This window comes from Sciurus vulgaris (assembly GCF_902686455.1).
Source record: "Sciurus vulgaris genome assembly, chromosome: 17".
Taxonomy (NCBI): Eukaryota; Metazoa; Chordata; class Mammalia; order Rodentia; family Sciuridae; genus Sciurus; species Sciurus vulgaris.
Window position 1 is genome coordinate 45,460,441 of NC_136478.1, and position 61,902 is coordinate 45,522,342.

At 44.7% G+C, this 61,902-nt stretch overlaps 2 protein-coding genes, 1 long non-coding RNA gene and 1 pseudogene across 20 annotated transcripts; 3 read left to right on the forward strand and 1 right to left on the reverse strand.

Annotated features, from left to right (window-relative positions):
* The first annotated feature begins 8,844 nt into the window (after positions 1-8,844).
* Positions 8,845-38,405, forward strand: LOC306648064. 13 transcript variants are annotated; one of them, XR_013760260.1, is made up of 6 exons: positions 8,845-9,001; positions 18,451-18,516; positions 20,475-20,570; positions 24,550-24,842; positions 30,727-30,914; positions 38,073-38,405. It is a non-coding gene; the product is annotated as an uncharacterized lncRNA (long non-coding RNA). The 13 variants fall into 13 exon arrangements; XR_013760261.1 differs by having other exon boundaries at positions 24,653-24,842; XR_013760262.1 differs by having other exon boundaries at positions 8,846-9,001; positions 20,475-20,574; positions 24,653-24,842.
* Positions 11,706-16,599, forward strand: LOC306647578 (cullin-4A-like). 5 transcript variants are annotated; one of them, XM_079117061.1, is made up of 3 exons: positions 11,706-11,871; positions 12,000-12,115; positions 16,294-16,599. In XM_079117061.1, exons 1-3 carry the CDS (start codon positions 11,724-11,726, stop codon positions 16,342-16,344), a joined length of 315 nt encoding a protein of 104 aa, XP_078973187.1. In that variant the 5' UTR covers positions 11,706-11,723; the 3' UTR covers positions 16,345-16,599. The 5 variants fall into 5 exon arrangements, with proteins under 5 accessions (XP_078973187.1, XP_078973190.1, XP_078973186.1 ...); XM_079117064.1 differs by having other exon boundaries at positions 12,004-12,115; positions 16,294-16,313; XM_079117060.1 differs by lacking the exon at positions 16,294-16,599 and adding an exon at positions 15,391-15,750.
* On the reverse strand, positions 23,092-24,157 carry LOC306648063 (EP300-interacting inhibitor of differentiation 1-like). Its single transcript, XM_079117763.1, has one exon. It carries the CDS (start codon positions 24,111-24,113, stop codon positions 23,538-23,540), a length of 576 nt encoding a protein of 191 aa, XP_078973889.1. The 5' UTR covers positions 24,114-24,157; the 3' UTR covers positions 23,092-23,537.
* Positions 38,406-53,931: 15,526 nt separating the features above from the next.
* On the forward strand, positions 53,932-55,066 carry LOC306647650 (pyruvate dehydrogenase (acetyl-transferring) kinase isozyme 1, mitochondrial-like; annotated as a pseudogene). Its single transcript has one exon. The product of its transcript is annotated as a pyruvate dehydrogenase (acetyl-transferring) kinase isozyme 1, mitochondrial-like (transcript).
* The last annotated feature ends 6,836 nt before the right edge of the window (positions 55,067-61,902 follow it).

Genomic DNA, 61,902 nt, shown 5'->3' on the forward strand with positions numbered 1-61,902 from the left:
CTAAGAGGGGATATATATAGAAATCTTCAGGGTCATTGTAAATCAACAGAGGAAATCTGCAATATCTCAGCGGTCCACTGATATCTGAACAACATGAGAAAACAAGGAAAGAAAATGCTGCAAACAAATCTAGATGTTACATCAATAAAACCCAATGACAGCATGGCAGAAGAAATGACAGAAAAGGAGTTCAGAATGTACATAATTAAAATGATCAGAGAAGCAAACGAGGAGATGAAAGAGCAAATGCAAGCATTGAATGATGAGATGAAAGAGCAAATGCAAGCATTGATTGATCGCACCAATCGACAGTTAAAAGAGCAAATACAGGAAGCAAAAGATCATTTCAATAAAGAGTTAGAGATATTGAAAAAAAACCAAACAGAAATCCTTGACATGAAGGAAACAATAAACCAAATTAAGAACTCCATAGAAAGCATATCCAATAGGATAGAACACCTGGAAGACAGAACCTCAGACATTGAAGACAAAATATTTAACCTTGAAAACAAAGCTGAACAAACAGAGAAGATGGTAAGAAATCATGAACAGAATCTACAAGAACTATGGGATATCATGAAAAGGCCAAATTTAAGAATTATTGGGATTGAGGAAGGCCTAGAGAAACAAGCCAAAGGAATGAACAACCTATTCAATGAAATAATATCAGAAAATTTCCCAAATCTGAAGAATGAAATGGAAAATCAAGTTCAAGAGGCTTACAGGACTCCAAATACACAAAATTACAACAGACCCACACCAAGGCACATTATAATGAAAATACCTAACATACAAAATAAAGACAGAATTTTAAAGGCTGTGAGAGAAAAGAACCAAATTACATTCAGGGGGAAACCAATACGCATATCAGCAGATTTTTCAATCCAGACCCTAAAAGCTAGAAGGTCCTGGAACAACATTTTTCAAGCCCTGAAAGAAAATGGATGCCAACCAAGAATCTTATACCCAGCAAAACTTACCTTCAAATTTGACGATGAAATAAAATCCTTCCATGATAAACAAAAGCTAAAAGAATTTACAAAAAGAAAGCCAGCATTACAGAACATTCTCAACAAAATATTCCATGAGGAAGAGATGAAAAACAAAGAAGCAAATCAGCAAAGGGAGGAATTATCCTAAAGGAATTGTCAAATAAAGGAGGAAACAAGTTGTGTCAAACAAATAAATAAACAAAATTTTAAAAATGAACCAAATGACCGGGAAACCAAATCATTTCTCTATAATAACCCTGAACGTTAATGGCCTGAATTCATCAATCAAAAGACATAGACTGGCAGACTGGATTAAAAAGAAAGATCCAACAATATGTTGCCTGCAAGAGACTCACCTCATAGAAAAAGATACCCATAGATTAAAGGTGAAAGGATGGGGAAAAACATACCATGCACATGGACTCAGCAAAAAAGCTGGAGTATCCATCCTCATTTCCGATAATGTGGACTTCAAGCCAAAGTTAGTCAGAAGGGATAAAGAAGGTTATTTCATACTGCTTAAGGGAAGCATAAATCAGCAAGATATAACAATCATAAACATCTATGCCCCAAACAGTGGCTCATCTATGTATGTCAAACAAATCCTTCTCAATTTCAGAAACCAAATAGACCACAACACAATAATACTAGGTGATTTTAACACGCCGCTCTCACCACTGGACAGATCTTCCAGACAAAAATTGAGCAAAGAAACCATAGATCTCAACAACACAATCAATAATTTAGACTTAACGGACATTTATAGAATATTCCATCCAACCAAGAGTGAATACACTTTCTTCTCAGCAGCACATGGATCCTTCTCTAAAATAGACCATATATTATGCCACAAAGCTAATGTTAGCAAATACAAGAAGATAGAGACACTAGCATGTATTCTATCAGATCATAATGGATTGAAGTTAGAAATAAATGAAAGAGTAAAACACAGAAACTATTCCAACATCTGGAGGTTAAACAATATGCTATTATATGATGAATGGATAACAGAAGATATTAAGAAGGAAATTAAAAAATTCTTAGAGGTAAATGAGAACAAAGAAACATCATATCAAAACCTCTGGGACACTATGAAAGCAGTACTTAGAGGGAAATTTATTTCATGGAGCGCATTTAATAAAAGAAGTAAAACTCAACAAATAAACAACCTAACACTACAGCTCAAAGCCTTAGAAAAAGAAGAACAGAACAGCACCAAAAGTAGTAGAAGACAGGAAATTGTTAAACTCAGAGCTGAAATCAATGAAATTGAAACAAAAGAAACAATACAAAAAATTGACAAAATAAATAGTTGGTTCTTCGATAAAATAAACAAAATTGATAAACCTTTAGCCACACTAACAAAGAGAAGATGAGAGAAAACCCAAATCACTAAAATTCGGAATGAACAAGGAAATATCACAACAGACAGGATGGAAATACAAAACATAATTAGAAGCTATTTTGAAAATCTATACTCCAACAAAATAGAAAATTTCGAAGACATCAACAGGTTTCTAGAGACATATGAATTGCCTAAACTGAATGAGGAGGACATAAACAATTTAAATAGACCAATTTCAAGTACTGAAATAGAAGAAGTCATCAAAAGCCTACCAACAAAGAAAAGTCCGGGACCAGATGGGTTCTCAGCCAAGTTCTACAAAACCTTTAAGGAAGAGCTCATTCCAATACTTCTCAAAGTATTCCATAAAATAGAAGAGGAGGGAACCCTCCCAAACTCATTCTATGAAGCCAATATCACACTGATACCTAAACCAGACAGAGACTCATCAAGGAAAGAAAATTTCAGACCAATATCCTTAATGAACATCGACGCAAAAATTCTCAACAAAATTTTAGCAAATCGCATACAAAAACATATTAAAAAGATAGTGCACCATGATCAAGTGGGTTTCATCCCAGGGATGCAAGGTTGGTTCAACATCAGGAAATCAATAAACGTAATTCACCATATTAATAGACTTAAAGTCAAGAATCACATGATTATTTCAATAGACGCAGAAAAAGCATTTGATAAAATTCAGCACCCCTTCATGCTCAAAACACTAGAACAAATAGGGATAGTGGGAACATTCCTTAATATTGTAAAGGCCATTTATGCTAAGCCCATGGCTAATATCATTCTAAATGGTGAAAAGCTGAAAGCATTCCCCCTAAAAACTGGAACAAGGCAGGGATGCCCTCTTTCACCACTTCTATTCAACATCGTTCTTGAGACTCTGGCCAGAGCAATTAGACAAACCAAAGAAATTAAAGGGATACGAATTGGAAAAGAAGAACTCAAACTATCCCTGTTCGCTGATGACATGATTATATATTTAGAGGAACCTGGAAATTCCACCAGAAAACTCTTAGAACTCATAAGTGATTTCAGTAAAGTAGCAGGTTACAAGATCAATGCCCATAAATCCAACGCATTTTTATACATAAATGATGAATCTTCAGAAAGAGAAATTAGGAAAACTACCCCATTCACAATAGCCTCGAAAAAAATAAAATACTTGGGAATCAATCTCACAAAAGAGGTGAAAGACCTCTACAATGAGAACTATACAACACTAAAGAAAGAAATTAAAGAACACCTTAGAAGATGGAAAGATCTTCCATGTTCTTGGATAGGAAGAATTAATATTGTCAAAATGGCCATACTACCTAAAGTGCTATACAAATTCAATGCAATTCCAATTAAAATCCCAATGACGTACCTTACAGAAATAGAGCAGGCAATTATGAAATTCATCTGGAAGAATAAGAAACCCAGAATAGCTAAAGCAATCCTTAGCAGGAAGAGTGAAACAGGGGGTATTGCAATACCAGATCTTCAACTCTACTACAAAGCAATAGTAACAAAAACGGCATGGTATTGGTACCAAAATAGAAAGGTAGATTAATGGTACAGAATAGAGGACACGGACACAAACCCAAATAAATACAATTTTCTCATACTAGACAAAGGGGCCAAAAATATGCAATGGAGAAAAGATAGCCTCTTCAACAAATGGTGCTGGGAGAATTGGAAATCCATATGCACCAGAATGAAACTAAACCCATATCTCTCACCATGCACGAAACTAAACTCAAAATGGATTAAGGACCTCGGAATCAGACCAGAGACCCTGCAGATTATAGAAGAAAAAGTAGGTCCAAATCTTCATCTTGTTGGTCTAGGACCAGACTTCCTTAACAGGACTCCCATAGCACAAGAAATAAAAGCTAGAATCAACCACTGGGATAGATTCAAACTAAAAAGCTTTCTCTCAGCAAAGGAAACTATCAGCAATGCGAAGAAAGAGCCTACAGAGTGGGAGAATATCTTTGCCAATCATACTTCAGATAGAGCACTAATCTCCAGAATCTATAAAGAACTCAAAAAACTCTACTCCAAGAATTCAAACAGTCCAGTCAACAAATGGGCTAAGGAAATGAATAGACACTTCACAGAAGAAGATCTACAAGCAATCAACAAACATATGGAAAAATGTTCAACATCTCTAGTAATAAGAGAAATGCAAATCAAAACCACCCTAAGGTTCCATCTCACCCCAATTAGAATGGCGATTATCAAGAATACGAGCAACAACAGGTGTTGGCGAGGATGTGGGGAGAAAGGTACACTCATACACTGCTGGTGGGGCTGCAAATTAGTGCAGCCGCTATGGAAAGCAGTGTGGAGATTCCTTAGAAAACTTGGAATGGAACCACCATTTGACCCAGCTATCCCACTCCTTGGCCTATACCCAAAGGAATTAAAATCTGCATACTACAGAAATACAGCCACATCAATGTTCATAGCTGCTCAATTCACAATAGCCAGACTGTGGAACCAACCTAGATGCCCTTCAATTGATGAGTGGATAAAGAAACTGTGGTATATATATACTATGGAATATTACTCAGCCATAAAGAATGATAAAATTATGACATTTGCAGGCAAATGGATGAAATTGGAGAATATCATGCTAAGTGAGATAAGCCAATCTCAAAAAGCCAAAGGACGAATGATATCGCTAATAAGTGGAGGTTGACACATAATGGGGGGGAGGGAAGGGTTAGAGTTAGGGTTAGGGAGGGGGGCAAGTATAGAGGAAGGAACTACTGTATAGAGGGTAAAGAGGGGTGGGAGGGGTGGGGGGAAGGGAAAAAAATAACAGAATGAATCAAACAACATTGCTCTATGTAAATTTATGATTACACAAATGGTATGCCTTTACGCCATGTACAAACAGAGAAACAACATGTATCCCATTTGTTTACAATAAAAAAAAAAGAAAGGAAAAAAAAAATAAATAAATACATCATTACATTATGTGCATCATCTTCTCCTTGATTTATTTTTGTTCAAGATCATGGTTTTAAGACCTTCCTCTATTAATGTAGATGTCATTTGTTGTAGCAAATTGTTCCAGCATGTAAGAAATTTTATTCACCCTTAATGAGAGAATTTTCCTTAATGATAGGCATTTCTGGCTTCAAGAAATCACACTGCAGCCAGTCTGAGTGGAGCAGACATGTAATCCTAGTGGCTCGGGAGGGCTGAGGCAGGAGGATTCTGAGTTCAAAGCCATCCTCAGCAAAAGTGAGGGGCTAAGCAACTCAGTGAGACCCCGTGTCTCAGTAAAATTCAAAGTAGGGCTGGGAATGTGTCTCAGTGGTGGAGTGCCCCTGAGTTCAATCCCTGGTCCCAACTTCCCACCCCCTCAAAAAACTCATACTGCAAAGAACATCTGGTTCTATTTCTAGCCATATACATATAGAAATATATTATATACATAGATTAATCACCTTTTTAGTGCATCATGAATAAAATAAACATACAGCTACTAATCCACAAATATTTAGGGGAAACTATAATATGAAAGACAGTTTAGAACCTATAAAGATATGGATATAAGGTAAGGAACAGACATTAAGAACCAAAACAAAACACTCAACAGTAGCACAGACCTAAGTATTATGTCAAGGAAGCAACAGGTATTATAAAAACTCTTTTGGAAATGAACAATAAGATACCTCTTTAAGAAAATATTTTTGGAGGCACAGGGTCCTGCTGTTGTCTAGGCTGGTCTTGAATTCTTGGGCTCAAGCATCCTCCTACCTCAGCCTCCTCCATAGCTGGGACTATAGGGCATGCTGCTATCTGGCTGACTTTAAAAGTTAAGGCCTGGCTTGGTGTGCGTGCCTGCATTATGAGCTACCTGGGAGACTCGGGCAGCGGATCACGAGTTAGAGAACAACCCAGGCAATTTAGCAAGACCCTATCTGGGGGAAAAAAGGCATATATAAAAAACAATGGAAAGAAGTGATAAAAGATGAGGAAACTAGCAGATAAAATGAGGAATGTTAACATCCAGCTGAAGAGTTCCAGAAAAAAAAAAAAAAAGTGAGAAAAGTGAATGGGAGAAAATTCAGTGGACAAATATGAGATTTCAAGAGAAATACAATTCATGATTCTTCAAAATAAAGAGATCCACTGAGTACCCTGTACAAAAGTGATTAAAAAGACTCACACCAATACACACCTCTGTCACATTTAATGAACAGGTATGAAGAGATGATCCTATATGCTTCCATGGAGAAAGAAAAGAAAATATTAAACCGTCATGGAATTTTAAGAAAACAAGGCAAGCTTGAAGACAATAACATAGAATTCTCTTAAAATTCTAATGGAACACTATTTAAACTAAAATTCTAAATCTAGAATTTTAGTCACCCAAAAGAGTTAGAATAAAGACATTTTTACAATTGTAAATGTCCCTAAATTTTACCTCAAATTAACCTATCTATTGCATTTGTTTTTTGTGATGTTAGGAGTTCAACCAGGGCCTGATGCATGCTAGGCAGGTGCTCTATCACTGGGTCACTTTTCCACTACCTAAAACCTATCATAAGGTGATAGAGGAGGATTCACCGCCCATCCCGCCCACCCCAAAAAAATCAGGGACTAAACAAAGGGGAAAAAGCTACAGGAAACCAATGACCCAAGAAAAGGAAGAGCTGAAGGAAATTCTCAAAATGATCAGGTGCTGGTTATGTATTTATCATCTTTCAATCCCTCTAGAACTTACTTTATGCTGGAATTCTGTAATGCTAAGACTCAGAGTCTACAAACATCATTTCTCAGGCTCTTATTTACTGATAACCTTAACATACTCATTCATTAACTCCATAGTGGAGAGGTCTCATAGAGGCCTTATTTTAACTAAGAAAAATTAACATCACTAGTAATGGAACACGTTGATATGTATCTCCTGAGAGGCTAAAGAACATCATTTATGTGATATTTCTCCCAAAATGTATGAGCCCAAGTTGAAGAACATTGTACAAAAAGAATGTACTTTGAACATGCCAGAATTATGAACAGGTGAAGCCTGCAGTGGTGGCTCAGGCCTGTAATCCCTGCTACTTGGGCGGCTGAGGCAGGAGGATGGCAAGTTCAGGCAGGCCTCAGCAACTTGGCCAGACCCTAAGCAACTTAATGAGACTCTGTATCAAAATAAAAACTAAAAAGGACTGGAGATGTAGCTCAGTGGTACAGAAAACAAATAATAAGGTGGTAGATTTAAACCTACATCATTTAGTAATTTAGCAAATATACAGAGAAGAGTATGTGCCTGTACTTGAATTTTTTAAAAATCGTGGATGGACACAATAGCTTTATTTTATTTTATGTGGTGCGAAGGATCAAACCCAGCGCCTCATGCACACTAGGTGAGCACACTACCACTGAGCCACAACCCTAGCCCTACTTGGACAAAAGCAGCATCTCATGACAATAACTTATTCTGAAATGTTATTTCTTGCTTTAAAAGGCATGTTCCTTTTGCATTCTAATCCACAAATACACCTATTTTAACATAAAACTCAGTTTATGATGTTTATCAGATGACTTTTTTTTTTTTTTTTTTTCCTGGTGGTGGTGTTGGAGGATAAACCCACAGGTGATCTACCACGGAGCTACATCTCTTTCCCTGTTTTAAGATTTGCTTTCAGAATAGGTCTGTGCAAAATTGCCCAGCCAAGCCTTGAGTTTGGAATCCTCCAGCCTGAAACGCCCGAGTAAGTAGGCTGAGAGACACGCACTACAGCGCCCGCCTTAATTCATAATAAATATACGTATTTTAATATAAAATTAGTTACCTTGTCTCTCTCCTCCCCGGTCAACCTTCAAATAAAATTGATGCTTTAGAAAGGTGCCCTTTTATTATCAATTTACAAATGCCTGACATGAGGTTTGAAGATTTGAAAAGATGCAATCCCAATGCCCACATTCACACCCAGTCACAAATGGGATCAACAACTCACTTTCTTTGGACTCTCCTCAACCCTGCCTGGGGGTTCGCTTGTGCACACAAGCACCCCAAAATCTGGGCTCTTTCCCATCGCTTGCTTCGTAGGTCGATCAGGGCTTCACTCTCACCCTCTGCGCTGTGCGAAGCGAGGTCTGGGCTTGGACCTCATCCCTTCTGCAGTGTGAGGGCGAGCCAGCAACTCCAGAAGTGTCTGACAACCACTATTTTTGGGGTGTGTGTGGTGGTGGGGGATGAACCCCGGCCTTGTGCATGCTCGGCAAACACTCTACTACTCAACTATATCCCCAGCCCGCCAGACGTCTCTTGGGCGCAGTCAGTGACTACATGGGCCAAGCCCGGGCTCCAAGCGCAGAGGGATCATTCCCTTGGCGCTGGCTGTGTCTTCGGCCTGGGACTACATTTCCCATAGGTCCTGAGTTTCGAAGCTACTTGCTCCGCGAACCGGTGTTACGTCGTCCTACGGTCCGACTGTGGTCGTCCTATGGCAACGCAGCTGCCTGGAATGAGTAGCACCCTAGCGCCGGGCGCGCTCCACCTCTGATCCGCTTGTCGCCGGGCTCTGTGGAGAGCAAGCCCCGCTTTCGTCCTGAGAGGACTAGGAGGGCCTGCGGTAGGGCTCTGGACTACATTTCCCTGAGACCCCGAAGGTCGACCCCACGTGCTGCGGGATTTCAGGTTCCTCTTTATGGTTTGGCGGGACAGTTGGCTTAACTGTCAGCTGCTGAAAGGCTTTTGGAATCCAGTGAACTTGGCCAGTTTGTACCCGATCGGAAGTAGGGAGAGCCTAGAGTGAGGAGTGTGGCTCCGGTCCTTTTGTGTTTGGAGCGAGCTGAAGAGAAGGAGAGGCAGAGATTATGATGGTTACTGTGTGTCTTCGTGGTGCGTGATTGTGACCTTGTGTGGTGATGACTCTGGGTTCCCAGAATGGATGTGTGACAGTGACTTCCTGACCGAGCAACACTGCGCATGAGAATGTGCAGAACCGGTGACTGTGGTTGGGACTGTGTAACTTTGTGTATGTTTCAACCCCGTATGTGCAGAAGTTGAAGGTCTGAGACCGGTGTGGGGCGCCTATGGCTTTACTGTTGCGGCTGCGACTTGTGTGACCCCTTGGGATGTTTGTGTGAGAGAGAAACAGAGACGCCCTCAGTGGGATCCAAGTGGGTTGGAGTCACTAGGGTGAGTCAAGTAGATGCTGTCCATTAACGAGTTGGTTACCGGTCGTGCTTGTATAAGGCATATAATCAGGGTCGTCTGTATTGAGGAACTGGAAGGAAGTGGAGAACTAGTCCTGGGGACTAAGCCCTTCTTTTCGGTAAGAGAAAGTTACATCTATGTTAAAAATGAGGCTGGGGCTGTAGCTCAGGGGCAGAGCGCTTGCCTCACATATGTGAGGCACTAAGTTCAACCCTTAGCACCTCATAAAAATAAATAAAATAAAGGCATGTTATCCATCTACAACTACAAAAATTTTTTAAAAAATGGATGAGGGAACAAAAATTGTAATAATTCACTACAACAAACTTAAGTATTAATTGTCTATCATGAATTAAAAATATTTAAAATGCAAGATTGAGACTTCAGGCATAGGAGGCAGGAAGAAATTAAAATCTATGTGAATGCCCAAAGTACCTTTTTATTTATTTATTTTTTGTGGTGTTGGGGATTGAACCAAGGACCGTGTGCATGAAAGCAAACACTCTACCAACCGAGCTGTCCCTAGTCCCAGAGTACTTTTGAAAATAGGGGTGTTTTCTGTTCAGTGTTAAGTTGCAGACGTGGTATAGCTGACTGTTGATTACTCTCCTAAACCTTGACTAGAATTATACTAATAAAAAATTGAAGGAAATAGTCTTCAGTAAATACAGAAAAATAAAATTACAGCCCTGTGGTAACTTGGTCTTACTGCTTTTCCAGACTCTTGATGTGTATTTAAAAAAAAATTTTTTTTCTTTTTGTATTTAGTTGTCTAAGGACCTTTATTGTATTTATTGGTACATGGTGCCGAGAATTGAACCCAGTGCCTCACACATACTAGGTAAGTGCTCTACCACTGAGCCACAACCCCAGCCCCTATCTGTATTTTTTTGTATAACATATTTGAGACCATATCGTGTTGGATGTTCTTTACTTACCTACTTTTTTTCCCATATCATTAGCTATTGTTTGCCATTGGATTTTTGAATACTTAGAATTCCAAGCTGGAATAGTTTATAATCTACCTGTGGTTTGACAGAGTATGTTGAATATTGCCTAAGCAGTTCTGGTATTTGCTGTCCACCTGCTATGACTGATCACCTTATCTTTCCTCTCCCCGTGACTGTGTATAGTTTATTTTCTTGTACGCTGGATTTTACATCAATGAACTACACTAAATTTCTTTGAAGAGCAAGCGGGGAAGCTCCAGAGAATGGGGAGAAAGGTGATGTGCTTGTGCCCAGTGAGTAAGGGGGAACTTGGAAGCGGGAAGACTTGCGTGTGAAAGTTCAGCTACTCCACGTCCAGGCCTCAGTCATCTCATGTGATTGTTCTAATAGCCTCCTTACTCATCCCCCTTGTTCCTATGTTGCACAACTAAAGTTCCCTAGGGGTTCAGGGTGTAGCTCAGTGGTAGAACACTTACCTGGCATGTGTGAAGCTCTGGGTTCTGTCCCCAGCACTGCAGGGGCCAGAGGGGAAGAAGTTTCTTCTTAACACAGCAGCCATCCTGATCCTTCCAAAATATGTCAGTTTATGCCACTCCTTAACTTAAAACTTTCCGTGGCTTCCCTGCTCCTCCAGAATAAAAACCAGTCTCGGCCCCTGCGCCCAGACGCCGCGCACGTTGGTTCCGGAGGGGCGGCGCGGGGCAGACCCGCGCGGCGCCTGGGACTCGAGCGCCTGGCCTGCGGGGCGTGGTAGGCCGCACGCAGCTGCCGTTGGCTCCGCCCGACTCCGCGACCGCGGAGAGCTAGCGCGCGCCCGAGCCCTTAGGACTGCGAGCCAGGAGGGAAGGCAGGCCGCTAGGAACGTGTGCCCGCGTTCCCGGCTCACGGGGAGGTCCCAGTCCGCATGGGAGCCCTCGGCCTGGGGTGTCCCCGCGCGTTCCGCGAGACGATGTGGGAAGTCCCCAGCCCATTTGGGAACACGCTCCCCGCGGGCCCGGCCCTCGGGACACAGGCTGTCCCCGCGCGCCCGGCCCTCGGTGTGGCGGCGTGCGCGCGCCCGAGCCCTCAATGGGGAGGTCCGCGCGCCCGAGCAGGGGCGGGCGCGGTGGCGGTTGGGCCCGGGCGGCGCGGGCGCAGGTGGCGGGGGCCGCGGCGCACGCGTCGGGCGCGCAAGGCCGGGGCGCACGGACTGAGCGCCGGGGCGGAGGAGGAGCCGGCGCGCACGGGGCGGGGCGGCGTCCGGCCCAGCCATGGCGGACGAGGGCCCGCGGAAGGGCAGCGTCTCGGCGCTCGTGTCCCGCACCAACGGCCTCACCGAGCCGGCGGCGCTGGCCAGCAGCCCCGCCAAGCCGGGGGGCGCGGGCGGCTCCAGGAAGCTGGTCATCAAGAACTTCCGAGGTGGGTGCGCGGCGGGCGAGGGCGGCGGGGCGCGCGGCCTCGCCTCGGCCTCCTGGGCGCCCGGCCGGCCCGGCCGGCCCGGCCCCGCGGCCCCCGGCCCGCCGCCCGCTGACCCGCCTCTTCCACAGACAGGCCGCGGCTGCCGGACAACTACACCCAGGACACGTGGCGGAAGCTGCACGAGGCGGTCAGGGCCATCCAGGGCAGCACGTCCATCAGGTACAACCTGGAGGAGCTGTACCAGGTGAGCGCCGCGGGCCGCCCACGCCGGCGGTGGGGCAGGGCGTCCGGCCGGCCGGCCGCGCTCGCAGCCGCAGGTGTCTTGGCCGCGCGGGGACCCGTACCGCGCCTTCCGGCCGCCGGCTGGAGGCTCGCGTTGCCTGCGGCGGCCGGCGCTGCGCCGCGCGGGTTGGCGGCTGCCCGGGCGCCTTCCGAGCCGCTCCCTGGCGTTTTGCGCTGATTCTTGGAAGTAAGGTTTGCAGACTGGTTTTGTTACTTTTAAAGTAGTGGTGTTCCATTTCTAAGTGGGAAAAAAATGAGCAGAAGCACATGTTGCCGCTTGGATACTCCACTCGCACGTTTTTCTGACGTCATGACTAAATCAGGGTCAGGTAACCCGATGTTTACTTTTTACGTGACAGTAGATCATGCAGTTATTTCTGTGAAAGGCTTGAGTTTAACATTTTTGTCTGAGCTACAAGTGAGGGCGTTATAAAAATTGTGGAAAGTACAAAAAAGAACATTTTAATCACCTGTCCCACCACAAAAAGAAAAGTATAGGTTGAGCATTCCTAATTCAAAAATCTGAAGTTTTCCAAAATCCAAGTTGTTTTGAGTAGCAGCATGCTGCCAGCAATGGAAAATGCCACACCTGCCCTCACGTTGACAGGCTGCAGTTAATACAAGGTCCAGCTGAGCAGGGTGGCACCAATCTGTGGCAATCCTAGCAGCTTGGGAGGCTGAGGCAGGAGGATCACAAGTTGGAGGCCAGCCTGGAGCACTTAGCTCGACTGGTAGCAACTTAGCAACTCGTGGTCTTCACTGATTGGCTTTCTCTCCCTGTGTGTGGCCAACATGGAAGACTATGTCTCTAATAAACCTGCTTTTCAGGTGGCTGTGCAATTCTCTCCCCAGCAGCCTGTGGAGTTCCAGGTGCACACCTGTCTGTCTTTGATCTTAGCTTTTCTCGGAGGTGCAGTAGCCTTTCACTGTGCTTCTGATTTGCATTTCCCTACTGATGCTAAACTTCTTTGTGTGTGTGTGTGTGTGTGTGTGTGGTGTTTTTGTTTTTTTGTTGTTGGGTTTTTTGTTTTGTTTTGTTTTTTGCCATTCCACGCATCATCTTGATAAAGTGTCCCTTTAGATCTCTTGGTCATGTTTTGCTGGGTTGTTTCTTTGTTATTGCAAGTGTGGGTTCAGCATTCTCAGAATACAAGTTCCACAGCAGCCTTGCACAAGCTTCCTCCCAGCCTGAGGCTTGCCCACAATCCCCTTAGCTTATCCCCTAAAAGAGCAGTGGTTGTCGCATTTGAAGTCCATCATGCCAGCTTGTTCTCGTCTGGGTTGGGCTCTTAGATCCAAGGATACTCTGCCCTACTCTAAGACCATAGAGATTTCTCTTGTGGACACTTCAGTGTTTGGGTTGATGTTTGGGCTCACGGTCTGTGTTGCATGAATTTTTGTGTGTATTGTGAGGCTAAAGCCAAATGTGGCATGTTCTGCAGGTGTCTGCTCTTGACTGGCGCTGCCTGTAGAAAGCTTGTCCTTGTCCCCTGAGTTGCCTTTGGTGCCTTGTCAGAGGCCTTTGTCTGTCAGGGAGTGGGCATGAAGACTGGGCAAGATGCAACTGGCTGTTGTGGGTCTTTGCATTTTGTGAATTTTAGTTATATATTTTCAGCTTTTCACCAAAAAGTTTGCTAAGATTTTGATTGAGGTAACATGTAATCTATAGATCAGTGTGGCATCTTAAGAGAATTGGCATCTTAACTGTCAATCATAGGGATAGCATTTTGTGTATTCATAAGGTGTTTTTTCATTTCTCTCAGAAGTTCCTAGATTCAGTGCAGGACTTTCGTCTTTTGTGAAATTTGTCCCTAATCATCTCACATTTTTGATGGTGTTACAAATAGCATTCTTAATGTTGGCTTCTGATTCTCTGTGATATAGAAATACCTTTGGGTCTTGCTGCTTTGCTGGCCTTGTATACTTCTGCTGGACTTTCTGTACCTTTGTTGTGTGCACATACTTGTGTGGCCTGTGAGCCAGTTTTGCATTCTTTTCTCTTCTGTGTCCCTGTTGTCTCCTCCCCTTGCCTCACTGCCCTGGTGGAACCTGCAGAGGCGGGCGAGTGGCATGGGAGGGGCAGCCTCCTGGTCTTGCTCTTGGTCTGGGGAACTTGCCCCTGGTGCCTGTAAGGGCCATGCTCCCAGATGACGGGGTTCCTTCTCTTCCTAGTTTCCTGAAAGTTTTTCCCACATCTGTTGAGGGATGGTAGAATTTCTGTTTCTTAATTTACTAATTACGTTAGTTAACTTTTTCCAAATATACAGCCATTCTTGTCTAATTGGGTTGCACGCTTAGTCTTGATGTGTTGTCTTTTTTTTACATGATGTAAGGTTCACTTTGCTAGCTTCTTGTTAATGTTTGTGTCTCTATTCACAGGGATACTGTGTGTTATTTTCTTGTTGTATCTTTGTCTGGTTTTGGTGTCAGAGTAATGCTGGCCTCAGCTGTTAAATGTTCTCTCCCCTCTGCCTTCTGGGCATTTGTGCAGAATGCTCGTCTCTTCCCCAGGCCCTGGAGCGGACCCCCTGGTGGAGGTGTCTTGACTTTTGATATAGTCGGTGCCTGAGTCCACCTGGCTGTTCCTGTTGCCCCTTTCTTCAGGGCCCTGGTCTTCCACAGCATCTCCTTTGCTGATACCCCACATTTCCTCTCTGCATTCAGTGTGCACCTTTCTGTATCTGCTATATCTCTGCTCGACCTGGGACATGTGGGGCTTAGTTGTGGTGGCCATTTCACTGTCCCTGCCTGCCTGCCCTGTCTTCCAGTCAATTCTGAGCTGGGTTGACTGACTGGTGTTTCCCCCACCAAGTGTTTTCTTTTCCTCCTTTCACATCTGGTCATTTTCAATTGGATGGCAGACATGAATTCTAACTGGTGTGCTGGATATTTTTATATTCCTATAAATATTCTTGACCTTTGTTCTGGACACAGTTAAATTATTTTGGAAGCTGGTCTTTCTGAGTCTGGCTTCCAGGATTTGTGTGGCTTGGCCAGAGCAGTGTTGTATTGGGGCCGATTCTCCACCCCTGCGGCCAGGCCTTCTCAATACCCTGCCGTGGCTTATCATCCGGCTGGTGGGAAGCCGCTTTCCCAGGGCTGCTGCCTGCATCTTCTGGACAGTTTTCCCTGGGCTGGGTAGTTTGCTCACCACAAGGCCAGACCCTGACCAGTACTCAGGGCCCCTGGAGATCTCCTTGCTCATCTCCAGGTCTCTGATCACACCTCTCCCCTCAGGGCCCTCATCTCGTGGGCTCACTGGGGCCTACCACGGCCTTGGAACTCCTGAGCAGGAAGCAGAGCAGTGGGAGCCATCCACCTCTCAGGTCCTGTGTTCTGTGGCCCAGAGTCCAGTGCTTTGTGTTCTCTTCCTTTTATTCCAGCAGAAGTGCTGATCCAGTCACATGCTTCTGGCCAAGTGACTGCTTTCACTCATTGCATCTTAGCCAAAAGCAAGAATCCCACCAAGTATCTAAGCACACATAGGCTTTGGTTTAATAAAATACCACATCTTCCAGCTGGGGCCGCTACTTCTGTCCAGGGCTGGTCATGTGGTCTGGGTTGCCCTGGTGTTTTTTCCTCACACCATGGAAGTCCTTTGTGTAACATCTCATAAAACAGTCACTACAGAGAGCGTCATGAGTAGCACCTCCAGGTGTCCTGGGTGTTGGTCTTGAAGCCTGAGGGCTGGGAATGCGTACCCCAAAACATCATCACCAGACGCCCTCCCATTGCAGCGTGTCCACAGTGCACCAGGCTCACACGGGGACTTGTGGCCACTGCTGGCGGTCGTCTCCTCTGCAGAAGAGCGCTGCCTCTGGTGCTCTGAAACCAGCTCCCAACTCTGGCTTAGGTGGCATAGTCTCTGCCTTGCCAGGAAGTCTTGTGTGTAAATTCCAATTCTCACCAGTTTGAAAGGTTTTGGTTTTGTGCATTGCTGGGTCCCCCTGCAGAGGTTTCTCAACTGCCCGAGCCCAGCAGAGACACAAGCCTGCAGCTGAGGCCCTGTCTCTGTGGCTGCACCCTGCTGCTGTTTCTGTCTGGTGGAGGAAGGACAGGAGACGGTCTCACATCACCTGTCCGTGTCCTTGGCCTGCGAGATCCTTTGGAGGCCTGGATCTTTTCCCTTTGCTTCTGAAGACCCTGCTGAAGAAGGCGCGCGGGATACTGCAGACTGTGCTCCCAACCTGAGGGAGGTCAGCCAAGGGCCGGTTCCGACTGGACACGAGCCTTCAGGACAGCTCTCAGTGAAGCACTGCAAAGACTGGCATGAAAAGGCCCAGAGCATGGTGGACAGATGGACACATTACCCGATGGGCCCATCTAGACAAACACGTTAATAAAGAGCACGTCCAATTTTAGGTTAAAACAAAGGAGAATGGACCATCTCCAATACCTCAGACCTAGCGGAAGGATGTCATAACCAGCCGGTCTGCGCTCAGGCTCCTCCCCTGCTGGAAGCTTGTGGAGACCCTGGAGTCGAGTCCACCTTCACTCTGGCGAGTTCACCGACTCCTCCAGGGACAGCCGTTCCCTGGGGTGTGAGCAGTGTGCCCACGCCTGCTACAGCAGCGGGTCCACCAGAAGCCGGCTGTGGTGGAGGGTGTGACATGGGTCTGTGTGTCATTGTGCCTTCATCCGTGGAGACTTCCAGCTGTAGTAGCGTCCCCCTGCTCTGCCCTCAGCTGCCCTCATGGTGTCCACACGAAAGCCCTGTGTCCTCCAGAACTGGCATGCCCAGGGGTGGATGCTGTGGAGCCCCCTGCCCTGCAGCTCACTGCTCCCACTCTGACTGAGTGCCAGTCCAGGGAGGCACTTCGTTTCTGTGGCAGTGGACACGGGGGGTGTCTAGGCAGCAGGAGGGCAGCATGTGGTGCCACAGTCTGCTTGTCATAGCTGGTGCTCAGGAGATGCTGTGGGGAAGAGGGATTTTCCTGCTGGACAGGAGAGCCACTGCATGCAACCTTCACATTGAGTCCTGCTTCTGGGTTGGTCCTTCAAGATGCCAGCAGCCACAGCACACCAGCCCAAAGCACCCACCAGAGCAGGTGCCGCCTACGTCACGAGAAGACCTTTGGAAGTCACAGTCTGAGAAAATCAGAAATCTCCGGCCGAGGGCAGACTCCTGCGCTGTGCTATACAGGGGTGCAGTGCAGGAGTCTTCCAGGATCTCTGCCAGCCAGGGTGATGAGCAGGGAGAGACAGGCCAGCTGTACAGGATGACTGGGTCATGACTCAGCACCCCAGCAAACCTCTGCTCCCTCGGGGTCTGGCTGCGCCTTGAGAGGTCCCCAGATTCTCAGTGGTAAAGTCAGAGTAAGTCCCAGCGTGCCTCGTGTGGGTAGTGTGTGTCGAGTTGGTTTTAAGATCTGGTGGTGACATCATGTCCCAGTGGGGACAGGTGTCAGGAACCTGGGCTCCAGCTCAGGAGTCGGGCACCCAGAAGTCAGTCCTGTCCAGTAGCTTTTTGTGAAGGACACGCTACGCAGCCTGTCTGGGTCCTCGTGTGTTAGGTGGTTGCAGTTTGCGGTGGCTATGTTTGTGGGAACCCCTGGTGACTGGCACTGGAGCAGAGCTTGCCAGCAGCCATGGGTTCTCAGGAAGAAGGTGATGGGAGACCTTGGCTTGAGTCACAGACATGGTGCGAAAAGGGCAGACTGAGGATGGGGAAGGGCATCAAGCAGCAAGAGTCGCGATGGATGGGAATCCTTATGTCTACCCTAAGACAGACCATAGGGAAAACAAAACGTATGGACTTTTTATTCTTTGATGGTAAATCTGCTTAAAAGAACAGATTCTGATGTTTAATTGTCACCCTGTGGTGGTTCTTATCTTACATGGTGGTGATCGCTGACTTAATGTGATTAGTACTGTGTCCCGCAGTACTAGTGTTAGGTGTTGCAATTAGCACTTAGCGCTGCTACTGTATTTTTATGACCCTTTAACCTACCTTTTTTCCCAGGAGAATATTATATTTGAGTTAGATTATTTTTCTGTTATATCTCAGTTCTTTATATCCTGTCTTTTTAAATGATTCAAAACTAGTTGGTAAAAAAAAAAAAAAAAAAAAAAAAAAACTAGTTGGTAAAAGAAAAATAATAAAATAAACACATTTCTCTTGAAAAAAAAAAAAAAAAAAAAAAAGAAAAAAACAAAACAAAAAAAAAACCAGTCCGTACAGTGGTCTGAGTCTCTGTTACCACTCTGCTCTAATCTAGCATTTTTTCTTAATTCTGCCTCTCTCTGTATTTGAGATTGCTGGTTCCCCTGCATGGAATTTTCTCACTTCCCCCACAGTTGCTTTTTGTGGATGCTGTACTTTTCCAAGAGAGGAATCCAGGGAAACACAACTGAGGTTCTGAGGTATGTGTTCAAAGTCAACTCCAGGTGAATTGATATATCTTCCTTGAAATATAGTTTTTTCCCTTATTTGTATGAACGTTTGTTTTCTTTATATAGAAACTTTCTCGCTCAACTTGCCCATGAACCCATCTCAGATCTTCTCATTCTGTTAGGATTGTGCCCAGCAGCACAGTCTTGTCCCTTACTGTCCCACTCTTTGAAAGCGTGTTGGTGGGTGCAGTGCTTTATAATGGAGCCTGAATGCATTCCCTCCAGGGAAATGGTTCAGACTCCCAGATTAGACTTGGGGTTTAAGTAGGAATGATTGTTGAGTGGGGTAAGCAGTCCCCACAAACATGTTCATTTTTCTTAATTTTTGATTTCCCTTTTTAAGAAAGCATTTTATAATATAAAAGAATAATAGAACATTTATGTATGTAATACTGGAATAGTAAGTACTGTAGAAGTCCCTTTTGTGCCCTGCCATCCCCCTCAAAGAATAACATCCAAAGAAAGTGGTTTTTTTTTAACATTTAAAAACTTTTTTGATGGACAGCATGCCTTTATTTTATTTATTTTTATGTGGTGCTAAGGATTGAACCCAGTGCCTCACACACGCTGGGCAAGTGCTGTGCCACTGAGCTACTGCCCCAGTCCCAAAGAAAGTTTTATATTCATCATTCTGTTGCTCTTAGAGTTATTTTATGACATAGCTTTAAGAGGATATTATTAGGTTTCTGTATTTGTAACTTTTAAACAGGATTAGCATATATGCATTTTTGAACACTGTAGACTCTTAAAGTTGTAAAGGAACTCAGATTTTGTTCAATCTAAGTATCTAAGATAATGGAATGGTTATGTCTTGTATTCCTAAGATGAAATACATAATGAGTTTTCAAAAGGTTATTCAGTAACTTGCTTTGTAAAGAAAAATGCCTATGATTTCATCTAATAATGAAGGTCCTTAGTATTTAGTATATATTTTAATTATGCCAAACTCCTTTTATGTGCAATAGAAGTTTTGTTTTAATTTTTGTAGATTATGTCTTCCTTTAATAGGAAAGAAGGGAAGAAAACAGCACATAAATATTAAAAGTTCATGACAAATCATAATTTGTACGTTGGATGTGTCCACTGTAAAATTTTTTTCAGCTTTGCTGTATGTTTGAAATTTTCTATAATAAAAATGGAAAGTCATGGATGAATGTTTAACAGAAAAACAAAGTAATTTGCCACACTAGAACTTGCTGTGTGTTTTTCTATGCTAGAAAAAAATTTATTTATAAAAAATAAATGTTTTAATCGTTCCTAACCCTAGCCATGGGATAGGAGAGTGTCCCATTGTATAAATGAGGGTTGTCTTCAGCCTCTGGATTATTCATGAGCATGGAGTTTCTTTGTTCTAGTCATGCTCATTTCACTCTGGTCTACTTCTGTTTCCACTCTGCTCTTGCCCATTTGACCAATATGTCTTCTCCATCCCTCAGCGTCCTTCTCCATCCCTCAGCGTCCTTCTCCATCTCCTTCATATTAAAATCGTTTGTTTGGATCTCAGCAGTATCACATGGGTTTGTCATTTCAGGAATTGGTAATGTTCAGGGACCTGGCTGTGGACTTCTCTCAGGAAAAGTAGGAGTGCTTGGCCCCTGTTCAGAGGGATTTATGTAGAGATTTGATGATAGACAACTACAGCAACCCAGTCTTACTCACTAAGGATATCGATTCCCAAATGACTTATGAATTTTGGGTGTGTCTTTCAATTGTCTGGGTGGGTGCCTACCTTCGTAGGGAATCGTTTTGTGCTTTGTAGACAAGGAAACAGGCAGGCTGCCCATTGTGGTCCCTTTATCTTCTCCATACTTTAGACCTTCATACCCCCTTGTCTTTCCTGTAGTTGCCTGTTTCCTTGAGGACTAAGGACTAGGTTTGATTCAGAAACAGCTGGAGTATATCTTTTTTTTTTTTTTTCTTGTAAACAGGACTCTCTACTCCCAAGCCTGATGTGATTTCCCTGTTGGAGCAAGGGAAAGATCCATGGATGGTTTCGAGGGACGTTATGGAAGGATGGTGCCCAGGTATGTAAGAAGTTTGAACAGGTGGGCAGGCAGTGCTTTTAACAATCAGCTGGTCAGGGAGGCAGAACCTCAGTGGTGTCTACTGAGGCATCTTCCTCAGAAGCCCAGTCAAGGGTGTGGGGAAGCATGCTGTTCATTTGTTATATTTTGTACCTTTTATATGTATGTGTAAGTATGTATATATGTCTAGATATATGCACACAAAAATACTCTTGTTTGAAATATTTTGTAATAAAAACTACCCAGCTTATGTGAGGCAACCCCCAGTACCATAAAAATAAAAAAAGCCAAAACAACTTCAGACTATTAATGAAACTAATATAGAAATATGTTGGTCAAACTGAGTAGTTGCAATGAAGCCTGCATGGTTTACAAACCTAAAATATTTTCTATTTTCTATCTGGCCCTTTAAGAAAAATTTGCCAGGCTGGGCATGTAGCTTGTCTAGCATATATGAGGTCCTGGGTTTGATTCCTAGCACCAAAAAAAAAAAAAAAAAGGAATGTTTTTGCCAATACCTATTTATTAACAGAAGAAATGTTGAAAATGATTAGATTCAGGATATTTTTAAAATGTTGAACCAATAGGATCAATGGCAGTTGGATATGTGAGCCTCCAGTAGGATGGAGAGGGTAGAGCCCTCTCCATCATTAGCACATAGTTTATAAAGCTGTAAGATTGATGAGTAATTAGGTAAATAAGTGAAATACTGAGAGGAGAAGAGGCCCAAGGACTGTGTTCTGAGGTATACTTCCAGTTAGATGTACGTTGGATTGACCAATGATGATGTTTGCCCAAGAGTGGAGTTTTTTTTTTTTTTTTAGTTTTGTATATTTTATTAATCCAAGATTGGTAGAAACAACTGTTAGAATTCCACTCAGCCTAAGAATTAGTGCCTTACAGAATTCTTTTTTTTTTTTTATTTTTTTATTTTATTGTAAACAAATGGGATACATGTTGCCTCTCTGTTTGTACATGGTGCAAAGGCATACCATTTGTGTAATCATAAATCCACATACAGTAATGTTGTTTGATTCATTCTGTTATTTTTTTCCCCTTCCCCCCACCCCTCCCACCCCTCTTTACCCTCTATACAGTACTTTCTTCCTCCATACTTGCCCCCCTCCCTAACCCTAACCCTAACACTAACCCTTCCCTCCCCCCCATTATGTGTCATCCTCCACTTATTAGCGATATCATTCGTCCCTTGTCTTTTTGAGATTAGCTTATCTCACTTAGCATGATATTCTCCAATTTCATCCATTTGCCTGCAAATGCCATAATTTTGTCATTCTTTATGGCTGAGTAATATTCCATTGTGTATATATACCACAGTTTCTTTATCCAGTCGTCAATTGAAGGGCATCTAGGTTGGTTCCATAGTCTGGCTGTTGTGAATTGAGCAGCTATGAACATTGATGTGGCTGTATCTCTGTAGTATGCTGATTTTAGATCCTTTGGGTATAGGCCAAGGAGTGGGATAGCTGGGTCAAATGGAGGGTCCATTCCAAGTTTTCTAAGGAATCTCCACACTGCTTTCCAGAGTGGCTGCACTAATTTGCAGCCCCACCAGCAATGTATGAGTGTACCTTTCTCCCCACATCCTCGCCAACACCTGTTGCTTGTATTTTTGATAATCGCCATTCTAATTGGGGTGAGATGGAATCTTAGGGTGGTTTTGATTTGCATTTAAGAGTGGAGTTTCTTGGACACAAGACTTTTCAGCGCTAAAACCAGAATAGTCTCAGGCAAACCAAAGTACTTGGTCACCCCAGATGGTATCTTTTCTTTTTTTGATACTGGGGATTGAATCCAAGGATACTTAACCCCTGAGCCACATGCCCAGTCCCATTTTAAATTTTTTTTTTTTTAAGCCAAACAAAATACACAGAACAAGAAATTTTATTATCTCCAATGCTGGTGCATAAGGAACAACAAGTTTAATTAGAGGAGGAGACAGAGGGAAACATCAGATACTGAGGTGAATTTCTGGGCAGGTTTAAAACCTTCAAAGGTTGACTGCATAATTATACATATAGTCTTTTTAAAGATAGAGGGCTTTCTTTTCACTTGACAATTTTCATCAACAGTTACAATATGAAGTTCAACAGTTGTTACAATATGAAGTTCAACAGTCTTTCACCTGTCAAGTTAAATGAAAAACAGCAAAGCAAAACTTCCCTAGTATATAAGGGTATTAGAAATAAATTGTCTTTTTTGTACTTTCATATACATTTTAATGTCTAAATTTGAAACTTTGTAAAAAGACATTAACTTTTGATTTTAAAAGTCATGACAATGGATTTTCCTGAATTATTGATCATAGCTTTATAAATGATCAGAATACATGTGCAAAATTTTTGATGCTCTTGGAAACATTTTAAGATATAGCACATGTGATACATATAATTCACTAATCCTTTTGTAAATGAATACTCAATTCATCTCACACTGCAAATTTAGCCTTTGATAACCATGACTTGGCTAGATCATGAAGTAGAATTTTGAGTTTCTCAACAGGTTTTCAGTCCAAATAACTCAAGATATCTTATGTATGTTTTTTTTTTTTTCCTCCTATAATTCCTATCAGTGGGCTTTTGTATCAGCAGTTTGTCTTGGTCATGATTTACTCTTGTAAAACCATCTTTACAGCCTAACAGAAAGATATCTTCCCCAATGGAAGGAAAATAATCTTGATCAATAACAAAGTCAGAGCCATAGGTATTTCAGGACTTTCTTGGGAAACACATTTTCAACAATCTTAAGACCGCCTTTTCTTTCATGATTCTTTTCCTTTTCACAGCTGTGCAATCACTGTCCTACTGTCCTTTATTCTGAAAAACAAAAACAACTCTTTTTTTCAAAGATCAAGTTTTTCATTGGCACAGATCTATTTGAAATGAACCCAAAGAACAGCGGAAAGTTGGGTCTTTCCTCAAGTAGTTTCCCCCTCTTATCAGCATTTAACTACTCTCTATCAATAATCTCATCACAGCCGAGTTCTTCGGTCAGATGATTGACCACCATAAGTGAAAAAAGCTCTTCGATAAAAGCTAACTGATCAAACGGGGTCTTCTCATAATGCATCTGAAACCCGCCATCCAGGGCTGCTTCTCTTGCTCGGGATGTTCTCAGAAACATCTTGTTGGCTTCTTCAAGGGCGGCGGACACTCTGCAGCCCTCCCCGCTCAGCTGCTCCTCTTCGGGATAGTCGTAGTCGTCCTCCCAGTCATCAAATTCCTCGCCCTCGTCCTCGCTCTTGAAGTCTGGGCCCGCGATCTGGCCCGGCTGATCCCCAGGGTTAGGCTGGATAGCCAGGCCGCGTTTCCACTTTGGCACCGCCATTGGCTGGGCCTCCTCCGCCTCCATTGGGCCTTCCTCCTCGAGCTGTGGCGGGGCCCCATTGCGGGAGGGGCTCAAGGATGGCTCCCGGTTCCCGCTGCCTACCTCCATCTGCGGAAGGTCACCGTGGCCAGGCATCACATCCATCCGTAGGTCATTGCTCTCTTCATATAGCTCGGATAGCTCTGCCATTTCCGACATTGTTGAAACTGCTCAGTCCTGCAAAGGGCTTTCAGCAAATTAGAAGATGCCATTTTAAATTTTGAGATAGGGTTTCACTAAGTTGCTTAGGTCCATGCTTAGGCTGGCTTTGAACTTGCAATCCTCCTGCCTTGACCTCCTGAGTCCCTGGGCTTATAGGTGTGTGCCACCTTGCCCAGCCCCAGATAGTATTTAAAAGGCAACTGAGAAGGGCTGGTGAGTAAGGCTGGCAAGTCAACTATCACATGCTGCTAGCAGAATGATAACTGGCCACTAGATTTAACAAAAGAGGGTTTGGGCCATGTTAGGATGAGTGATTTTTTTCAGTGGAGTTATGGTCAGAAGCCCGAGTGAAATGACTTTTAAGGAAAGTGGAAGAGAGTCTGAGAAATTTTACTTTTTTGGAATCTTCCTGCTCTCTCACCAAACAAAGCAGACAAACCAAATAGGAGAGCAACTAAGAGGACAAAATATAAATCCACAGAGAACGTCTATATCAAAACTAAGTGACAAATTATCCCTCTATGTCCTGTAAGAAGAATAATTGGAAATAAACTGACAGCCCAAGACCCTTTTGGTGTCTGGAACTTTGTGATGAAGTGGAAGCAAAGCAAGAGAGTATGTAACAGCTCTGAGAAGAAGATCAGAAACTTACTCCTGGAGAATTCAACAGTCCATTCTGAGAGCAGCAACTGCAACTAGAGGGATTTTGCATCTTTTTATAGGCAGGTGAGGACAGGGTAAATGCCACCTTCTAAAAGTATCTTAGCAGTCTGGGCTCCATAAGCTCTTTTTTTGACTGGGGGAAGGGCAGTGCTAGGGATTGAACACTGGGTGCTGTACTAGTGCACTACATTCCCAGCCCACCAAAGCCTTTTTTAAAATTTAAGCTAAGTTCCCATGGGGCACAGTGGTACATGCCTGAAATCCCAGAGGCATGGGAGGCTGAGACAGGAGGACCTCAAGTTCCAGACCAGCTTCAGCAATTTAGTAAGACCCTAAGCAACTTAGTGAGACTGCCTCAAAATAAAAAAAATAAAAGAAGGACTGAGGATGTAGTTCAGTGGCCAAGTCCCCCTGGGTTCAATCCCCAGTACCAAAAAAATAAAAAAAAAATTTTTTTAAGGTCTCAAGGCTGGCCTTGAACTTGTGATCCTTCTGCTTCAGCCTCCCAAGTCGCTGTGGTTATATGGATGTGCCACTGTGCTTGACTTGAGCCCCATAAACCCTTGAAATTAAACTATAGTTGCCTTTCAGAACACCTACCAAGAGAATACACTTCTGGGAGTAGAATCCAGATTGAACAGGACAGGAATAAGGGCAAAAAGAAGAAGAACTAGATAAAAGTTCAGGAGGGGAAGTAGAAGAATCGCCACTCTTTAGGATATGTTAGAGACTATACTTAGGTTTACTTCATAGAAAATCACAGAGAGGGAGCTCTAATGCCATGAAGCTACAGAAGCTATCCTGGCCTAACCCATCCTTCTAAAAGTAGCACAATGCTCCATTTCAATAGCAATTGAGTAAGAGAATTAAGATAGATTACAAACTGGGGGTCTGGTGATGCATGCCTGTAATCCCAGTGGCTCACGAGACTGAGGGAAGAGGATCGCAAGTTCAAAGCCAGCCTCAGCAATTTAGCAAGGCCCTAAGCAACTTAGTGAGCCCTTATCTGAAAATTAAAAAAGGGTTAGAGATATAGCTCAGTAGTAAAGCACCTCTGTGTTTAATCCCTAGTATCCCTCCCCCCACACCATTTTTTAAAAATGAATTACAAAAATGTATTTAGTTACCATATGATCCAGCATTATCATTTCTGGATGTATATCTTAAAGAATTGGAAAACTGTGTCTCAAAGAAATATTCATATATCTACATTCATAGAATTATTCATAGTAACTAAAAGGTGGAAGCAACCCAAATATTTAGCAATGGATGAACAGATAAACAAAATGTTGTAGATACATATAATAAAATATTAGCCTTAAAAAAGAATAAAATTCTAATTCATGCTACAACAGGGATGAAGCTTAAGGATACAATGTTGAACAAAGGAAGACAGTCTCAAAAGACAAATATGGTATGATCTCACTTATGTGAGCGTTATCTAGAGTAGTTACACTCACAGAAACTGCAGACAGAATGATACCAGAGGCTGGGTGGAGGTGGAAATGGAAAGTTGTTCAAAGAATACAGAGTTTCAGTTTTGCCAAATGAAAGAGTTCTGGAAATTGCACAACGTGAACGTACTTAACACCTTTGCATCATACTTCTAAAAAACGATTTAAGACGGTAAATTTTGTGACATTTGAAAAAAGAAAAAAGAAAACTGGAGCAGAAAAAGCCATTAATGCAAATGAAGACAGGAAAGTGGACCTCAATCCAAACATATCAATAATTACAATAAATTCAAATGGTGTAAACATACCAAATCAAAGATTTTGTGAAGGGATAAATATATAAGATCAAATTATATGCTGTCTATAAGAAACCTCAAATATTGGTCGATTAAAAGTACAAGAATAGAAAGAGGTATAGCATGCAGACACTATAAAAAAGATAGGCAAAGTTGTTATATTAACATCAAACAGATTTCAAAGAAAGAAAGATGATCACCATGATAAGGTAGGACATTCCACAGGCTGAAGAGTCAGTTCATTGAAAAGACATGGCATTCCTAAACCTTTATGTACCTAATAACAGCTTCAAGCCCAGGAAACAAAAGTGAGAGAAAGGAAAGGAGAAACAGATAAACCCACAGTGTTAACTGAAGACTTCAAATGCTTTTCTCAGTAATCAATAAAACTAGTGGATGAAAAAATCAGCAAGTAAATGGAAGAACTGAGCAACACCATCATGTGACTGAATGTAATTGACATTTATAGTACAATTTGACCAACAATATTAGAGTCCTAATTCTTCTCAAATGTATATTGAATGTTCTTCAAAGTATCATGGAGCAAATCTTAAAAATGTAAAGAACTGGGGCTCGGGTTATAGCTAAGTTGGTAGAGTGCCTGCCTTGCATGCACAAGGCCCCTGGGTTCAATCTTCAGCACTACAAAAAAAGAAAAAAAATAAAATAAAATAAAGTGAAGAACTGAAATAATACATTGTATGTTCTCTGACCATAATGGTATTAAATTAGAAATCAGTTAACAGAAGGATAAGATTAAAACCTCATGAAGTCAGTAAACGATATACTTCTGAGTAATGCATGAATTGGGCATTCATTACTTCCTTCATTCAAGGAAGAAGATTTGACGGTAAAAGACTTGGATACTTCATCAGAGAATGACAAATAAACACAAAAAAATGTGTTTGGCATCATTAGTTATTGGAGAAATATAAGTTAAAATCATGATAAAATGCCATTAAAAATAAAAAGTAACTATAAAATGGCTAAAATAAAATACTGCCAGTACCAAGTGATGGCAAGGATATCGAGCTACTGGAATGCACACATTGCAAAATAGTAGAACCAGTTTGGCAGAGTTTGGAAATTTCTTTTGAACTTAAATATTGCATAACCCAGGGAAATGAAAAACATTCTCAGGACAACCTGTACATGGACATCTGTAGCAGTTCTGTTCATGATTGCCCCAAACTGAAAACTGTTGGGCACTGTGTCATGTGGGCTGTGCCGGGATGAGGCCTGGCGGCCAGCCGGAGGTTGCTTTGATCACATCGGCATAAGGAGGTTAATTAACATCAGCACACTCAGGTGATTTATCATTGGCCGTATTCATTTAAGTCCATGCACATGTGCACAGGTGTTCCTGAGTGCTCCTGCTCGGGCCTGCTCGCTTTAACCTTTGCTGTGATAGGGCAGCTGGCTCCTCGCCTGATCTCAACTGGCATGGCCCGGCCCTCCGCCTCCTGGAGGGAATATAAGCAGCAGTAAGCAGCAGCTAGCAGAGAGAAGAAGCAGCAGTAAGAAGCAGCAGCTAGGAGAAGCAGCAGCTAGCAGAGAAAGGCAGCAGCTAGCAGAGAAGAGAAGCAGCTAGCAGTAAGAAGCAGTAGGCAGCAGCAGAAGGCAGATCGTAGAGCGGAGAACTGAGAACACACCTCTAGGTTGCACCCTTTAGTTCACAGGATGCAGGACGCACCTCTAAGAAGAAACAGATCTCTGATAAGTGTAGCAAGCCTGTCTTTCTCTAAAACTTCCAAGCCAAGTTTCTCTTCCCCTAAGCAAAGTTTCTCTTCCTCTAAGCAAAGTCTTATCTTTCTCTCAAAGTCTCTCTTCCTCTATAAATTAGTGAATATAGGAAAGTAGTTTATTTTCAGTCCACCTCTGATAAATACCCGCACAGTTGTTGCTGTGGGTGGCGACAGAAAACAACCCAGATGTCCTTGAACAAGTGCATGGCACATCCATTCAATGGGATGTCATTCATCATTAAAAAGAAATAAGCCATCAACATCTGCATAGAAGCAAGCCATATTCACAGATGGATCTGTGGATCCATTATACTGAAGGGGAACAAATCTGTGAAGATTATATACTATATGATTCCATTTATATTGCAATCTAGAAATGAAAAAAATTATAGTGATGGAGAAAAGATCAGTTGTTTACCAGGAGTTAGGAACAAGGAAAGGGAGTGACTGTAAAGGGATGACATGAAGCAGTTTATTGGTTGATGGAACTATTTTGAATAATGGTGGTTACATGAATCTCCACATGTATCAAAATTCATACCATGGCACTGGAAAGCTTTGTGTGTGTGTGTGTGTGTGTGGTATTGGGGATTGAACCAAGGGCATTGTACAGTGAGCTACATCCTCAGCCTCCATTTTTTTTTTTTTTTTTTAATTTTGAGACAAAGTCTCACTCAAGTTTCTCAGGCTGGGAACTGAAGATATAGCTCAGTTGGTAGAGTGCTTTCCTTGCAAGCACAAGGCCCTGGGTTCTATCCCCAGCACTGCCAGAAAAATAAAAAAAGTTTCTTGAGCTAACCTTCAACTTGGGTCTCTCTGCCACAGCCTTCCATTGGCTGTGATTACTTGCATGTCCCAACATACCTAGCAGATTCCTGTTAATTTTAAAAAATTAAACAATAGAAAAATATCATGGTTGAACTTTGTACAAAATTATAAGGTTAAAGAGAATGAAGAACAAAATGACATTCCTATAGCTAATGAACAGCACATAGCAAGTCATAATGTTTCAAAACTAGCTAAAGAGGGCTGGGGATATAGCTCAGTTGGTAGAGTGCTTGCCTCGTAAGCACACGGCCCTGAGTTCAATCCCCAGCACCGAAAAAAAAAAAAAAAAAAAAAAAAAAAGAAAAACAAACAAATAAAACTAGCTAAAGACCAGGCATAGGGGCAAATAGGAAGAAAAGACCAAGAGGACAACAGGTATTAGCAAATATATTAGGGTAGAGAAGATTATTAGATAAAAAATTCTGAACTTGACTAAATATGAAAAGATACATTCCAAAATAGAGAATGAGTAAGATACATAAGGTTGTGTGTATATGAATTATATATATTATATATATAAATTGTATATATAATTATGTAAATTATATATATCTATAAAAGATATGGCCTGAGATTGTGGCTCAGAGGTAGAGTGCTTGCCTAGCATGTGTGAGGCACTGGGTTCGACTGTGAGCACCATATATAAAAAAAATGAATAAAATGAAGGTCTATGAACATCTAAAAAAATTAAAAGATATGTATGTGTGCACATTCAAGTGTTTATGTGTTCTTAAATATAAATGAGAAAACTGAGGCCAAACACTGATTATTGTCAAAATATACTAAGTGCTGTGTATCTGTAACAAATGATGTTGTATTTTTTTTAAGCCTTAAAAATTAAACTGTGGGTGATAGAAAGGAAGAGACTTTCCTTTGGCTATATTTTGTAGATTTGAGATGAACTATGTAAATATCTTATGCAATTACAAAACAAAATTAAATTTAGGAAAATCCCTAAAACCAAAATAGAAATGCAGTGCTTCCATTTAAATATGTATCCAGTGGTTATATATCCTTAAATTTGTAAGAAACCACAAATAAAACCCTTACACTATTTTATCATATTAAGTGGTAGCAGTGCTATATTGTTCTGAGAATGTTATGTGTTACTGGGGGATAAAAAGAAATGAGCAATTTAGTTGGAATCTTTTGGTACCTGAGACTCAGTACATACAGACAAAGGAAATACAGATCAATAACATTAAGTAAAAATTCTATAGTCCTTAATATGAATTGGAAGTATATTATTTTGAACTCAAGCTCTATTTTATCTTTCACTATATATTGTACAGGTTAAGAGATTTAGAGATATTATTTAGTCTCATATATAGACCTCATCTAGATCCTAATTTAAACAAACAGAAAAATACACATATATAATTATGCATTTGGGGAAACAGGAAGACTAATTGGTATTTGATGTTAAGTAGTCTGTGAATTTTTTTTTTTTTTTTTTTTTTTTTTTTCAGTGCTGGGGATTGAACCCAGGGCCCTGTGCTTGTAAGGCAAGCACTTTACCAACTGAGCTATCTCCCCAGCCCTGTCTGTGAATATTTAGATATGATTATTATTATACTTTTGCAAAAAGTTCTTATCTTCAAGATTCATGCTGAAATATTTACAGATGAAATATGATGCCTGGAATTTGCTTTAGTATAATCTGTGGAGTTTGCTATGATGAGTGGATGGATATGATTGTCCTCAACTGGGTGCGGTGGCACAAGCCTATAATCTCAGCAGCTCTGGAGACTGAGGCAGGATGATGGAGAGTTCAAAGCCAGCCTCAGCAAAAGCAAGGCTCTAGACAACTCAGTAAGACCTTGTCTTTAAAAAAAGATTGTCCTTAAGTTGATAATTGTTGAAGCTCAGTGAGTGTTACATTGGTTTTTCCTCCTTTCTTTTCTGTGGTGAACTATTTTAAATCTGAAAAAAAAAAAAAAAAAAACAACTAGGAACTCAGCGAGGCAATGTGTGAATGGTGAGGAGAGATAACTGGTGTTAACTTTACGTAGCCCCTCTAATCTGTTATAATGCTCTGTGGGGAACGGGCATGTAGTTTTCTAGGAAGTCCACATATTGTGGTCTTAGAAAGGAGGGAAAAGGAGACTTTGAGAATGGGCATGAGAAACTATAGAAGGAAGACTGAATAATACTACACATTCATGAAAAGGCACCTCACTACAGTGGTTGAATAAGGGTGAAAAGATAATTATGACTTTATATAAGTGGCAGTGATAGAGGTATATGGATGGATGGTTGGATATATATATCATATTTTAATTTGCATCATTTAGTAATTTAGCTTTAGTTTAATCTACGTTTAGTTTTGATTTTTTTTTAGTCTGCAAGAGATGAAGTAAAGAGCACATATCTTGTGAATGATGTGGGAGAAATTAAACAGGAACACATGGTCAGAACTATTCTGTAATTGTGAGCACAAACGATTACAATAAATTTATTTATTTTATTTTATGGTACTGGTGATTGAACCTGGGTGTGCTTAACCACTGAGTCATACCCCCAGCCCTTTTTTTTTGGAGGGGGGGGCGGGGTATCTGGGATTGAACTCAAGGGCACTCAACCACTGAGCCACATCCTCAGCCCTATTTTGTACTTTATTTAGAGACAGGGTCTCACTGAGTTACTTAGTGTATCGCTGTTGCTGAGGCTGGCTTTGAACTTGAGTATCTCCTGCCTGAGTCTTCAGAGCTGCTGGGATTACAGGCATGCACCACTGTACTTGATCTTTTTTCAAGTTTGAGACAGTGTCTCACTGAGTTGTTTAAGTCCTTGCTTAGTTGCTGAGGCTGGCTTTGAACTTGCGATTGTTCTTTATAAGCAAGATATTAGTAATTTTTTTTTTTAAGATATTAGTAATTCTGTTTCTAGTGAAACAACCATTTTCCCTCTTTTTTTTTTTTTTTTTTTTTTTTGTGGGGCTAGGAATTAAACCCAGGGACTCACGAATGCTAGGCAAGCGCTTTATGACTGATTTACACCCCCAGCCGTAGCCATTGTTCTTGCTCTTTAAGATAAATAAAAGGTTACATATCAATAAATCAATGATGGTACGATTTTCATTTTTATTATTTTTTTGAACCCAGAGGTGATTCACTACTAAGCTACATTTCCAGCCCTTTTAATTTTTTGTTTTGAGACAATAGTTTTGCTGAATTGCTGAGGGGCTTGCTGAGTTGCTGAGGGTGGCCTTGAACTTGTGATCCTCATGCCTTAGCCTCTCAAGTTGCGGGGACTGCGGAGATTGCAGTTGTGTGCCACTATTCCTGGAGATTGTGTGATTTTTAAATCCAGAAAATTGCAGTAAGAGAGAATATACTTAGATTAGACAGAGAATAAAGTGATGAACTTAATTAGGGCTGTCTAGCCTAGACTTTCTAAGGAAATAATTTTTTATCTGAGACATGAGGCGAAACTGGCCAGACAAAGAACTTGGTTTAGAGAATTTCCAGCAAATTGAACAGTTGATGGAAAACTTTAGAAAGGTAAAAGACTTGGCTTATTTCAGATGTTTAAAGAATAATTTTTGGTCTATAATGAATAGTGGGGAAAGCAAGTCAAGAAATGTAGGATAAGATTTTGACTGAGATATGCTGAAAGGAAAGGTTATGGACAATATCATAAATTATGGTAGTGTTTGGATTTTTTTCTAAGTGCACAGAGTACCTAAATAATCTGGCTATTGCACACAGCCTCTGCCAGCAAAACCTTACTTGAGTCCAGCTGTCCCTATGTATCCAGATATAGGACTATACTGATGACTTTCTTAGGTTAGGAGACTCACTAGATACTGACATAGGACAGATTACTTATCACTGTACTTATTTCTGCAGTAGTCTTTGACAATCTCAGCCTTTATTGTTGAGTCCACTCTTGGGTGTCTTCTCATCACTCCTTATAGCAGCAGATAGGTGAACTGTTTATCCATTGTCCCCTCACTCATCCTTCCTTACTGACAGCTCCAATTTTAATTGAGATGTCCGCGTTCCCAACTAGAGTATATTTCCTTACCTCTCTTGAAGCTACTCAAGTGTACCTACATGACAGTCTGGCCAGTGAGAGGGAAACCAACATGCTATGTGCAACTTCCAGAAAGGTCCCTCAAAGTGAACACTTTGCCCTGATCACCACCTGCTGCCTTTGTGTGAAATAAGGAAACGAAAGCCTGAACTCCACCTTGGGCCATGAGGTGACCTTGGGAACACAAGCCTCAAGTATCTGCAAGTTCAGGACTGACAAGTATGATTACATGTACTGTCAGCTAGCAACAGCTGTCCCTTTCTGCAGGCCAGAGGGGCTGCTTAATGTTTTCAGTGTCAGATGCTTGAACCATGAACTGTTTACCTGGCTACTCCTATGTTCAATGAGTAAAAAGGCTTTTAAAATTTTCTGAATTTTGTTAGACTTCATACATATAGTAAATGCTACTTAAAAGTACTCCTTCCCAAGAAGGATCTAACATGGTTCAGATTGCTATTGAGCTTCATATGTTCATGGATAAGATGCTATAACAGTTACTATCTTGGTAGATTTCTGATTCTCAAATATAAAAATCTTTCCAGTGGATTTATCTTGTTTTTTTTCAGAGAACCACATTTCCTTTGAGATAGGTTAAGGTATAAGAGGGTTATTTTATATGAAAAATATTTTTCATAATTCTCTCTACTGTGATTACAAAATTCTCAAATTCTACTCACCTGTTTCTCTTCTACCATCCCTTTCTCCTGTGTGAATTCTTTGATGTTAAAAGTGTCCCTAAAATCGACATGTATAGTATTCCCCTGCAATTTGAATTGTTCTGTTTTGTGTAGGACTTGAGCAACAAAAGGCCTTTCTACATTTACTGCATTCACACAGACAAAACAGCCTCTCACTATTATTAAATTATGAGGTTTTTATTTTTATTTTGTTTTAGCAAAAATTCTCTATTTTAATGACTACTAAAAACTTTTCTACATTGACTGTTGAAAAAGGTCTCAAATGTTTAGCAATATCTCCCATAACTGAAAAGACTTAAGATATTCTCCTAGACAAAATAATTCCAGTGTTGAATATACACCAAAAACATAAGAAGAATAATTATGGCATTATTTTTATTATAACACAAAATTACAAAAATACAAATATCCATCAATAGGATAAATAGCAGTATATGCTTAAAATGGAATAGTATACAAAATGTATACTACTGCCACATGGAATACTATACCAATCTTAAAATGTTCAGTAAAACAAAGCAGAACATGAATTCATGGTGTCTAAATAAAAAATATGTAAATAAGATTTGGAAGCATGCATAAACTAGTTTAATGAGGCTATAAGCCAGGGAAGTGGTAATGTTCTTTTTTTTTTCTTTCTTTTTTGTAGAAGTGGTAATCTTTGGGGAAGTAAAAACTGCTTTTTATTATATAGACTGAAAAAAGAATTCATATTTTTAAAAATTTTAATGGAGATCAATGCTGATACCATTTTGTAATTTACTTCTACATGTATTGTATTTTTAAATAAAGCCTTTGAGTCAGCAGGTAGGTACAGTTACAAACTAGAAATGTCAGAGATGACAACCCAATAACAATGATCACACTTATTTCTTTTGCCAGTAAACAGTAGATTTGTGTGTGGAACTTTAAAGACTGTTATTACATTTGTGATTAACATTACATCAACATGTTTAAGCATGCTTTTCTTTTTAAAACTAAAGGTTTATGTTAACTTGGAACGACTTCATAAAGAAACCACTTTATTTATTGCATTTCCATGTTTTCTCCCCTATGCGTTCTCTGATGGACAATGAGGCTTCTCCTGTAACTAAAGGACTTACCACACTCATTACAAATATAGGGTTTCTCCCCTGTGTGAGTTCTTTGATGTACAATAAGATTTGTCTTTTGGCAGAAGTACTTTCCACATTCATTACATTTATATGGTTTTTCTCCCGTGTGAGTTCTTTGATGATGAATAAGATAAGACTTCCTGCTAAAGGCTTTACTGCATTGAGGACATTCATAGGATTTCTGACCTGTGTGTATTTTCTGATGTACAGTCAGGGTTGCTTTCTGCGAAAGGACTTCCACATTCATTACAGATGTAGGGTTTCTCTCCAGTATGAATTCTCTGGTGTAGATTGAGATTTGTCTTCTGACTAAATGATTTCCCACATTCATTACATTCATATAGTTTTGCCCCTGTGTGAGTTCTGTGATGATCAGTGAGGTATGATTTCATTCCAAAAGCTTTTCCACAATGAGGAGATTCATTAGCTTTCTCCCCTGTATGTGTTCTTTGATGCACTACAAGGGTTGTCTTCTGGCAGAAAGACTTTCTACATTCATTACAAATACAAGGTTTCTCCTCGTTGTGAGTTTTCTCATGAAAAGCAAGGGTAGTCTTCTGGGAGAAGGATTTACCACATTCATTACAAATATAGGGCTTCTCCCCTGTATGAGTTCTCTTGATGTACAGTAAGGTTTGCCTTCTGGTGAAGGACTTTCCACATTCTTTACAAATATAAGGTTTCTCCCCTGTATGAATTCTCTGACGTAGAGAGTTACCTTCTGGCGGAAGGACTTTCCACAGTCGTTACACTTACATGGTTTCTCTCCTGTGTGAGTTCTCTGATGACGAATGAGGTGTGGCTTCAATCTGAAGGCATTTCTACATTGTGGACATTCATATGACTTCTCTCCTGTATGTGTTCTCTGATGATCAGTGAGTGCTATCTTTAGGTGGAAGGACTTACCACACTCATTACAAACAAAGGGTTTCTCTCCTGTGTGAGTTCTCTGATGATCAGTAAGATAGGACTTCCTTCTGAATGCATTCCCACACTGATGGCCACACTGATAGGGTTTTTCCTCTATGTGAATTCCCTGATGCAAAATCAAAACTGACTTTCTGCAGAAGTATTTCCCACATTCAGCGCATATATGCTTTTTTTCAACATTGGCTGCTCTTCTCTCTTTATTATGCACAGGTGGGGTTTCCCCTTTGTACACTCTATTGATTATGGGATTTGATTTCAGCAGGGACTGTTTCTTGTTTATTATTAAGGAGTGATTTCCCATGTCCATTGTACTTATTAAGTCTCTTACAGGACTTAGATTACTGATAATTAATACTGAAACATTTTCCAAAATCTTCCCATGAGTGTCATATTCAGGAGGTAAATTCTTTGAATCAACAGATTTTTTGACTAGATCAAATGTTTTCTCATATATGCCATTCTTCTCCTTGATAAATCTTTTGTGGTTAATGCACACAACTGATCTAGAATACTTATCTTGGTGTTCCTTGAATTTCAATAGCAAGTCTTCAGCTTTCCAGTTTTCTTCTAATAAAAATAACTTGAGACTTTACAAATTTGCTAGGGAAAGGGTCTACTGAATTCTAACATGAGGTTATGAGACTGTAGAAAAGACCCAGGACAAATTGTTCCCTGCCTGGGGAAGAGATATGGAACCTAAATAAAATCTCTGCTTCAGCCTGCTTCAGCTGGCTGTGGTGGCACCCACTTGCAGTCCCAGAGGCTCAGGAGGCTGAGGCAGGAGGATGGCAAGTTCAAAGCCTGCCTCAGCAACTTAGTGAGGTCCTAAGCAACTCAGTGAGACCCTATCTCTAAATAAAATACAAAGATAGGGCTGGGGAGGTGGCTCAGTGGTAGAGAGCCCCTGTGTTCAATTCCCAGTCCAAAAACAACACCAACTCTGCTTCAATGTGGTAAAGAGTGAAAAAAACAAATGAGCAATGAACACTGTTATTAATACCTTTTACATCCTGCAGAACTTCATAGACAAAGTAAAAAAGAGAATGGTGGAAAAAGGGATTGATAAAAAAACAGATTCACAGACAATGAAGTAAGTGTATAAAGGGCATTATACTTTAAGCAAAATGGATAAGAAAGTATTTGTAGAAATATTTGTTCAGGGAAAATATTAAGAGAAGGATTATTTTTGCAGGAGACAGATCACCTATACTTTAATATAGGCAATTAATGAAATAACTACTGAACACCTGACATTTTTTATAATTCAGCAAAGATTAAACAGAAGGTCTTTTATTTGGAAGAAAAGAATCCTTAAGCATAAATCATATACATGCAGACTTCAAATTATATGATTGTATTCAGGAATTGTGTGTGTGTGTGTTCTAAAGAGTAGGCAGCACAGGAATTCAGATAAGAGGAAGGTAGATCTGATGTGAAGTAATGAAGGAATAGTTCATGGAAAAGGAATATAGCACATGGAAGGGAATACATAACATCAATAAAAGTACCTATGTGATGACAAATTCTCCATTTATGGAAAAACCTTAGAGCCTAATTTAAAAAAAAAAAAAAAAAGTGTGTGTGTGTGTGTGTCATTGCCAGGGTTTGAGCCCAGGGGCACTCAATCCCTGAGCCACATCCACAGCCCGTTTATTTTTTATTTTGAGGCCAGGGTCTAAGTTACTTAGGGCCTCACTAAGTTGCTGAGGCTGGCTTTGAACTTGCAATCCTTCTGCCTCAGCCTCCTGAACTGTTGGGATTACAGGCAGCAGCAGTGTGCCTGGCTGGAAACTGATTTTTTATCCATGCACTTTATAAAGATGAGCGAGAATTCTGGCTGGGGACATAGCTCAGTTGGTAGAGTGCTTGCCTTGCATGCACAAGGCCCTGAGTTCAATCCCTTGCACCACACACACACACAAAAAAAATTAAAATAAAATTCTGTATGAGAGAAAAGTTGAAAAGACTAGATGAAGGCTTATTGAGGTAGTCAAAGAAGAGAACTTCCTATTTCAATAAGTAATGGCATATCTTGTTAGGAAAGTAATAATATAAATTGAATAAACTGGGACAAAAGTTATAACGAAGGCAAACTGTACTTGAAAGTAATGAAGAGATGACATATGAATTTTCATTTTGCATATCAGTGAGAAATGAAGAGTATAACAGAAAGTTAATATATTTCACAGGCTGATAAACAACTGTGAAGAGATCCAGAAGAAATGATGACAGAGAGAAGACTCAGGCTGATATGATGGCAAGAGTAAAATAACTAAGAAATAATAGAAAAGACTTTCAGAGCTGAGAAGTCGATAATTTTCATTTCTGACATGCTGTAACAAAACAGGTGAGAGGACAGACTACAGTACTTTAGAGGGACTGGAGTGGAGGTGGGAGAACATGCGAGTAGCTGACGCCAGAGCCAGCTACAGAAAATGAACAGCTGAAGTTCTGAGAATGGAGGAGTTGGCATGATTTAAAGGCAGATCCCTTGAAGATAAATTAGAGAATGAAAACTAAGAGTACAGTGAAACAGTATATATTTATTCTTTTAAACATGTGTGACTTTTATGCGTTAGGCACTGTTAGGAAGTATGGACATAGTGGTGAAGAAAAGAGACTCAGTTCTAAAATAATCACTCAAGAAATCAGGATAAGAATGAGTTAGTGTTGTTTACCCAAACCAAGGGTTGATTTTAGGAATGATGATCAGCCACATAAAATGAACCACAGAGATTTAATGGAGAACAACTGTAAGTAAGGAAAGTCTAAGCAGAAGCCAAGTGAGTTTTAAAGGTAACAGATTTGTAGTGAGAATGGGAACTAAAGCTTAGTGCAGGAAACAACCCTGAGGTATTATGAAAGAAAAAAACAACAGTCAAGTAAGACTACTTGCTGAGAATTTTCTCTTCTTAAAGGATAGATTTACTTATTTATTTAGTTACTGGGGATTGAACCTAGGGGTCCTTAATCAGTGAGCCACATGTCCAGCCCTTTTTATTTTACTAGGGTCTTGCTAAGTTGCTTAGGGCCTTGCTAAGTTTCTGAGGCTGGCCTTGAACTTGCAATCCTCTTGCCTCAGCCTCCCAAACTCACTGGGATTACAGGTGTGCACCACCATACCCCTCTTAAAAAACAGATTTAAGAATGCCTGAAAGAGATCTATCACAATGGAAAGGACTGAAAATGCTGGAGAGACAGAAATGAAAAAAGCAAAAAGAAAAATCTCACAGCACACTTTAAGGAGTGATATTAAACATACTAGAAAAAAAACTATTTTGAAAGAATGATAGAAGTTTGTTTTTTGGTTTTGGTTGTTTCGTTGGTTTTCTTAAAAATATATTTCTAGTCTTTAGGGTTTTATATGTATATATTTTTAGCTGTAGGTGGACAGAATACCTTTATTTTATTTTTATGTGATGCTGAGAATCAAAACCAGGGTCTTAGGCACAAAGTAGGTGAGTGCGCTATCACTGAACCACAACCCGAGCCCCGTTGATTGTTTTTTCTGAGGTGAGTCTTACTATGTTTCCCGGATTGGGGGGGGGGGGGGGGGGGGGCGGGGGGGGGAGAATCAGTAAATAAAACTAAAATGTTGCAAGATTGGTGCATTTTATCTTAAATAACAATATTATCCTTAAGTAAACCTTGATAAGTTAAAGAGTGCATACTTTAATGTTCAAGTAACCATTAAAAATGAAGATATAGCTGGGTGCAGTGTAGCACAGCTGTAATCCCAGCAGCTTGGGAGGCTGAGGCAGGAGGATCGAGAGTTCAAAGACAGCCTCAACAAAAGTGAGGTCCTAAGCAACTCAGTGAGACTTTGTCTCTAAATACAATACAAAATAGGGCTGGGGATGTGGGTCAGTGGTCGTCGAGTGACCCTGAGTTCAATCCATAGTACCCCTGCCAAAATGCAGATATAACTAAAATGTCAATAAAGGAATTAAAATTAATTTTAGCAATGGAGTTAACACAAAATACAACAGGATATAGGAATAGATCACCAAAAGCTGGTTAGAAGGAACTAAATACACATTACTAAGTGGAAGAAGCCAATCTGGAAAGGCTACCTACTGGATGATTCCAATGATATGACATTCCAGAAAAGGCAAAATTTTGGAGTGGTTGCCAGGGGTCAGAGGAAAAAGGATAAATATTTTTTTATTTTTTACCTTTTCTGCAGTGCTGGGGATTGAACCCAGGCCTCATATATAGCAGCTACACCCCCAGCCCAAGATGAATATTTTATTTCAGAAAATTAACATATATTTTAACTAAACATTACAATGAACTTCCTGAGTCCTCAAATGGCATTTGACAATATTGTATACTAACTCTACAATACAACAGTAATAATGAAAATAAATAGGAATCAATATATAATTCCTTAACAATTGATACAGTGTGCACACACAAAGTCAATTTTCTTCCAAAGTTCAATGTTAAGGAAAGTTAAGCCTAATATTTTTTCTTTCCACACTTTTTTATTGGTGCATTAGAGTTGCATATAATGATGGGATTTGTTGTTGTATATTCGTACATGCACACAATATAAGAATATAATTTGGCCAGTGTAACTCCCCAGCACTCCCGGCCACCTGCCATCCCTTTCCTCCATTGATCTCCCTTTGATTTTCTTGAGATCCCAGCCCCCCACTTTCTTTTCCTCTTTCCTCCCTAGCTTCCACATGAGCGAAAACATACAACGCTTGACCTTCTGAGTTTGTCTTATTTCATTTAACATAATAATCTTTAGTTCCATCCATTTTCCTAAAAAATGACATGATTTCATTTTTCCTTATGACTGAATAAAACTCCACTGTGTGTAGATACTAATTTTCTTTATCCATTCATTCACTGACAGATACCCAGACTGGTTCCATAGTTTGACTAGTGAGAACTCTGCTGGTATAAACAGGTGTGTGCATGTGTCACTATAGTATGGTAACTTTCACTCTTTAGGATAAATACTAAGGAGTGGTAGAGCTGGGTCATATGGTGGTTCCATGCCTAGTCTTTTGGAGATCCAAAAGACTATGATTTCCCTGCTGGTTGTACTAATTTCCAGTGCCATCAACAGTGTAAAAGTATTCCTTTTTCTCCACTCAGAATGAATATTTTAAATACCAAAGATGCAAACAGACGAAAGGTAAAAGGATGAAAATAGATATAATACACAAATACATATATGGGAAATACAATGGGGAAAGATGAATTGATTATGGTAATCAAAAGACAAAATAGATGTTGAGTTGAAGAATATTATTAGATACAAGGGGCATTTCATAGTAATAAAAGAGTAAACATATCAGGAAAATAAAATCACAAATGTGTATGCATAGAGTTGCAAAATTTGACAAAATTTCAACAAGATTTTTTTTTTTGGGTACTGGGATTGAACGCAGAGGTGCTTAACCACTGAGCCACATCCGCTCCTCTTTAAAAAAAAATTTTTTTTAGTTGTCTTTTATTTCACTTATTTATATGTGATGCTGAGTATCAAACCCAGGGCCTCACACATGCCAGGCAAGCGCTGTATCACCGAGCCACAACTCCAGCCCCATATCATCTAAAGCATTGGTTGGTATTCATGTCAGTATGTGACACTTTCTGATGCTCTTAGTCAGAGGTATGGTGGGACACAGAATTCAAAGAGATCTGAGATCTTGCCAGGAAATCAGAACATTAATATCAACAAAAGGTGCCAATTGTTAGCTGTTCCACGGCCGAAGGACCTACACTTTGTCCAAGAAAATAGCAGCTAGGGAGCACGCCTATGAAGCATTCTTTCCATTCAAACTGATGGAATTAACTGAAAGTAGCTTACACAAAACACAAGGAAAATGAACAGCCCACAAAAACCCCAACTTTTCCATGTTATAAATCTGGAGGGAGTCACTGCAGCCTGCTGTTCCAAACACAAGGCCCTGGCTTTGATTCCCAGCACTGCAAAAGAGAAAAATAGGGGAACAAAATGCGGGGGTGGGGGTGGGGGGTGTCTCATGAAAATGAAAGGGAGTCAGTAGAGGAGAGGAGAGGGACCAGGGCAAGGCAGGAGTGGAGGGAAAGGGAGATACTGGGGAATGAAGGTGACCAACTTATACTTCTATTGAGTTCATATACAAATATGTAACTATAAATCCTACAGTAAAAAGGAGAAAAAGAAAGAATTCCCTGTTCCTTATAGAATCCCCCCACTAAATGGTAAAAGACGCTCCCTCTGTCACCATTTCCCACTGTCTGTAAAGGCTACTAATAGGTAGGAATGGGGATTTCAAGGCAAGAGGATGTCAAAAGAAAAAACAATTACGTAGTGTAAAGTACAGTGTCTGTATTTGAAAGAATGGACATTTTTTTAAGCTGTCTGTTTTATCTCAACTCCCTAAGGTTTCCCTCCCAGTAATGGGAACAAAGCCCTTAAAGCTGTTCTCTGTTCCCAAACAGAGAGTAAAAGAGTAAATTGAGCCTGATAGCCAGATAGTGCTCAAACAGTAGGATTACCAGAAACTATTGACCAGAATCTACAGCCTGTTGTAAAACATTGTGAAACATGTTGTCAGCAAACCCAGACCCCCTTTGAAATTTCCTGGCAGCTTTGTTCCCCCTTTTCCCCCTTTCATGTGTGACCCCTCCCGATGTGTGGTTTCTGCCTTTAAAACCTACAAGATTTTCTGCTAGGGACTCGACTCCTCGAGTTGGGTCCCAGCGCGCTGGAATAAACACCTCTTGCGGTTTGCATCAAGTGACGCCTCCTGCGGTTGATTGGGGTTGCCATCCATCCATGGGACAGAGTTGGGGTTTCCTTTTTGGGGGGCCTTACATATTCATGGAGTGAGAGTGTGCACTTCTAGAACGGCCACTTTCAGGGGCTAGGGAAGAGCTGGTGTTGGAGATGCCATTCAAGGTACTCGCTGTCAGACCATCAGACACCCAGGCAGGGACGACAGCCAGGTGCCAGGTCCCAAGCAACAGCCAAGGCTGAGGAAGCCAGGAGCCCTGGTCAGCCTTGGTGTGGCTCCTCTCAGGCTGATCCCTGGTCCATGGGCTGCGTGCACAGCGGGGTTTTACAGAGTCGGGAGGGCTGGTCAGGACCAGGCAGGGATGGCCACTGTGCGCCTGGGTGCTCTTAGGATGTGGCCGCCATGGCCAAGCCCCAAGCAGCTCGGCCGTGCGTCCGCATAGCCTGCCCACACTCCCCACAGGGCTGGGTAGTCCCATGCTGGCCCAGCGGGCAGGGGGCTGCTTTGGTCATGGGGGCAGGCAGGCCCACCAGGGAGGTTTCTGCCGACCTCTGAGCAATCATTTGTCCTGTGAAAAGCACACAGCAAGGAGGGCCAGGTTCCCGGGAATCTTGCTCCCTGCGCCCTTGTCACACCAGGAGCCATTGAAAGGACTGCCTGACTGGAGAGCCGGACTCTGCAGCCTGCACATGTTCCAGGTCCAGATGACCCTCCGTGGGAGACGCTGTCGGAAGAGTTCACTCTGGGGCGGTGAAAGAGCGAGATGATGAAGTTGCAGGTGGGAGCTGGTCCACCCTCCGTGAAGAGCACGGTGTCGCCAGCTTCCGTTAAGAGTGTTAACAGTCAGCGCCTTGCTGAGCCGGGCCTTAAAACACCAGCCTCCCTTACCCGGCTGGGAAACCGAAGAACCAACAGTAAAACATAAGCCAGGGTGCTTTCTGAGCAGGTGGGGCTCTACTTTCTAGAAGAAACTTTCAAGGCGGAGGGTAGGTCACCACTCAGTGATCATGGCGCTGCCCAACCCCAGGGAAGCCCTGGGTCTGAGCCCAGCTGGGGGGGCTCTGGCAGCACCGGATGGGATACCCATGTAGACCGGCCTGGGCCTGTGCTGTGGGGATGAGCACCAGGCATACCTGCTCACCAAGCATTTGCTGAGCCTGGTGCCAGAGCCTGATCCACCTCTGCAGAGGGCCACCGCCCGGGGAGCTCAGCGACCAGGGCAAGTGGACCCTTCCAGGGCTGCATCTCCCAGCTTCTGAAGTTTCAGGTTACAAGCTTTCTAGAAGAAAACTATCAGGTTATAAAAATGGGCAACTGGCTGTTTTCTCCTGAGGAGACCTGCGTGCTGATCAACCTAGTCATCTTCCGACAGGCAGCAATGACAAACCCTGTACAAGAAAATGCTTGAATGGGGTCGTGATCACAGGGACCATCTCTAACTTGCTTCTGTTTTTCCCAGGCCTAAGCATGAAATGAGCGGTAGCCAGGCTGAGAGAATTAGAGGGGAGAGGTCTGTTCAGTCAGGGGCTTCATGGAAGTGCTCCTCTAGAAGGACCAGGTCTCACAAGACTGAGCATCATAAAGAGCTGAGGCCTGCCTTTGAGGCCCCACCCCAGGCAGCCCCCGCCCCAGGTGAGCCTGCACCAGCACCCCAGGTGAGAACTGGTTTGGGGTCACAGTCATCACCCCTTAGGGTTGGGCAGACCCTGCACCCGGAGCAGGAAGGGGTGGTACCTCCTGGCAAGTCAACCCAGGACCCTCCTGCTGAGAGGGACCTGCTGGGGAGCCCAGGTCTGCAGGAATCAGCCTACTCTGGATTACACCGTGGTCACACGGGGCGACTCATTTTGAACACACACTCACGACTTGCCAGCAAGCCAGTCTCCTGACCTGACATGCTGCTTGCCTTGATGGGGTGCAGGGAGAGCCCCTGGGCAGAGGCACTGGCTGTGCGAGGTACATGGCCGTCAGTCCAGGGGCCCAGCTCACAGCCAGTGAGGGACCCCAGGTCTGCATTTGCCCAGCATCAAGGCCGTCCCTTCACAGGAGGAGAGTGGGTGTGGTCCGTGAGTAGAGAGAAGCCACGGGCATCTTGCTTCTGGGAGTCCTCCACTGCCACGGGCTTGTGGCGGCCCACAGTGTTTACGAGGACATGGCCCCATAAACCCAGATAGCCCACTGCTCTTGATAAACCCAGAAGATCTGGCCATGGGAGCCAGGATCCCCTGTGGTCCTTGGGTGAAGCCACTCCTTAGGGCCAGCCACCCTCGGCTCCCCTAGTCCCCCGCAGGCCGTGGGTTTGCAGAGCTCCAGACAGCTGGAAGAAGCATGCGCTCCCCAACCCACTCACAGCTGAGGGTCAGTGGAGTCGTCTGTGGTTGCAACACCTCCAGACTGCGGGCCGGGTCACGATGGGGGCAGCTGATAGGCAGCCCCAGGGTAACAGGCTTGTCTCCAGAGAGGACGTGTACATATGCCCAGGAGATCCGGGCTCCTACCTATCTGATCCACCTCTAATTGCTGCCAATTGGTGTCCCTCCGCCAGGCTTTCTTGGTAACAGATGCTGATCTCATTTTCCCACCCGGCGTGACCCTGCATTTCAAATGCCCCACTACAGGGGTCACTGATTTCCTGGGACAAGAACTTTGGGGTTTTCGGTAGTAAAAACTCTTTTCCGTCCCCCAAACCAGCTCCTTTTATTTAAAATGGTGCGGGTACATTGAAACCCTCAGAAACCACAGTCACCACGTCACTTCAGTGACAATGTCAGAACTGTGCAGTTGGGAGGGAGGCTTCCCATGTGGTCTGTGACTGGACCCTGCCCTGCTGGCCTTTTAACTCACACTGCAGATGCCGCAGACCTGAGAGCCGAGGATGGGTTTAAATCCCATGCTGTGCCCTCTGACCTCTGACACCACAGCCAAGGCATCCTAGGGTGAGTCAGCCCTGGGGGCTGCCCTGACATCGGAGCTGAATCAGCACCTGAGGAGTGGCCCCTTCCAGAGAAGGAGGCCCAGGCTAGAGGCAGATGCAGGGCGGCCCCATGTCAGGCAGGGACCTGATTCCTACTCACTGCCCTTGTCTGCTCCCAGGAAGCAGGGCCACCAGGTGAGGAGCATCAGGGAGAGGTGTCAAGGAGAGGAAGCACCTGCCCTTGGACTCCCGATCCCCAGGGCCTGGCTCGCAAAATCAGACACAGCACCTCAGAGCACCTCACGCAGCATGCAGCCCCTTGAGCACCTGATCTGTTTCTGCGGCTGGGGACACAGTGTCCACTCATTGCTCTCCAAGCATTGAAAGCATCAGAGGCAACACAGAACAGAGGGAAATCGAGGGACCAATGAACCAAGGCCTGGCCCTCTGCCCTGTGGTCCATCTGCGTCCAAGGGGCTCTTGTCCACAGCCAGCTCTGGCACCTGCTGGGGACCCTGCCACTGCAGGAGGATAGTCCTCCCTCTTGAACAAAGGATGGGGGTGAGCCGCGGGCTCGGGAGATGGTTCATGTCTGGGGCTCCTGAGAGCTCCTCTGAACGTCACTGCATGACCTGGAGGGGACTTTGCACAGGTGTAGACCGAGGAATCCAGTGGGGGAGGAGCCTGGCACTTGAAGGCCCGGAGCACCAGACAAGTGCCAACCAGCCCGGAGGGAGGTCCTGCTACCGCTCCAGCCAGGCAGCCCAGCGTGGGGCGGGGAGCCCTAGAGGGCTTGGGGTGGTAGCTCCAGGGCTTCCACGAGAGCCTGAGCTCCTTCCTGCCCTGCAGACAGCCAGCGATGCTCAGGAGGCTGTGGTTCCTGAGGCCTGCACAGAGCCAGGCGGGGGCTGGAGCGTGAGCCCCTTGCTCCTGACACCTCCCTCAGGTGCCCAGGCCCATCGGTCCTCCTCCCCCTCAGGCCTTTCATGTCCTGCTCTTGGAAGACAGCAACCCAGGATCACCCTCTCCAAGACACTGAAGGCCACGTCCTGCACGATCCATTTCTGTGGGATGTCTAGCCAGGTGGATTCACAGAGACGCTGGAGAGTGGTCATCCAGGCTGGAGGGGCAGCAGGAAGTGACATCTGACAGGGACAGGGGTTCCTTCTGGCAGTGTTGTGGGGCAAGAGAGCAGTGACGACTGTAGAAAAGGAAGCACCTGGCTGAGACGACAGTGTGCACGGACGCGCGGGAGGAGCCTGCCTGGGGGCCCGGCGGATGGCCCAGCAGAACATCTGTGGGCCCTACAGTCTGGCCAGGTGGGCAACCTGCAGAGCAGAGCAGCTGCAGAGGCAGGAGCCTCACCTGGCACTCCTGGAGTTTGGGAAGGGAGTGCTTAGGTGCTGTGAGCAGGGCTGGTGGCACCTCACACCCGGGGCCTGGAGCCCCTGGGCTTCTCTCCCCACAAGGTCTCACAGACTGTGTGATCCCAGGTCACCGGGCAGGAGCAACTGAAGGGTCTACAGGCTGAGCCACCTCCACGTGCTCAGCAGAGGGCTGTAGGCTGATGGAGGGTGGTATGAGATGCACCTTGAAGTTAGCAGGAAACGTCACTCATCAGCTGTCACCTCAACTCAAAGAGAGATTGAAGGCAGCAACCACCAGCTCATACCCAAATACAGGTATAATTTTGGAAGCCAGGGCAAAGATGCCTGAGACAGAGATCCTTCCTGACAGCCTCTGTGATGGCAGGAGGCATGTGAAGCCAGGCTGTAAATTGGCGACCGAATTCTTGGAGTGCAGCCTGGGGAGGAGGCTAAGCCTCAAGGAGGGGCTTGGGCACACGCAGGAGGGACTGGGGAGCTCGCTAGTGGCCCTTTTTGTCTTTTCTGAACCACACAACGATCAACCACTTTAATAAATAAATAAATGCAGTTTGGATTAAAATGGATACAACTTAAGTGAGATTTGCAGATTTTCCTTAGAGACTGTGAAAATGTGTTGCTGAGAATCATTTAAAACACACCTGCTGCGTTCTCGGGACAACCCATCGAGCACCTTAGAACACAAGGGCATCGGCCCCAGGGACGATGGGCTTCACCGGCCCCCCTAGGCCAACCCAGCTTCCCCCTCCCAGGCGGAGATGTGTTTCCTGTGTCTCTGCTCTAGGTTTTGTCGCTGATCACAAGTGAACCATGGCCAAGCCCGATTCATGAGATCGAAAGACGTACACCAGCAACTACATGAAGTCGCTAGCAGCATCGATCATTGACTTGCTGCTATCTCACTTCCAACGAGCCCACGAGCATCATAAGATGTAGTTAGAGCTTCAGAGCTGCCTGTACATGACACAAACAAGGAAACCGGGAGGACCCTGATATCTTGGGCCCCTGGTTGGTCAGATGATGGAAATTAAAATTTTTCTTTAGTACACATGTTTGTTTGTTGTTTTCTTATAGTGTTAATACTTTTTTAGCCAGGGGAATACAATAACTACTTTGAAAGCTCAGGGTGCTGCTGAAGGGACCATTGGCTCCACTCTGGGGGAGGTGGCACAGGCTCACATGGATGCGCCCCAGGGTTTTGCTGGTAAAGCCACACACATCTTCGCTGCATGAGCCGCTCTGAGCAGGCAGGTGACATCCTCTAACAGGCTAAGAGAGCGACGCTTCCCCACTGCATTTCCTGAGGGCTGTCTCGACATCCTGTTCTGAACCCAAGGAGAGCTCCACCTGAGGAGCCTGGGAGAGTCCGGGTCTCCCTGGAGGCCTCGGCTGCACGCTCAGCCTTCTCCCTGGTGCTGGCTTTCCCAGCATGTCCAGCTCTGCGCTGGGTCCCTGCAGAGCAAATTGAAACAGAAAAATGCCTTTGATGTCCGGTTGGCAGCGGCCACCGCAGGGAAGACAGGGGGTTCAGAGAAGGGAACAGGCTGCCTGTGCGTGGCCGTCCAGGCTCCCCTCGAGAGGAGATAACCCAACCCTGGGGGGTGAGCTTCCAGGCTGCTGTGGCAAAGCTCCACAGACTGGGGTGTGTTCAAGATGACCCAAGCTGCTCACGGCCTGGAGGCTCAAAGGACACAGTGGCAGTATCGCCAGGGCTGGCTCTGGGGGCTCAGGCTGGCTGTGCGTGGCCGCGGCCAGCTGGTAGGCTGTCAGTGGTCCTTGTTGCATTATGGCTGTGGGGGTCGCAGGCTGCACGCTGTGATGTGCAAGTCATCACATGGTGTCCCTGTGCATCCCTGGGTCTGTCCATGACCCTCCTCTAAGGGTCAGTCATATCCAAGTAAGACCCCTCCACTCTGGCATGACCTCATCTGAGCTAATTGCATTTGCAGTAAGCCTGAAGTAGTCTCACACCCAGAGGCGCCGAGGGCTGGGGCTCCAGCCGGCTCACTGCTCCTTGCACCCAGAAGCCCTCTGCAGCCCAGCACCGCTGAGTCTTGGTCCTCCTCCGAGAGTCAGAGTGACTGCTCAGGATCCATCAGGGTCCTGGCTCATCCTGCATCAGCCCCTCCGGATGACTACCCCGCACAAGCCCCGTCTTTCATGGTTTAAGAGAGCTTAACGCTGCAGCCATGGTTTCATTAAGGGCTGATGGGCCTTGTCATGATATCATCAGTTCAGGGAGCCTAATAAAAGGGAGAACTTAACACGGTGCGGAGGGCAGCCCAGCACTGTCCTGAAACTACATGGTGCAGGACACTGGACAACACAAGCTGCTGAGAGCTGTCCTCTGTGCCCGGGTTGCTCCACTCAGGATCCACTGCCTGCCTCCATGGCCTGCTCAGTTGGCTACTGCCCCAGTGTGGAATCTGGTCTGGTCCCTGGCTGGGCAGCTCCAGCTGGCTACTTCCCACCCTGTGCCAGAGCCAAGGGCTTCTCTGGAACTCAGCACTAGAATCTTCTGCATCGTCTTGGCTTGGGGGCCGGGTTGCAACCAACTCTCCTGGGAGCTGGTGTCCCCATGCATCCTGCCCCGGCCAGGGGATGGAGACTCCAACACAGAAGCCAGAGAGGTCGCAAGGTTTGGAACAAAGCACAGCCTCAAATGCAGGATGGAGAAGCTTCTTGGATTCATCCAAGACTCTCGTTTCCCTAAAATTGCCGATGAACAGAAATCTTGCAGCAGTTTCTAACTCCTCTTCTCTGTACTTATTTAGAAATTCTGCTTTCCTGGAGGCAGGAAGGTGTGGCAGTCATTCTGGGCACTGGTGTCCGAGGAGCACTGGTGAGTGGGGGCATGTTGCATTGAGGCAGGGCTGGCCTGGGGCACAGGAGGTCCTGAGCCTCTGTGTGCCGGAGAGTCACTAGATGGTGCAGGAAACTAAAAGTAAGTGAGGCCTAAACAGCTGGCCAGGGAAAGACCCAGTAGAAAAAAAACTCCGGGGATAGGCGCAGGCCTGTGTTCCCAGCGCCTGGAAGGCTGAGGCAGGAGGGTCTCAAGTTCGAGGCCAGATGGGCAGTGTAGCAAGACCCTCAATATAGGGAGATCCTGTCTTAAAATAAAAGTTAGAAGGGGCTGGGAATGTGGCTCACAGTAAAGCGCCCCAGGTGAAAAGGCCTAGCACCTCTTTGAACAACACAGTATGTGCCACATTAGAAGGAAGCACAGGTAATACAGAACATAGGGGACAGACAAATGGAGCTGGGATGAGAGCTCAAGGGGACTGAGAAGCCTGTTCTGGGGATGAAGGCGGTCCAGGCCCCAGGGCCTCGAGGGAAGGGTTTGGAAGAGCTGATGGCCAGTGTGAGTGGAGCAGGGCTGAGCTAAGAACAGCCGTGGGGGCAGTGCTGTGAGCTGCCAGCTCTGGAGAGTGTGCTGTGACCTGGTGATGCCACGGTTCCTTATTGAGCACCTACTATATGCCAGGCACTGAGGACACAAGAAAAAACAGTGAAAGCCCTGCCTCACGGAGCTGATCTCTCCAGCAGTGGAGGCGGCCGGGAGCAGGGGTTTCAAAGTATGAGACTCGGGTGTCAGAACGCAAAGCGGGGGACAACACAGGAGAGGGGACAGCGGGCAGAGAGGGTCTCCCTGAGAAGGCGAATGAAGAGGGGAGAGAAAGCAGGTGGTGTGCCTATAAGGACAAGCCCATCGAGGCCCAGGGGAGGTGCAAAGCCCTGGCAGAGGCAGGGCAATGGCAGAGTGGCCATGTCAGGGCCAGCTGAGGGGCAAGCTCCGGTGGCAGAGCCCGGTGCAGAGGCAGAGGCTGCTGCTGCGAGAACAGAGGAGGCAGCCTGGCCTGCTCGGGAGGACGAGTCTCTGGGTTGGGAGCAGATCTGGGGCAGGAGCAAGAGCAGGGAGCACCTGGAGCACCAGCTCCTGGAGAAGCACCTCCAGCAGACTCTGTGTCCTCAGGAGGGAGAAAGGGACTGTGGGCAGGAGGGGCAGGAGGGGAAGAAGGAAGAATGGATGGTGAGAGAAGAAGTGAGAGGAAGGGTGAGGGAGGCAGGGAGGGGAAGGAGGGAGGGAGGCAGGCAGGGAGGAATGGAGTGTGTGAATGGGGATAACCACAGGGCACCTGAGGCCAGGGTGGGCTCACAGCTGGTGGCAGTGATGGCAGTTGCAGGGACACAGGACACAGGTGAGCAGCCTAGGCATTACAGCTTGGACGTCACAAAGCCGACGTGGTCTCACTGGACTGGATCCAGGTGTGGGCTGTGGGTCCCTCCTGGAGGCTCCAGGCCCATGGTCTCCTGTTTCCCTGCCCAGTGGCTGCCCACATGACTTGGCAGTGACCTTGCTGCCCACCCTCAGGTAGAGCACTCCCTCTGCACCCAACATTCACCTCCTGCCCCCTAACCAGACCCTGAAGATTACAGGGGACACAGGACTGATCCTAGGTGAGTGCCAAGATCCTTAGCTCAGTCCCCTCTGAAGTCCCCCTGTACTATGAGTGGTTCTCAGATCTGGGGATGGGTTGTGGATGTCTTTGGGGTTGTTACTCAGTTAACCGTGAGTGCCATGGCCAAGTCTTCCAAGTCAGTTACCAGGGTGGCCATCCCCACTTTCCATGATGAAACTGGGCTCAGAGAGAGTGATAACTTGCAGTGGTCACACAGCTGGTACTCTTGTCCCACACCTGGACAGCCCAGCGCCTCCGTGTGGCAATACAGGAAAGGCGCAGGCATCCATCCACTCATCCATCAAACCCAGACCAACCCGGCTCTTCAAAGGCCCTTCAGCTCTGAAATCATCACGTTAGGGAGACACCAACAGAGGAAGATGCACCCCTACAGTAGTCCCGGTCACCCCAAGAAATCAGAATGGAGTGCTTGTAGCTCTCAGAGTGTCCCCAGGGGCAGTTTCTTAACCTCGCCAACATCGCCTCAAACTGGGCTGGAGGTGGCGCTGCTGCAGGAACCCATCACCCCTGCGGCGTCAGGTGAAGGAAGCTGCTGCCCTCCTGTAGGGGATCAGCCCAGCCTCCTTCAGTTTCATTTGGGGGACAGAAAACACTCCTTTCCTGTGTCAGTCCTGTGGGTGGCTGTTGCTTTAAGTGAAAGGGGAAGCATGGTCCTGGCAGGGTGAACTGCAGCAATAGAGAAGCCATCTGTGTCCTTGTGGAGACAGAAGCAGCGGGACCTGAGCCCAGGGCAGGGAGATGTCAGCACACTGTCCTCCAGCTTGAGGTCCGTCTGCCTGGGGACCCGGGGACCATGTCCTTCCTGCTGGGCTCCTCGGGTGGGCATCAGGCTGCTGTCCTTCCCCTTCCTAGGGACAGCTCCAGGCAGGGCCAGCCCCACCTCTCCATGACCCTGAAGAAACTCCTTGTGAGCTGGGCACACGGCCCTGATGGTCTCGAGGACAGCAAGGCCCCATCCTCTCGCAGAGCTCCCCCTACTGGCCAGGGACAATGGCATGGCACTTGACCTGTCCCCGATTCCAGGGCTGACCTTGGTTCCCAGCCCCATTGTGCTGCCCCTTCTTTGCCACAGAAAAACTTGAGGAACAAGCAAAGCCCGCGGCTTCTGAGTGGGGAGCAAGTGTCCAGAGAGGACCTGGGGTCGAGACCGGAGGGAACAAGAGCTGAGGTTTGGGGTGCTCTCACTTCTCTGGGCACTGGCCCAACAGCCCAACTCTGCTGGGACTGTCCCCACGCAGGACAACATCCTCCTGCTGTTGGCCCTGGCCCCTTCAAAATGTTTTGCTTGGGAAGGTTGCGTGGCGGGCCTGAGGGAGCCCACTTCGCAGGAAGGGGAGGTGAGGTTGGGAGAGGCAGGTCAGTGAGTGGGTCACGTGCACACAGGACAGCTGGCATTCATGTCCCACTGCTGGGGCCAGGTCAGCGGCCCAACCTGGGGAGAGTATCATGGAGAGAGGAGGCCCAGCCCAGCTGAGGACACCCAGCAGGGTTTCCAATGTCAGCAGGATCACTGTGACCAGATCAGGGTGAGCCTGTCCCCTGTTCCCAGCAGTGTCCTGGTTAGAATTCCAGTGCATTGGCTGTAACGTTGTGGCAGCTTCTGGAGAGGCAGAGGGGCCAGCTCCGCCTGGGGATCCTAGGAGAAGACAAGCCGGGAGGGCTTTCCTCGTCTCCCTCCACCTGAGAGCTGGAGACCCTGCTGCCACCTCTCAGGGCTCCCAAGAGTGTCCCAGGCTTCTCCCTGCACATCACCCTCTCCTGCTAAGTGTACAGGTCCCGCCCAGCTCGGACCTCCAGGTGAGGCCCATGAGTTTGCTGGAATGACACGTGGCCGGGATTAGCAGGCTTTAGGCACTCCAAACACCTGCAGGGTGAGATGGAAGAGCCACAGCTGCCTGTGTGTAGATGGATGTGAGAGGGATGCAGGGCACCTCCAGGCTGGCTGTGTGGCCACCAGCACCTGGCTGGACTCTGAGCCCCTGAGCCACGGGATCTGTAGGTCACTCACTGCCCAGCAAAGATGCAGCTGGCTGCCTGCTGAAGTGTGTCCTGCTGGCGGGAAGGTTGGGGGCGGGGGGGGACACAAAGGCCCTACCCTGGTCGTGCCAACTCTCCAGTTGTAGAGAAATACCACGAAGAAGGAGCAAAATGGTGATGGTGCCAGGAAAAGCTCCGAGTGACAGCTGCAGCAAGCGGTGACCCTGAGAGCCCCCTCCAGATTGCTAACACTCAGGCACACCCTGAGATCAGAGGAAGCAAATGCACAGAGCTCAGGGGCACCATATGAGGTGCGGATCCCCTGGCCACGCTCGGAGCAGTGAGCTGGCGCAGGGGGCTCCTGCTCCTCTGGCCAAGCTCGGCAGGAGGCTGGCGCGGGCGCTGCGCGGGGGGCCCCCTCGGCTGGCAGGGCCCTGGCTATGCGCCTCCAGCCCCAGCGCAAGCCGCAGCCTCGCCTCAGATTCAGCTCCGGCCCTGTGTCAGAGCGCAGCGTTCCGGGCCAAGGGGGCTTCTAGGTGGGCTTCTCGCAGTCGCCGCTCTCCATGAAGCAGTTCCTGGGCTGCGGATCAGTGAATGCTTGTGAGAAGACCTCATTTATGTTTCTGCTGGGAGAGTTGCCTGTGAGACTGGCAAATATAATGAAAGAAATGTCTTTCTCCAGACAATCTTCTCAGGACGCCATCCGTTCAAAGCTGGTACATCCAGAGTCTTCAGGAGCTTCTTGAGTTTAAGGATAAAAGTGCTGAAAATGCTAAAGCCATTTATGACTTCACACTGTGATATGGATCAGAAACCAACACAAGGACGTCATTCCCACAGTGGCCCAGGGTGTGATTGAATACAAGGAGAGCTTTGGGGTGGATCCTGTCACCAGCCAGAGTGTGCAGTACTTTTTGGATCGATTCTACATGAGTTGAATTTCAATAAGAATGTTACTCAATCAGCACTCTTCATTGTTTGGTGGAAAAGGAAGTCGATCTCATTCTCATGATCTTCATCATTGGTAGCATAAACCCAAACTGCAACTTAGTCAAAGTTATTAAAGATGGCTATGAAAATGCTAGGCGTATCTGTGATTTGTATTCTATTAACTCTCCTGAACTAGAACTTGCAGAACTAAATGCAAAATCACCAGGACAACCAATGCAAGTGGTTTATGTACCATCCCATCTCTATCACATGGTGTTTGAACTTTTCAAGAATGCAATGACAGCAACTATGGAACACCATGCCGACAAAGGTGTTTACCCCCCTATTCAAGTTCATGTCACACTGGGTAATGAGGATCTGACTGTAAAGATGAGTGATCGAGCAGGTGGTGTTCCTTTGAGGAAAACTGACAGGCTCTTCAACTACATGTATTCAACTGCACCCGGGCCTCGTGTGGAGACTTCATGCGCAGCGCCCCTGGCTGGTTTTGGTTATGGACTACCCATATCGCGTCTCTATGCGCAGTACTTTCAAGGAGACTTAAAGCTGAATTCCTTAGAGGTCTACAGAACAGATGCAGTTATTTACATTAAGGCTCTATCAACAGAATCGATTGAGGGACTCCCTGTGTAAAAAAGCTGCCTGGAAGCATTACAACGCCAACCATGAGGCTGATGACTGGTGTGTCCCCAGCAGAGAGCCAAAGGTGTGACCACTTTCCCCAGTGCCTAAGGGCACTTGAGACACTTTGGAAAGTTCAGTGTGGTTTTTGTGTTACATTTGGAAGGGATGGTGTTCTCAACTCCATTATACCACATACTTCATGTGTCACTTTCACAATTAACTCTTGGGGTACAATAAATGGAAACTGAATTCCATTTGTGCCTATTAAATCTCCTAAAGGATAAAACTATACCTATCTTACACATATATTTTCACAGTTAATTGAACATATGTTTAAACAACTGTAGTTTTGGTCAACTTTCTTCTTATGGTGGACTTCAGAAATGTGGAATCTTGATTTCTCACAGGAATCTGTGTAGTTTTTTAGAAAAATACTTTTATGTCTGCTAGAAACATTTTTAAAATAATACTCATTATCTGGTTAGTCATCTTTCTGTTATTTGCAGGAGTTCTTTATTGAGTAGTCACATAAGATGGTCTTCAAGTTTCCTAGTGACCAACTATAGGTGAAGCAGAACACAGTTTTAGGTGTAGGTACAGCCACCACAGCATCCGCATGCATTGTCTTTGAAACTGAGCATTTTATTTATTATGATGGATTGTAATGACTAGTTCCCTGTGAATCTAAGCCAAAATCAAAGATAATATGTCCTGAGTGTGTTTAGGATTAATGTAAGGAAAAATTGTATACTCAAAACAAACTAGCAGCTACTAAAATTACAGAGAGTAAGTTGAGGGTAAAGCTGTGAGTCCCCCCACAACTGAACTAATTAGTTGTTGAGATTACCTGCAAGAGCTTTTTTGAAAACATTAGAGTTTTTCTGTGTCGTATTCCACACTTACTGAATCAGAACCTCTTGGGCTGGAGCCCAGAGATTGCATACTTCCAGGGTGAGTCTGATGCCTGGCCTATTTAGAACTACTCTTTCAAAGTGAGTAGTGGTGACATTAGATTTGCTAACGTAACAGAGATCTTTAGATTTGGGTTCCCACTTATTTGAAGGTCAGATTTCTAGACTCTCGGAGAGACATAGTGAATCTTGAGCCTGGTGTAGTTAGGCCATGATGAGACTCAGAACAGAAGGACTGTAGGAGAACAGTCAGGTAATCAGGGGTCACCTTGTTTTCAGTTTGTTTAAGTGATGACGGAGAATATGTATTTTTCTAAAAATATCCAGATTTTTAGGAAAAAATTTGGGCTTATTACAACAATCCATCGCATTCATGTGGTAATTGTAATTTACAAATGCTTTATTATAACCGTATGGGTCTTCAGAATAAAGAGCTACAGAGCAGGTGGTACCATCCTGGTTTTCACTCAGAATGACCCAGAGTCATACAGAATTGAAACCAGAGCCCAAGCTGTCTCCACTGGTCTCCCATCCACTGGCAGGTCCAGGAGTCTTTGAAGTTCGTATCTCATTTTCTTTTAATGGAACAGGGAAATACACTGACCATAAAATTTGAAGTAAAAATTTAAATATTTAAGCATAGCTTCATAACTTAAATAGGGAGTGTTTATTATCTGCAGAATATATTGAGTTGAAACACTTCATTCTTTTTTTTAACATTCTTTTTTTATTAACCTTTTTTGTTTATTACTTTTATGTGGTGCTGAGAATCGAACCCAGTGCCTCATACATGCTAGGCCAGCCCTCTTCCACTGAGCCACAACCCCAGCCCCAACACCTCATTCTTTAAAGGATTATGTAAGCAATCAGCACTTCTATTTTGTAAATGTATCAAATTTTCACATTACGTGCTGTATGAATGATTTTTTTAAAAAAGCCAGGTCATACAGCACAGAATATACTTTCTTGTACCTGTCAGAAACTAATTACATAAATTTGTGGATTGGGAGTGGTGTTAAAGGGCAGTTAGCCAGTGCCCTCATTTAAGAGATGAGGATCCTGAGACTTAGAGGACATGTCTTTGGCCCAGGGCTTAGCTAATCTGACCAAATATTGGAAAAAGAGATACTTTACCTAACCTACTGTTCCTTAATCAAGGATTGTATGAGAAGCAATAGGATATGTTAGTGCATGACTTGTGTTAGTTCAATGTATTATAATTTTTAGCTTTATTTTTTCTCATAATGAATATTTTAGAATCCTTTGAATTAAAATATTCATTTCCTTTCCTAAATGAGACATTTATACAAGTAACATAAACTCGATGTTTTTACTTAGGAAAATTTTTCACTCCCCAAGAAAATTAGTTTTTCTCTATTTAAGAGCTAAGGAATGGCATTTTCAAAGGAAAAGTAAAATTACTTTCCTTTTCTTTCTTTTAATAATGACTTTTTTACTTTGTTATTGTGGTAATGGACAGAAAATTACATGCAAAAAATATTTTGGGAGAGCTTTTTCCTAGTTGGTTTAAATCATTGAGCTACCTGAAAGGTTTTAGATTCTTAAATGAGCTATTTTGTCTACCAGCATTAATGTTGTGCAGTGGGGATATAAAAATATATTAAAGGTCAGGAAGTGGATACTAAGCAATTTTTATAATCTGGGCACTTAATGAATGTACCAACAGTTTTTAGGATGAGATAGTAAAAGTATTCTGCCCTCTACTTAATATCCTGGCTGGATTTGATGTCTTCATACCTAATAGTGATCTCTTCTTGCACTGTGAGGTTTTTACATAAAAATATTTAAGTGGAAGTCTACCATTTATTTTGCAAAATGTTTTCTGTGTGGCAATAAACTGAAAACATGGATAAACTCTTAATTTGGAAATAAACTGAGTCAGTTTAGGTTTTTAAAAATATAATCATGTCTTTTAAATAGGGTTCTCCTCCATTGAGGCTCATCATTCTGTAAACAATCAAAACATTGTAGTGAAGCACCTTGTACTAAATCTCACTATCTTCAATAGGAGAATTGTCTGGAACTTAGATTGCCAATACGTATATTGTCATGAAGAAAGCAAGAGAAATGTGTATGTTTGAGTTTTCCTAGGTTTTTCATTATACAAACTTACCACAGATGACTAACTTATTGCTTAAATGGATATCTGTTATGTGATTTTGAAAGCTAAATAAATTTTAAATTTGAAAAAAAAAAAAAGATCAGGTATGGCAAGCACTGGATATGCAAAGGCCCTGGGGGAGAGGGTACCAGGTCCTAGAATACCAGATGAGAAAACCCAGCCTTGCTGAGAGCTGGCCGAGGCTCTACAAACCCTCTTCCAGGGAGGAGGCATGATTTGAGTGCACAGAGTGCACAGAGCTCTGCGGGCACATGTGGCACCCCTAGAGAAGGGCTGCTGTGAGCAGGTTAAGGGCAGAGGGCTGCATGGAGGCTGCAGGCTCTGCCCTCAACTCAGAGGCATGCTGGTGCCAGGTGTCCCCAGGGGACATGGGGCAAAACACTCACATGCTCTTCCTCATCCTTCGTCACTCACCTGAGTCTGCAAGTCCTGGCTGAGCAGTGTGGTTGTCCCTTCTAAAAGAGCCAGGGAGGGGACAGCTGGGCCAAGGCCCATTTCCTGTCCTCTGTGAGGCAGACAGGCCTCAAAACAAGAGCAGGTGGCCAGAGCTGGAAGAAAGAGCACAGGAACATGAGCACGGAGTGTCCAGAAGGTGAAGCAAAGCACTCTGGTGTTTCTGATGTCTTGTGTGTCTGGTCATTCAGCAATAGAGATGACGGCGGTGACAACTGTCTTGAGGACCTTGGGGGTGCTGCCCCTGTGTTGTCCCTCGTCCTCAGAAGTGAGCAGCTCCTTGGTTCCCGGCTGGGAGGATCTGGCCCAGAGCAGGAGGTGCAGGAACCAGCACCCTCAGAACCGCCTTTCAACTCAGACAGGCCTGAAGAGCCCCTGGCAGGTCCCTGACAGCAGAGCCAGGGACCGAGCTTGGCTCTGCCCTCTCACAGCATCTTCCCACCCTAGACACTCAGACTCAGTTCCTTCCCAAGTGGCTGAAAAGAGAAGCAGGATTAAAGGAGCCATAGGAGGGCTACTCAAGCTGACTGTCACACTGGATGTCACATGCACCTCCCTTGGAGAGGGCTCCTCTAGACACAGGACACGGAATCGCTGTCCAGGCTGCCCCACCCTCTCCTGGCATAAAAGTTCTCCTCCTGAATCGAGGTCAGGAAGCGTGACCAGGGACTTCCCAATTGCAACCGTGACTTCAGAGGGACCTTGCCAAGAAATGAAGCCTGTCCTACAGCTGCCACCCACAAGGTGGCACAGCTGCTGGCTCTCTCGTGCCAACTGCCACCAGCAAGCAGCACCTGCCTCAAGGTTCCAGACAGTGCAGAGTGAGTGAGTGGTTGGAGGTGTCTGTGGTGAGAGGGTGGGTGAGCTGGAGTCTCCCCTGCACTAGACCCTGGGCTCCTTGGAGACAAAACTTCAGTGGTCCCTTGTAACTGGGAGCCACCATGACAGCCAACATTCACTGCACCTGTGGGGTCAGACAGGTGTGATCCTTCGGCAACCCTGAGAGGTGCATCTGTTATTGGCCTGTTTTCACAGATTGAGAAGTGGAGAGACGGAGCCACTGGCCCAGGAAAGGTGGCGTGCATCCAGGGCTCTGCACCTGAGCCGCTGGCCTGGGTTTCTGGGGAGTCAGAAGAAAGGCTGCTGGTTCTGAATGGACAGACCCGGGTCAGTTCCCAGTGCTGCTGTTTATCAGAGAGGCAAGTAGTTGAGGCTTCTCAAAAGACAACCAGTCCAAGCCTGGATGCAGGTAGATGTTAGCATTTCCATTTTACCACCTGGGGTTGAGAGGACAGTGACCTGCCCACGGTCACACAGTTTGGAAGAGGAAGGACTAGGATGCAGGCCCTCATCTGCTGTGAGGGATGCTCTTCCCTCTGCATTCCATGGGGAGGGGAATCTCACCATGCAGGACCAGGGCCAGGAAGTCAGAACCAGCCCCCAAAATGAGCCAGAAACCCAAGCAACACCGCTGATCCCCTGGAACACAGAGCCCCGAGTGCACGCCACTGCAGCATCCCGAAATATGCTTCCCTGTGTCTATGGACGCCCAGTCTCCCCAGTTTCTGTCAGAAAAGATGCAAACAGCCTGGACCAGCCCCAGCACAGCTGTCAGATGGTGTTCCCAGTCCAACTGGAGAGAGCATCAGCAAAGCCTCCAGAGACAGCCTGTTCTCAGGAATCCACAGCCTGCCCAGCCTGCCGGGCTGCTCAGGGTGGGAAGGGAAGCTCCATCTGACTCCACGCTCTTATCTGCCGACTTGCTTGTCTTTGTCTCCAGCTGGTCTTCAGCCCCAAGGGAGGAACTGGCACACACAGGAGCCCACAGTCCCGCTGAACAGAGGACAGCAGCAGAATCCCAAGTTCTCTGCCTCGCCTGCGGCCAAGTTCCAGGACCCCATCCAGGGCTCTCACAGGTTTCCTGCTGGAGGAGCTCAGCTGCTGGCTCCCCTGAGGGACGTCTGCCTCAACCGGAGGGCCTGTGACCTGGAAGTCATCGGCAATGGCCTGTTGTTTCCAAGCACCCGAAGCCTGGGTGTTGCAGCATTTCCTTACCCATCACCTCTGTCACTGCACCCACATCCTCAGCAGCCAGATGCCATGTCACATGCTCCATGATAGGGCTTTTCTCCTGGATGTTTCAAACCAAGACACATGTGCTAAGATGTGTGAATCTGTCCTGCCAAAGGCCACTGTCACCTATGACAGCATGCTCCTGAGACCAAGTGCTCAGTCTATCCCACACACATTTCCCCATGTGGATTCAAAATTTTAAACTGATAAAATATTAGCGTTAGCACAGTTCTGACAACCACAGGTGTGAAAAGGGTGTGCTAAGACATTTGTCTGCTCCAACCCCTTCCACCCATTCCCATGACAGTAGATGCCAAGACTCTCAATTTTTTCTTATCTTTTTTGTATTTCTTTTTGCAGGGAGAATATTATATAGATGGTGGAAGGATGGTTGAAAGGATGGATGGATGAATGAACAGAAAGATGGATAGATAGATATATTGCTGGATGGATAGATTAAATATATGTAATGTATATATGTATGTATGGATGAATGGATGGAAGGATGGACAGATTAGATAAATGGAAGGATGGATGATGGATGGATGAATGGACAGAAAGATGGATAGATAGATGGATATATATTGGATGGATAGATTAAGTGTATGGATAGATGGATGGATGGATGGATGGTGGATGATAGATGGAAGGATACAGAGATAGACGATAGGTAGATATCTAAGACTGGCATGACGGACATTCTTTTTGCACTTGCGTCTTCCTTCCTTGACATGACCATTGGACCCCGATCATCATGGCACATCAGTTGTTCTCATTCTTGGGCAGCAGACTAGCGCTGCATTGTAGGGATGTTCCATAATTCATTCAAGTAGATCTCCCAGGCCTGGGCATTTTGGCAATTTCCAATACTTGATTACAAGCCCAGCTGCCCTGAGTGATCTGTGCCCGTAAATGTTCCTATTCTCAACACAGCTGCCTTCTGCAGGGGGCGGGACCATGTGTTTCTTTTGGCTGCTGCATATTCAAGGGTGCTGACTTGGGCTGGATGGCATGGCTGCCCTCTGCTCTGGATGCTGAAGCTCATCCACAGCAAATCACCTGAGCTCGCCATGCCTCAGTCTCCTCACGGCAAGTGGCATGACAGATAGTCCTTCCTGCATGGGGTGATCATGAGCACACAGCAGCGAAGTGCATGGACTGCATGGTGCCAGTTGGCCCAGTGCATTGTGCCGACACTGATGTCATCCAGTGGCTCTGAAAGCCACTGAGCTGCAGTTCACTTGTTTCCACCGCGTGGAGGCTGCTGCGTGGCTGCATGGGTAATCGTTTCCACACAGTCCAGCTGGAAAGAGACAGAGGGCTCATTGTGATGTGATGGTGATGGTGATGATGGTGATGGTGAT

Excerpts from the sequence above, each read along its gene's own strand:
- LOC306647578 (XM_079117060.1), top strand. The coding sequence starts at position 11,724 with ATGGCGGACGAGGGCCCGCGGAAGGGCAGCGTCTCGGCGCTCGTGTCC. Across the intron at positions 11,872-11,999 it reads GGTCATCAAGAACTTCCGAG|ACAGGCCGCGGCTGCCGGAC; the intron begins GTGGGTGCGCGG and ends CCTCTTCCACAG. Across the intron at positions 12,116-15,390 it reads ACCTGGAGGAGCTGTACCAG|GGCCCTCATCTCGTGGGCTC; the intron begins GTGAGCGCCGCG and ends CTCTCCCCTCAG.
- LOC306648063 (XM_079117763.1), bottom strand. The coding sequence starts at position 24,113 with ATGTCGGAAATGGCAGAGCTATCCGAGCTATATGAAGAGAGCAATGAC.